The sequence below is a fragment of the Sphaerodactylus townsendi genome, linkage group LG05 (genome assembly GCF_021028975.2).
Source record: "Sphaerodactylus townsendi isolate TG3544 linkage group LG05, MPM_Stown_v2.3, whole genome shotgun sequence".
Lineage (NCBI taxonomy): Eukaryota > Metazoa > Chordata > Lepidosauria > Squamata > Sphaerodactylidae > Sphaerodactylus > Sphaerodactylus townsendi.
The window spans coordinates 3,153,468-3,224,513 of record NC_059429.1 but is presented as its reverse complement, the minus strand read 5'-3'; the positions used below and the strand labels follow the sequence as shown (position 1 = coordinate 3,224,513).

At 50.8% G+C, this 71,046-nt stretch overlaps 1 protein-coding gene across 5 annotated transcripts; it reads right to left on the bottom strand.

Annotated features, from left to right (window-relative positions):
* Window positions 1-19,909: 19,909 nt before the first annotated feature.
* LOC125433846 (retinal homeobox protein Rx1) lies at window positions 19,910-52,817 on the bottom strand. Of its 5 annotated transcripts, XM_048498752.1 has the most exons (4): window positions 52,488-52,817; window positions 34,949-34,992; window positions 27,475-27,725; window positions 19,910-21,244 (listed from the first exon to the last, which is right to left on the bottom strand). In XM_048498752.1, the coding sequence occupies exons 3-4, from the start codon at window positions 27,715-27,717 to the stop codon at window positions 20,801-20,803; spliced, it is 687 nt and encodes a 228-aa protein (XP_048354709.1). In that variant the 5' UTR covers window positions 27,718-27,725; window positions 34,949-34,992; window positions 52,488-52,817; the 3' UTR covers window positions 19,910-20,800. The 5 variants fall into 5 exon arrangements, with proteins under 5 accessions (XP_048354709.1, XP_048354707.1, XP_048354708.1 ...); XM_048498750.1 differs by lacking the exon at window positions 34,949-34,992; XM_048498751.1 differs by lacking the exon at window positions 34,949-34,992 and having other exon boundaries at window positions 52,600-52,817.
* Window positions 52,818-71,046: the final 18,229 nt, after the last annotated feature.

Genomic DNA, 71,046 nt, shown 5'->3' with positions numbered 1-71,046 from the left:
GTCCCAGGGTGCACGAGTGCCCCGGGCACGGTTCCCCCTCACTCCACCCCTGTTGCAGAGTTAAACCCAGACGCTGGCAAAGTAGATTGCAGCAGGGGGAAATTTTGCAGCCCCAGAGGTAGAAAACTTTTCACCCTGAGATCTGAGAATGTTCTAGGCACTGAACTTTTGTTTTCAAGATTCCTTAATGGGGATGTCTTCGTTTTTTTGCCGTCCAGTCACAGATGACTGATAGTTGATAGTTCCATGGGAATGTCAACTCAATGCATGGCAGCTGTGAAAAAGGCAAACTCTATGCTGGGGATAATTAGGAAAGGAATCGAGAATAAAACTGCAAAGATTGTCATAAAGCAGTGGTGCTACCGCACTTGGAGTACTGTGTTCAGTTCTGGTCGCCCCATCTCAAAAAGGATATTGAAAGAGATAGAAAAAGGTGCAAGAGAAGGCTGCACACATAGGATGATTTGAGGAGGACCTTGAGCACCTTCCTTATGCGAGGAGAGGCTGCAGCCGCTAGGGAATCCTTTTTTTAGTTTGGAGAGGAGAGTACATCTGAGGGGGGATATGATTGAAGTCTATAAAATTATGCATGGGGAAGAAAATGTTGACAGAGAGAAATTTTCTCTCTTTCTCACAAATACTCAGGAAGACCAGGGGGCATTCCACATTATATAGAAAATGCTGCGGGGAAGCAATTTAGAACTAATAAAAGGGAAACACTTCTCTCACGAACGCGTGTGATTGGTATTTAAATATGTTGCCACAGGAGGTGGTGATGGCTTCACTCACCTGGATAGCTTTAAAAGCTAGGCTTGGACAGATTGATGGAGGAGAAGTCGATTTATGGCTACCAATCTTGATCCTCCTTGATCTGAGATTGCAAATGCCTGTAACAGTCCAGGTGCTCGAGCAACAGCCTAGAAGGGGCCCATTGCTTTTCACCTCTCCTGCACTGTGAGTCTCCCAAAAGGCACCTGGTGGGCCACTGGGCGCAGTAGCAGAGTGCAAGGACTAGATGGACTCCGGTCTGATCCAGCTGGCTTGTTCTTATGTTCCTTATGACCTCGCGGATAATCCCAGCGGGTTTTTGTGGCAGGAGATGTTCAGAGGTTGGAGTGGCCATTGCCTGCCTCTGTTCTCATATAATTCTGATGTTTCTTGGAGCCACCCATCCAAGTGCTGGAGAGCATGCAGGATCAGGGCTGAAAGTGTGCAGCCGGGCCCAATGCCTTAATCCTCAGGGTTTCACCACGGCTGTGACTCTCTTGATTGTTCCTGGACTACAATTCCCATCAGCCCCTGCCACCATGGCCATGCTGGCAGGGGCTGATGGGAATTGTAGTCCAGGAACATCTGGAGAGCCGCAGGTTGCAGACCCCTGCCTGAACTGCTACTACACCAGGGTGGCACTTTAATGTGGACTAGAAGCATTTTTTTTAAAAAAAGCAACGTCATCAGCCTACCATATTCTGCATCTTTCCTTGGTTTGTGACATAATGTTCGTTCGGTGTCTTTCTCTTTTCCTCCTTCTGCTCAGTTTTCCAGGCTCTGGCCAACAGTCTCACCCCTGGAGTTGAAGGTAGCAACCACCTCCCTCAAACACCCGAGGAACAATAATCCCTCCTTCTGGTCCCAGTTTATATCCTAAGTTTATCGCTATTGCTTTGCAGGTGCTCACCGCTGTTTTCCAGCCTGTCTTCTTCAAAGGCTGATACATAAGAGTTCATGAGAAACTCCTTAAAATGGCATTATGTTTTGTGTCGTTACCATGTGCATGCCCTACAGGGTTGTTGTGTGGCCTCCTGTGATTGTGTGTGAGTTGCTGCCTTTCCAAGTGTGTGTAGTTTTCTTCACTCCCCACCTTTCTTCCTCCAAGTGGCTGTAATAGATGGAATCAGGAATCAGGAATACACAGACATGGGTGAAAGCTCAGATCTCGTTTCTCCGTTTGTGTCCTAACTCCCCACGAGCTTCAGCTCAGCTCTGGCTTAACCTACGTGCACAAAGTAGATTAGGGAGGCGTTGTGCTTTCCTGCCAATGAAACGCACAGGCTGGGATATCCGGGGGGAGGGAGAAGGTACAGAGTCTATTCTTAGTCTCCATGTGGCTTCAGAAGGTCACGTCTACGAAGTTGTCTTCTGCAGAGCTGGACCTTTGGCCTGTCTATCTCAGCTCAGTTGCCAATCAGGTTGAGGCGGCTCTTCTGGAGTTTCTTAGCCGCTACTTCCCAGGAGATCCTTTAGCCGGACATCCCGAGATGCAAAGTGTGTGCTGCTTCTGAGACTTTGGCCTATTAACTCATCAGCCAGGGTGTACAATCGCAACCTGCCATATGAGATGTAGTTCTTACTCCAAGACAAACCACTGGTCCAATTCTGCTCCTTTTCCAGTCAGTCTATCCACACAGAAGCTCCTGTTCCAACAAAAGTACCGCGATATACTGCGTGTATAGAGTGCGACCACTTATAAGTCGAGGGCACCTAATTTTACCACAAAACACTGGGAGAAAACCACCGTATTTGACTCACAGTATAAGTCATTGAAGGGTGGAAGGAAATGCAGCATCAATTGAGGCATCAGTAGGTTAAATGTTTTGAATATTTATTTCAAAGAAAAAACAGTAAACTGGCTCCTCTGTAAGGGGAAAAGAGGTCAGCAAGAAACAATATGGTATCACACGGCCAACTTTAAAAGTACAAAACGCTTAGCTCAAATCCGTAGCAACCAAGCTAAAACACCAATAAGAGCTAAAAAAAATCCTTCAAAACTGGACTCCTCATCATCATCTGTACATGTCCAAATGTAACCCAACTTAGATATTTCCAAGAGGGATATTATCTTCTAGAAAATGAGAAAAAATCTAATATTAATTTCCGTATATGTAGAAACAATGGGGGGATGGGGCATCCCCTTTGGGGTCAATAACTTGGATCCCCTGACCCCAAACTTCTTCACCAAACCTGGTTGGTAAATATAGCAGACTCTTCCTGATGAGATTGTGCCAGCAGGTTGGTGAAGTTTAAGTCTAGAGGCCCAAAGTTATGGACCCCTCAAAAGGAAGTTTTCCCATCTACTAATAGCATTCCCATTGAAATGAACAATGGGGAATGGGGGTACCTCCTTTGGGGGGTCCATAACTTTGGACCCCCCCTGAACCCAAAACTTTACCAAACTTGGCTGGTATCATCAGGAGAGTCTTCTGAGGGAATTACCCTGGAAATTCTGGTGCCTCTAGCATAATAACTGCGCCCTATGCTGGCCGTCGGCAAGGAAGTAAAACACACAATTTTTTTTTAATGACCTGCATATAAGTTGGGAGACTTTTTCCAGCATTAAAAAGCTAATGCTGAAAAGTTTCGACTTATATACATGAGTATATATACCGGTAGTTGGCTATTTATTTAAGGCTAATGTTTATACTCCACCTTTCTTACCGACGTTTGGGAGGCAGATTAATGCAACAATGTAAGTCCGGGGTCCCCAAGAAGGGACCTTGTGGCTCCACGGTAGCTGCCAACCCCTTTCTTGGCCCCTGTCAAGTCTTTTTTTTAGAAAGTGCTGGTGGGACCAGGTGTGGGGCTGTTGGCCAGAGTGGAAGGGGGATGTTTTTGAAACGCTGCTTTTAGGCAGCAGCTGCACATGCCACAAATCCAACCATCTTCATGCCATATAGTGAAGACCGGCTGTGCTGTGGCAGCCATTTTTGTGGTCGGCTCCGCCCTAAGTGCCACCTATTTTAAAGTCTCCACCCACCCCGTTGTGTAGAGAATTCCAAAAGAGGGTGGGGCCTCCAATTCTAAATAAACACCATCAGCCCAAAAGGATGGGACATCCATGCAAATAATGCAACAGGGACCTGGATTGCAGTAATCCTGGCAGAAAAAATGGAGCTGTTAACAACATTGCTGGAGGATGTAGAAATTACACGGAAGGAGAACATCCTGCAGCTATAGACAGCATGTTGCTCCTGCACAGTAGCATAGTTCCCAGTCCCCTTTAGCAAAGTGTTGTACCATCTGAACCGGTCTGGCTATCATGGAAATGCCACTTTGAATAACTCACAGTGCAGTCCCTAAAGAGGCTGCGATGTCGTCGAAGCTTCCATGGCGGCTGATTCCTATATCTCTCAGATAGGTATGGACTACAATTCCCTCACCAGCCCCTGCCAGCATGGCCAATTGGAATTGTAGTCCATAGGCATATCTGGAGTGCCAAAGGTTCACTGACCACCTGGTATAAGCCCATTCATTTCAATGCCCTCAGGACTGGAGTGACTCCATTTAGGATTTCTCTAATTGGCAGTTTGGCGGCATAGTTTAGGAAAATGCTGGGAGAATAGGAGTCTTCCTGACTTCATCTTCCTAGAAGAAGGGGGGGTGGGTGCACAATCTGTTGGCCTTGCCTGCTCTCACCGGTGGGAGAGGGGGCCACCTCAGCCTGGAATAAGAGTCAGGTTCCCAAATCCTATCTTCTTGTTTGGAGATGTCCCTTATTTTTTCTTTTCTTTCCCCGGCATCCAAGTGAAAGAAGCCATGAAATGGTTTAAAGCAGCCATCGAATATGAAGACTCCTACTGGATGAATTTTGTGTTTTAAAAAAACAAACAAGTACTGAATTTCTAGATTTTTTCCCGCCACCTAAATCCAGAGAGGGTTTGTTTGCACATCGGCAGAGGAATGCTTTTCTATCTCTCTCAGATCTCCCACCCCCACCTCGCCCCGCAAGGGCCTGTAGCCTAATGTGCTAACAATGGAACTTCCAACCGACTCCTTTGGGGAAGTGTCTTTTGCTTTTAAAACTGGTTGTATTGTTTCTGCCCCTCTCCCCACAAAACCAAAGAGCTCAGTTGCTTTCACTGCCTCCCCAAAGGGCTTCCTGTATTTTCCAAACTCCAGCAGGGCGTCTCTGCTTGTGAGGTCTCTGGGGAATTTGCAGCCCACTGGGGAGGTGGCAGGAGCAAAATGTTGAACCTTTCAATTGTCTAAAACTTCTTTCCCTGTCTTAAAAGGGGGAGGAGTGGTGGGAGACACCTGAATGGTCACATTCCCCACCACTATTTCCATTCGAGATTTGCAGCTGAGACCTTTTTCTGTTGTGACCTTTTAAATATCCCTGCTTAGAGGAGTCAAAACGAGGAGAGCTAATCTTTCGAGTCCGGGCTAAGCAATTACTTTGTATTGAAATGAGGATTTCTGAACCTCACCGCTGCCCCCCTTGATCTGGATTACATTCCTCTGAAGGCCTTTAAAAGCCTTGGGGTGGGGGCGGGAGGAGAGACAGCATCGATCAGACAATCACAGGACAAATGGTTGCCCCATTTCTGAAAGGAAGGTATGCAAAATACATTTAGGTCTTCCCAAAAAACACAGATCATAACACTGGAACCAGTTTTGAGGTGGGAATGTCGGCACTGTTGTGAGAGGCGCATCAATCTCTGTCTGGGATTGTAGTTTGTGCTGCACAGAGTATTCGAGGTTTGGCAGGATTTGTGAGTTCTCATGATCCCTGACCAGTTATGGCGATCCAACCAAGTTGTTGTTTGCCCAGCAGGGTCCTGCAAATGCTGTTCCCTGCATCGTGCCCGGGTGCAGTTTGCAAACCACTGTCTGGTGCCTTTAAAAGAGGCAGTGGGAAAAAGTAACCCTGGCTGGCTCCTGGACTGTTCAATTTTGGGGAACGCAGAGGCTTCAGCAGGGTTTTTCACTGTTACTCTGACTACTTTAATGGGTTTCTTGTCATCCATGCCTTCTCCTGCAGCTTCCTCTGCGCGGAGGGCGGAGAGGAGAGGGGTGGGAATCTACACATCCTGAAAGGATTTAAATTGCAATTTTGTTTCCGCTCTGAAGTTTTCTTGGGCAGAAGAAGGACGAGAGGAGGACCCAGTGGAGGGGAGGCATCAAATGTATCTCTTGCAAAATAAATGTGACTGGGGAAGGTGCCAGGTGTCCCTTTGGCTTTCTGTCTTTGTATATTTTTTTTTTCTGAATGCTAATGGCATACCTTTCCGTTTTCCCCGTTTTGCAGTGGGCTGCCACGGAGTGTGTTTGGGGCTCGGAGGAAACAAGTCATGGAGTTACAGCTCTTTGTTTTGTTATTAAATCTGATTCATGAATAAACTGAAAAGATACAGGTTTCATTGGGCGCAGTTGTATGAAGAGGCCCATCAGTCGCAAGGCCTCAACGGAATGGTGCCTATGAACGGGCTTGGCTGGCTGCCTGCTAAAGCCAGCCAGTAAGAAGGGGGTCCTGAGTGCGGGCGCTTTGGAGCATCTGAGGCTCTCTGTACGGAATCACTTTCTCCAGAGAAGGCTGGATAGGAAATATGTGACCCAGCAGTGAACTGGGAAGAGGCTGAAACAGTCTCCTTAGTCATGGGAGGTACCCAAGATGTGTGGTATCTTTCTCCCCTTGCATGCCACCCCTCCTCCACCAGGTGGGTGGGCCATGTCCAGATGCCAGGCCCCTCCTCGCCAGCCTGCCACCCCTCACCCCCCCTCAGCTGTGGGTGGGCGGGCCAGGTCCTGTGACTATTGCTTGAAACTGATGATGGCTTTGAATCCAAGGTTCTTGCTGATTCTGGATTGACAGTCTGTCTAGGTTTCCTTTCCAGGTGCTAATCCAGGTGCTCCATCTCCTCGTCCCACCTGTGTGATGTGAGGTGTCAAGTCATAGATGACGATGGGCTTAATGACTTCCAGAGGTTATGGACTGTTGGCGACAGCCCTGCCAGCATGGCCAATTGGCCATGCTGGCAGGGGCTGATGGGAATTGTAGTCCATAACATCTGAGTGCAAGTGCTGCCCGCCACCACGCCATAGGCTTTTCAGTGCAAGAGAGTCCAGAGATAGTTTGCCATTGCCTGACTCTGTGTGGGCTGGAGAGTTCAGAGAGAACCGTGACTAGCCCGAGGTCACCCAGCAGACTCTTCATATAGAGGAGCCGAAACAAATCCAGTTTGCTTTCAGATAAAAGTCCGCTGCTCTAAACCACTACACCACTTTGCTCTCTTTCCCTGCCCGAAAGCAGGAATTATATACCACCTTCTGAATGTATGCAGCTACCTTTTATCAGATGAGACCTCTCTGATCCCTCCATTTCCACTTGGGTTGGCAGCATCTATTCAGGATTGTGAGCCTATTTATTTAGTGATGAAATTGGATATAGCACGCTTCTCATGGGCTCAGAGTGTCCTCAACATTTAAAAAAACGACGGGGCTAGCTAAAATCGCTAAATAACATTTAAAAATGTATTGTCGGCTAGTCAGATTCAACTGGTTGTGGTGTGGTTTCCAGGCTGTGTGGTCAGTGGTCTGGTGGATCTTGTTCAGAGGGGTATCACAGAGGGAAGTCTGTTACACAGACTCTGGGATACACCTCTGAAGATCCAACCACAGATGGCATGTAAAATGTTAGGAACAAGATTCACTCAGACCATGACCACACAGCCCAGAAAACCCACTTTCACAACCATTATAAAAAATTAAAAACCATAATAAAGCCAGTTTTATTAAAATAACCCATCCGAGTAGCTTAACAACAGAGGGGAGGCTAAGAGGGAGGCCATTTGATGATATAACCATAGCTTCCTCTGTCATAATCCTGGTGGAACAGCCCCGGGCCTTTATGATCCCTTGGGAATTTTATCAGGGCCTGCAGGGCCTGGGTCTTGTTAGACAAGTAGGTTGAGGGTTAAGAATGCCCTGACCCTGGTGGAGCCAGATGGACATCTTTCAGGCCAGGGACCTGTCACCATCCAGTCAGAGAGATTAGACTAGAGATCCTCTCTCCACTTTGTATCCAGAATGGAGCCTCACCACAAAGACTCCTCTTATTAGTTAGAAATTATGAATTGGCTCTGTCAGGAGGTGTAGCTCCAAGGGGACCGGGGTGCACGATGCACCAGGCAGCGCCCTGCAAGAGTGTGGCGCAGGGCATCTCGGGCCGCAGGGGCATAGCAGGACGGAGGGTGCACGGGCTTCCCCTCGCCCGCCCCTGTCTGCGAGATTTGTTGCCTACACGAAAAGTGCTTTGCTGTGTTTTCACCAGTGCCCTCTGCTTGTAATGCAAAGTTATCTCTTACCACAGAGAATTACCAACAATACACACACAGGCTAGGGCGGGTGTCAAAAAACAGCCGGGGCTGGATGCAGCCGCTTGAGAGGGCTTATCACTCCAATGAACCAACTAAGGCAACACCCTCCCGATCCTGCCTGGATGGGCTCCACAGTGGGCTCACCAGTCCAGGCTACCGCCAGCCCAACCAAGTCACTTTTATGTCATATCCAGCCTCCCAATAGGAGATCCTATCTTTGGTCAAATCTTTGTGAGATGGGTCTACAGCTCAGTGGCAAAGCATCCGCTTGGCTTGTAGAAGGTCTTTGAGTTCAATCCCAGGCATGACCAGTTAAACAGATCAGGTAGTGGGAAGGTGTAGTCTGTACTGAAAACCCAAGAGTTTTAAGGCTAGGGTTTGATTAGTAGATCACAGATTTTTTTGATAGACCTTTGGGCCAGAACAGACTAGCAGATAGATAGGCTTGTGGTAATTTGCATATTTAGCAAAGGCCCATGGGTATGCTGCTGAAATGATCACCATAACAGGAGAGAAGATGGTCCAAAACAGGACTGGCCCAAACAGGACCTGCAAAACAGGACCTGCTAAAGAACAAGAGGGGATTGGGCAGCACTAGAGACCGCCTTCTGAGCAAAGCCCATTTTACTTCAGCTTTGGAGCTGAAAACGGACAGAACAGAAGGGAACCTAATTTTTTAGCTGGAAGGACTGAATTTTTTTAGCTGGAACCCGAATTTTTTTAGTTGAACCCTCAATTTTTTAGCTGGAAGCCCTTTTTTCAGAGCAGAGAACTGCACCCGGAAAGAGCCGGAGCAACCCTTCTTCAGAGCCCTACACTGGAGAACTGCACTAAAGTCTCCCCAACTGCCCTACCTTGTCTTGCCAGAGAAAGGGAACTGCTCCTGGGCAGCTACCAAGCTGGAAGACTCCACCTGGTGCCTTTTCCAAGAAGACTTCCTGCTGTGGCAAGAAGGACTTTTTGGGATCCTGCTTCAGATTTGTTCTCAGGAAGAAGAACGCCCAGTGCTGTCTGAAGAGGCTGTGAAGAGGACTCCGGTGTCCAATAGTGGCTCGTGAACCAGTGGTGATATCTTTGGGAATGTTTTCACAAATGCTTTCTGTTGTAGTTTAATAAACTGGATTTATATTTTGAGTTTATTAGAATTACTTCAGACGTTGAACTCAACCTTGGGGACTCAAGGGGATACAACAGGACTTTTACCTGAGAATCTAGACAGCCGCTAGTGGTTAGTGTAGACCAGCGATTCCCAAAGTATTTCACCGCCCCTGGTGGGTGCTGCAGTGATCCAGGGGCGGTGTGATGGCCAGTTGCAGAAACATTAATACATATATCTTTCTGTTTAATTGCTATTAAAATTTAAAAAAAAATTAATTTCCAGGGCACTGGCAATATTTTTTCTGGAAAGGGCGTAGGCCAAATAAGTTTGGGAACCACTGGTAGACAGTGGCTTTGTTTGACCAATAGTTTGCTCCCGTATAAAGCTGTTTCCTTTGTTCACATGGGGAAGCTGGCTGCATGTTGTGGCGGACATCTTTCTGGCTGCCGAAGGCTTGGTCGCTGACTCCGATTAGTACCCCACAAAGGGGACAACCAGCTGTGGAAATGGGTATTCCTCCCACCAGCCGCCATGCTTCCAACTTTGAAGCCAGCTGCACCCAGTCCTTCAGCCAAACGCCCAAGAAAGCAATCACCTGCCTGACCCCGGCTATTGACGGCCATCAAACCTACCAGCCGCAAGTGGGTCCCTTTCCTGAAGCTCTAATTCAAGAGGGAGTGATAATTTGAGACTGTTCCTTGAACGGCATGGGGCTACGGGGAGAAGTGATCGTGCACTTAACGTTCGTGACTTGTCGGGTGGTGAATGGGCCAGCTTCTGGAGCCACCAGTGGGGAGACATGTTGATTGACAGGGGAAACGGGCTTTACAAATTAAGGGAGATCAGGAGCATCAGGTCTCTGCACACCACTGATCGGGATTTAAACATTATTGGCTTGGGCGCTGGAAGGAACCTCCTCAGGAGGAGTTTTATTTTGATTTTTGTGCTTTGTTAGCAGCCCAAAATGCCCCCCCCCCCATTCAGTTAGGATAGCTGCTTTGTTTGTTTACATACATTCTTCTGCATGCTCCTGAGCATGACTGCATTCTTTCCTTTGACCCCTTTCCCATTTGAAAAGAAAGAAAAAAAGAACAAGGTGCTATATTTTCACATTCGCTCAAGAGTGCATTTGTGTCCTGCATTTCCCTCAACCGTAAAATGACAACCTACAGTGTAATTCCCAGAGGCCTGGATTCAGAACCCCATTCACCCAACAAAGTCACTCAGATAATCCCCCCCCCCCAGCTCCCATCTCACTCTCTCGCCCAGCCTATCACTCTGGGCTGTTGAGAGAATAAAATGAACGAGAGAAGCAGCTTTGTGCCCTGCTTTGGACCAACACACTGGCTGTATAGCTGTCTGGACTGGGATTTGATCATTTCTGGCATCTGCACAAAATCAGACCATTTGGGCAAAGATCCCACACTCTCTCAACGTTTCTCAGGGAAATGAGCGACTCTCTTGGTTGTGGGTGTTGCCTCACCCCAAAAGTCCTTGCTCCCAAACAGTGGTGGGATCCAAAAATTTTAGTAACAGGTTCCCCATGGTGGTGGGATTCAAACAGTGGTGTAGCACCACTGGGGCTGGGCGGGCACGCACGGCAGTGACCCGGGCATTCTTGGGGTGGGCATTGCTGGGCAGGGCTGTGGTAAGAGATGGAGCCGCTGGGTACGGGTCCTAGGGTGGGAAACGAATGCACACAGGCTACAGGTTGCCACGGGTGCACCTCCTGCTAGACTGCTTCAAGTTCTGCTAGCTACTGCTGAGAGGAGTGGGAGGAGGGGCGGTCACTAAGGCAAAATCACGGGCAAAATCACCAATCAGTAACCCTCTTGCACACACAAATAATTAGTAACCTACTCTCGGGAACCTGTGAGAACCTGCTGGATCCCACCTCTGGCTCCAAAATCTAAAATTCTGAAGTTGATACTTACACTGTCTTGTGTTAAAACAAGCTCCTTTTAAGATTCACACAATGTTCTATCAATTCCCCAGTTAGGTGCAGAACTTTGTGCTGAGTTTAGTGACTCTCCCCATGCTATCACATTACTAGGATCATGTGCAGAACAATAAAACCCTACAAAGCAACAATCTTCTGAGTGTGTATGTTCTTTTTTGGTGTGCATGCTTGGTTTAGTGTTCAAAAGCACCCTGTGCATCAGTAAATAATATTTTGATGTGGCCTCACATTACATCTTCGCTTTGTTATAGGGAGGGCAGATGTCATCTAGCTAATGGCCTGTGTAGCTTTGGTTTTGAGCTGATTTCTGAAATTCTCAGAGTTAAATTCAATTCTGGGAAGGGATGAATGCCCTGAGACACTCCAGGAAAGAAAAGTTTGAGTTTGAGACTCGAGGCAGTTTGCAAGCTCCTTTTCCCTTCCTCTCCCAGAACAGTACACACCTGTAGTAGGTGGGGGCTGAGAGAGTCTCACAGGAACTGTGATTGGCCCAAGATCACCCAGCAGGCTACATGAGGAGGAGCAGGGAATCAACCGGCTCTTCTGATAAGAGTCTGTTGCTCTGGAGGGATCAAGCCCAGTTCCGCCTCCTACCCACTACACCACACTGGCTCTTGCCAGGGAGGAAGATATGCTGTGGGTACACTTGTGAGTGGCTGTGCAGCAGCCAGGAGACTTTGGGCTTGGGTTCAAATCCTTCCTCTGCCCCAGACACAAAAAAAATACTCAGCGTCCTAATTGTATCTGTCTCAGTTTGCAATCATGAACATCAACCTGACCTTCCTTGCTGCACTTTGAACATTTGAATGTTTTCTTGAATGGGAAGGCGAATGTCCACATGACTATTTTTCAGGTGGGTTTCTGACACTGGTCTCTTCACGATTTATTTCGATATTTATGTCTCTTTTCTTTCAACATGTACCCCAGTTGACGGACAGCGGCCTCCAATTTTCTGCCCGTTCTGCCTGCCTCCAAATTTATCCCCCTCAACAACACCCCTGTGAGATGGGTTAGGCTGAGGGGGTATTGCCTGACCCAAGACCACCAAGTGAGCTTCTATGGCAGAGTGGGGTTTCGAACCTGGGACATCCTAGGACAGGGGTCTGCAACCTGCGGCTCTCCAGATGTTCATGAACTACAATTCCCATCAGCCCCTGCCAGCATGGCCAATTGGGGTTGATGTAGTTCATGAACATCTGGAGCTGCAGGTTGTGGCACTCTGCCTGGTAGTCCAATACTCTAACCACAAAACATGAGTCTACCCCATTCTACAGAGACAAGGCTACCTGAATTTGGCCTGACCTGGATTGTCTAGGCCAGGGGTAGGGAACCTGCGGCTCCAGATGTTCATGAACTACAATTCCCATCAGCCCCTGCCAGCATGGCCAATTGGGGTTGATGTAGTTCATGAACATCTGGAGAGCCGCAGGTTGCAGACCCCTGTCGGTAGTCCAATACTCTAACCATTGTACCATGAGTCTACCCCCATTCTACAGATTAAGGCTATTCTATTTGGCCTGACCTGGATTGTCTAGGCCAGGGGTAGGGAACCTGCGGCTCCAGATGTTCATGAACTACAATTCCCATCAGCCCCTGCCAGCATGGCCAATTGGGGTTGATGTAGTTCATGAACATCTGGAGAGCCGCAGGTTGCAGACCCCTGTCGGTAGTCCAATACTCTAACCATTGTACCATGAGTCTACCCCCATTCTACAGATTAAGGCTATTCTATTTGGCCTGACCTGGATTGTCTAGGCCAGGGGTAGGGAACCTACGGCTCCAGATGTTCAGGAACTACAATTCCCATCAGCCCCTACCAGCATGGCCAATTGGCCATGCTGACAGAGGCTGATGGGAATTGTAGTTCCTGAACATCTGGAGAGCCGCAGGTTCCCTACCCCTGGTCTAGGCTAGCGCAGTCTCATCAGATCTTGCAACTTAAGCAGGGTTGAACTTGGTCAGTTTTTGGATGGGAGACCGCCCAGGAGGTCCAAAGACAGGCAGTGGCAAACCACCTCTGAAGTCTGTTGCTGTGGAAACCCTCCAAAGCCACCACAACTTGACCCCCACCACAACCACCATTCATGCAGCTGTGGGCACCTACTGAGTTCTTAAAGAAACCGCTGGTTCCTAATGTTTGCAGTATTTTTAGTAGGGGAACACAAACATTTGGTCTCCATTTTTGGCTCGTATTTTTTGGTCGGTTGCATTTTGTCACTTTTTCGCTCTCGGCTTCGGGTCGTCATTTGACATGCAGCCCCTGTTGATCTTTCTTCACGCAGGGGTTGAGTCACCTTCATGTAACATTCAGTGCATATAGAGGTGGACATGTGACTGAAGCCAGGTTGGCAGCTCTGGGTTGGGAAATACCTGGGGATTGGGGGGGGGGGGAGTGGAACCGGGAAGGAGGAGCTTGGGAGGCGGGATCTCAGTGGGTTACAACAATGCCATCAAGCCCGCCTGCCAAAGCAGTTGTTTTTCTGTAGGGAAACCGGTCTATGTCACCTGGAGATCAGTTCTTATACCAGGAAATCTCCAGGCCCCACTTGGTAGCTGACGACCCCCGACTAAAGCTACGCGTGGTCCCTGATTCCATTTGTCATGAGAAAGAGTGTTTTCTGTTTCTTACCAACAGATTCACACATGTACACACAGGTTATACCTGCATTCGCGTGAGCAGGCCTTGTGTGTGTATTTTATAGGGCAGTGGTGGCGAACCTTTGGCACTCCAGATGTTATGGACTACAATTCCCATCAGCCCCTGCCAGCACGGCCAATTGGCCATGCTGGAAGGGGCTGATGGGAATTGTAGCCCATAACATCTGGAGTGCCAAAGATTCGCCACCACGGTTTTAGGGGAAAGCGCCGGTTGGTATGTTACAAATCTCCCGTATCCCCCACAAGTCACATTGGTGGGAGTTCTAAGTTCAGAACGTAATTCCCAGGTGCGTGGGAGCAATTTGCTGGCAGGGGCTGATGGGAATTATAGTCCATGAACATTTGGAGGGCCAGAGGTGGACACCCCTGCTGTAGGATTTCCAAGGCAAGAGACTTTCAAGGGTAGTTTGCCATTGCCTGCCTGTGCTTCGTGACCCTGGTATTCCTTGGAGGTCTTCCATCCAAATACTAGCCAGGGTCAAGGCACAGATCATATGACAAGGCCAAACATCACACAGCAAACTTCTGAGGCACTAGATCCATGGTGGCGAACCTTTGGCACTCCAGAAGTTATGGACTACAACTCCCATTAGCCCCTGCCAGCATGGCCAATTGGCTGATGGGAATTGTAATCCATAACATCTGGAGTGCCAAAGGTTCGCCACCACTGCACTAGATAGAAGGTCCAAACCTCCATTTCCAAGGTTGTGGTCGGACACCTTAACCACTATGCCACACTGGCTCTCATTTACACATGTCCATTCGGTATACATTTCTCTACCAGGGCAAATAGCAGCTTCCAGAGTCAGTTTCCAGTTGTAAAACTTGGGTGGGATGAGGGAATGAGGCTTAGGACTCCCTCTCCCTGCGGGCCAGGCTCTCAATTGAATTGGGGCTCATGTGTTCCTGCTAGTTTCGTTCTGAGCACAGAAGTCCTGGTGACCAGGGGGCCATCTAGGCTTACAGCTCCTCTCCAGACGACAGAGCCCCCTGGAGGAGGAGGAGTTTGGATTTATATCCCCCCTTTCTCTCCTGCAGGAGACTCAAAGGGGCTGACAATCTCCTTGCCCTTCCCCCCCTCACAACAAACACCCTGTGAGGTGGGCGGGGCTGAGAGAGCTCCGAGAAGCTGTGACTAGCCCAAGGTCACCCAGCTGGTGTGTGTGGGAGTGCCCAGGCTCATCTGAATTCCCCAGAGAAGCCTCCACAGCTCAGGCAGCAGAGCTGGGAATCAAACCTGGTTCCTCCGGATTAGATACATGAGCTCTTAACCTCCTACGCCACTGCTGCTCCTAATGAATGCTTTGGAAGGTGGACTCTATGACCTGCTTGTGCCCCACTGTGGGTTCCATCTGCAAATCTCCAGGAGTTTTGCAACCTAGATCTGGCAATCTGACACCCCCCCCCCCATCCCCATCCCTCACCAGTAGCTGGGAGGGCCTCGCAAACCTATCTTGGGCATGCCTGGTGTCTAGGATTCAAGGTAGTTAGTTCGTGGACACACACACACACACACACACACGAGGATTTTGTGATCTGTGAATTGGCCCATGGGAGAAATCGACGCAACTTCAATGGATCACAGTTCTGATCCGAACCAGTGATGTCCAAAGGGGGCTCTTTTAGTCAAAAGCAGCCAGGCTGAGACACTGAAAACAGTGGCTAATTTTAAACTTGTTGGGTTTTTTTTTTTTAAAAAAAAAACCTTTGGTAAATTCTACTTACATGGAAAGTGGGAAGGACATTATTATACGTGGCAGAACCCGTGAGACAAACAGGATAACCCAGTGATGGCGAACCTATGGCACGGGTGCCAGAGGTGGCACTCAGAGCCCTCTCTGTGGGCACGCACAAACAGAGTTCATCATGTGGGGGGGAAATCGCACCCCCACATCTAGGCTGGCCTGGGCCGCTGGGCTCGATTATTAGCATTAAACCTAAGACCTAGTTTTGGGGAAGCAGTGTAGGTAACCCTGTTAAGCGCTGCTAAACCCCACTGATTTTCATACAAAGAACTTAAACACGATCCTTTACCTGGGAGTAAGCTCAGTTGCTGGAAGTGGGGCTTGCTTCTGAGCAAACCCTCCTAGGGTTGTGATTCACCCGTTGGAAGAGTTGCACGGTTGCTTCAAAGCAAAGCCACCGACTACCACCAAGCTTACTCCTGAGTAACGCACGCCTCGGAGCCAACCGTTTTTCCAAAACTAAAACCTCAGTATTCAGGTTAAATGGCCGTGTTGGCACTTTGCGATAAATAAGTGGATTTTGGGTTGCAGTTTGGGCACTCGGTCTCGAAAAGGTTTGCCACCACTGGGATAACCAAACCTGGGTCAATTACGCCTGTTGGATGCCCTGTGGATGTCCTCCGGTTCTACCAGAGCTGTCCTATCAAGAGGGGTGTGTGCGTATGCGCACCCATGTGTGGCTGCTCTGGCAAATTGAGGCAAAGGAAGAAAGTCACTTGTAAAACTCTGCCTTGGAAACAGCCCCACTTCCAGGAGTATCGTTGCCAAAATGAAGTTGTCTGTGGTCTGACTTGAAAATGGTGATGGGGAGGGGGTGAGTCCACACCCTCCTCAAAACTCCCCCCAGAGTGATGGGAGAGCCAATTTCCGATAACAAGCCCAAACGGGCAGGCAGCCCCCCGCCCCGTCTTTTCCGAGGATGTGACGCTGGCTCCCAGGGCAAGCTGGAGCCTGGGAGAAAGGGGTTTTAGCGGGGGCCTTTTGTTCAAGGGGGAATCCATGCGTGCAATACGGAATCAGGTCTGACACGCACCCGGAGAGGCAGGAGATGAAGTGCGGGGGCACCGGCTGTGCTGGAGAGGCAAGGGCAGGGGTCTTCCACCCGCGGCTCTCCAGATGTTCATGGACTACAAATCCCATCAGCCCCTGCCAGCATGGCCAATTGGCTAGGGGGAAAGAAGAAGAAGAAGAAGAAGAAGAAGAGTTTGGATTTATACCCCCCGCTCTCTCCTGCAGGAGACTCAAAGGGGCTGGCAATCTCCTTGCCCTTCCCCCCTCACAACAAACCCCCTGTGAGGTGGGTGGGGCTGAGAGAGCTCCGAGAAGCTGTGACTAGCCCAAGGTCACCCAGCTGGCATGTGTGGGAGCGCCCAGGCTAATCTGAATTCCCCAGATCAGCCTCCACAGCTCAGGCGGCAGAGCTGGGAATCAAACCCGGTTCCTCCAGATTAGATACACGAGCTCTTAACCTCTTACGGAGGCCGAGGGCAACTGGGCTTAAGCTGGAGGCTGGATATCCCCCCAGAGCCAGGGAGCAGTTGTTGACGTGCCCTCAAGGGGAGCTCTGCCGCTTGGGATTCTTGCGAGGGCTGTCGGCGGTCAGTTCTGCAAGCAGCTCCATGCAGGCTTGAGCAAAGAACAAAGAATCAGGATCACCGAGTCTGGATCAATTATGGTTCTTGGCTGTCCTGAGGATGTGCTCCGGTTCGACCAGAGCTGTCCTGCCAAGAATTGGTTACCCAGGGTCCTTTAATGTGTCCTGAGGGCATTCAGCATACAAAACCAACAGCCTACCCCTAAAGCTTTGCCACAGGTGAAACGGTAATAAACTACCTTAAGCACGTGCCAAGTAGGAGGCGGTAGAAACTAGGCAAATTGCCCGTTTTCCTCCTTTTTGGAGCCGATGTCGCTAACCTCACCCTGACTTGGTCCATTTCTGTATGGGTGGTCTGCCCGCAGTGAGCAAACATTCTCCTCGGGTCAGATGCTCGGCCGTGCACACGTGCCCCACCCCCCCTCTTGAACTCACCGCACCACAGATCTGGTTATCCCCATGGTTTTTGAAAGCAGGTAAAGCATGACTTTTCCTCTGCTTGGGCAGGGAAAGCACAGTAGACCAGTGTCCATTTTCCTTGCTTTGGGTTTTCCGCACCTCTCCGCCTTCCCCTTCCTGTACAGGAGCAGTTTTGACGCTCTGCAGATGCCAGCAACAGATGCAGGCGAAACGTCAGAGATGGAAGAGATAGAAAAAGTGCAGAGAAGGGCAACGAGGATGATTGAGGGACTGGAGCACCTTCCTTATGAGAAGAGGCTGCAGTGTTTGGGACTCTTTAGTTTGGAGAGGAGACGTCTGAGGGGGGATAGGATTGAAGTCTATAAAATTATGCATGGGGTAGAAAATGTTGACAGAGAGAAATTTCTCTCTCTTTCTCACAATACTAGAACCAGGGGGCATCCATTGAAAATGCTGGGGGGAAGAATTAGGACTAATCAAAGGAAACACTTCTTCACGCAACGAGTGGTTGGTGTTTGGAATATGCTGCCACAGGAGGTGGTGATGGCCACTCACCTGGTTAGCTTTAAAAGGGGCTTGGACAGATTGATGGAGGAGAAGTCGATTTATGGCTACCAATCTTGATCCTCTTTGATCTGAGATTGCAAATGTCTTAGCAGTCCAGGTGCTCGGGAGCAACAGCCGCAGAAGGCCATTGCTTTCACATCCTGCAGGTGAGCTCCCAAAGGCACCTGGTGGGCCACTGCGAGTAGCAGAGTGCTGGACTAGATGGACTCTGGTCTGATCCAGCTGGCTTGTTCTTATGTTCTTATGTCAGGAGAAAATGCTAATGGAACACGGCCATATAGCCTGGAAACTCCACAACATCCCAGTTTTGTCCACTCTTTCGCTGACATTTCCAAGGAATTAATGGGACTTTTTTTAAAAAAAAATGAAACACTTTAGGTATATTGCAGGAGCAACTCCCCAAAGGCGTCCTGCATCCTCCTGAAATAAGGTTGCAGAGATGACCTGGAAGCAGGGGACAGACAAAATGGTGGCTAGGCTTGGAGGCATCAGCAGGGCACTTTCTCACGTGTAAATTAAGATACATGGAAACACCCCGCTGGAGACCAAACAGCCGTGGGGTAAGAACTGCATGCATACAGAGCTGATGTGTTCAGTGACGTAGGTATAAATTTAGTATGGAGTGGCTTGGGGGGGTAGGGCTCAGGGGGTGGGGCCACACCCCACCCACCCCTAGGGGCGTGGCCATACCACCCCAAGGTCAACCCACCCTCAGCTCCGCCCCCACCATATCCAGCCTGGTGACAGGGCTCTGCCAGCCCCCATCTGGAAATGAAGGCTCTGGCTCCACCCCCGCCTGGCTCTGCCCCCCGCCCCCCACCCACCCCCGCCGCCAGCTGAGCCGGCAGCCGGCAGTCCCTTCTGCCCTCCCCTCTGGGGAGGCCACAAGAGACTGCCGTCCCAGCCTCAGAGAGCTGCTTTTATAAGCACTGAGGGCAGGGGGTGGGGCTTGGGGAGACGTGGCCACACCCCCATGGGTGGGTGGTGGCATAGCCCCACCTCCTGAGCCCCACTTCCCGGTCTCAGTGCTTATAAAAGCAGCTCTCCGAAGCCGGGGACTGCAGTCTCTTCTTCCTGGAGGGGAGGGCAGAAGGGACTGCCGGCTGGAAGTCCAGCCGGCGAGGAGGGGGGCAAAGGGAGGGGGCGAGAGGGGACGGAGCTTTGGACATGTAATGGAGGGGTTTGAAGCCAGGAAACACCCCCCCTTACCTATGTCCTTAGATGTGTTAGAGAAGACTTTCAATTTAGACGGTCAGTCAGGGACCACTACTCAGTCCTCTCAGTTGGCGTTGTCCACCATAATATTTTAATTTTCTTGCTGACACCTGACAATCCACCACCCCTGCCCTCAATCCCCATCTTAAATAATTTGAGGAGTGGTAATAAATATGAAAGAGAAGAAAGAGGTGGATGGTGACACTCTAGGAATTTCCTCAGTCTCTTTGGTCTTTACCCCATAGAGATTAGGGGGAAATCCCAGCACATCACCCAGAAATGATGTCACATCCTTCTGAAACTCCATCCTCCCCAGGGTGGAGCTCCCAAAATCTTCTAGCATTTGCAAGCTCAAGGCTGGCAGCCCTAGACCCCCATGGGTGTCAAGACTGGGCCACAAATTCTCCCAGTAAGTTAACGGGCCAGTCCACTTTTGCTGGATTATGTTTTAGGTTTTGACTCTAAATATTTTGAGTATATGGGGGAAAGATCAAAATAGCTGTTCCATAGTGCTGCCGGAGGAAAGAGAAATTGAGACATCATCCAAAAAACTAAATCTCTCTTTTTTCTTTCTTTTTTTTTCTTCACCAATTCTGTTTGGTAAACTCTGCAGTATAAAAATCACACTGGGGAACGATCAGGGAAGAGAAAACTCTGAAAGGAACGTCAGCCCAAGGGAAGGGGAAACAAGCGAAGCGCAAAACAGGTTCAAAGGGGTGTGGCAATATACACGGGAGTTCAGGATGAGGTCTGTTTGGTACAACCTTTGGCCAGTGAAAACGTTCAACCCTGTAGGTTGTCCTTTTGGTTTGGAAGGATTTCTCAGGGCTGGTGCCAGTTTGTAGAAGCGGCAGCTGGACGGTCCCCTTTCTGGTGACACCGGATGTCCTTCTACAGCATGGGCAACCCACCTGCCCTCCACAAGGACTAGCCACTTAAACACTGCGGCCGAGGGTGACTGTGGTGGCCCTATTTTGCCTCAGGCCTTTGCCTTTTCATCACAGCCATGATGAATGTCTCTACTTTTCTTCAGTCTGAGGCAGAAGATGACTCTGCAGCAGGGATGAAGTTGCTCTCCTGGAGGACACAACCAACACCCACTAGGAAGAGACATTCCCAGAGCAAAAGTTCTCCTCCGCTACTTCCTCATTGCCCCTTGTGGGATAGTTGCTTAGTTTGTTTTCCAGTCACACTGAGGAAGGCAGGTCCCCAGCCAAGATGGCGTCCGACCACAGAAGACCGAAAGCCACACGTTGACTGATGTAAACCCGCCTAGTGGGGCCTTCAAGTAAATTTAAAGATGAGTTTCTAGCCTGTGATACCTCACGCAGTAGTCATTTGCACAGGCCGTGAAGAGAAGAGGCAAAGAGGTATATTCTCGGTGTTCCGAAGATACCTTCTGTGGAAAGCCACCATTTCGCTGTTTGGCATGGACATCTCAACCCCCCGTCAGATGGGCTGCCATGTTTTGTCAATGGTCTGAATGTGTTCCTTGGCTTTCATGCGCAAGGAAGCGATGCTGGAACTTCTCTGGTCAACATCCTCCAAGGAGTACTTGTCTACGAAAGGTGCAGTGCACTGGTATGGTGCGGGCGCCATCGGTTGCATGCTCTGGGACATGGCGGGCGGGCTGTTGAGGAAAGTGTGCCCAGCATAAGTGGGCTGCAGGCCTTGGGTGGGGCCCATAAATCCCGGGATGCTGTGCACTGTGGTGGTGCTGGAGATGGGTGATGTCAGCCACGGGTCTAGTGGCAGTGAGTTGCCAATGGGTCCAACATTAGCAGCCATGGGAGGCCTGTTGAAGGACAGCATGGGGGTGTCATGGAGCTTCATTGAGTTGGCCTCCATTTTCTCCTGCCGCCGCCACTTGGCCCTCCGGTTTTGGAACCAGACCTGTAACGAGAGAGGCAGAAGCTGAACACGTCCACACCAGCTGCCCCATCTAAGCCTCGTGTCATTATCAGTCCATTTCTGGTTTGATCCTGCCATGTCTCCTGGACTGAATGTGGGATACTCTTTCTCTCTTCTCCACCCCCCCCTTTCATTCCCCCCCATTCACTCTCTGTATTTTCACTTTCCAGGCAATGCCTGATCAGCTCATTAGACACCTGCTGTTCTAGTTCTTGCAGTAGAGTAGAATGTAGGTCAGTGGTGGTGAACCTTTGGCGCTCCAGATGTTATGGACTACAATTCCCATCAGCCCCTGCCAGCATGGCCAATTGACCATGCTGGCAGGGGCTGGTGGGAATTGTAGTCCATAACATCTGGAGCGCCAAAGGTTTGCTACCACGGATGTAGGTTGTTTTGGCCCAAGGGGTGGGGAGGCTGCATTGTCTCTAGACTGTGGAACTGGTTGGGGGTTTTCCCCTCTTTGGAACTGCTATTCTGGGATGGCATTGAGTGACACGGGGTATAATGGAGGAAGCTTGTCTGCAACTTTAGTTCTGCCAACTTTAGTTCTGGCAATTGAAGTCTAAATGCTTATTCCTGATGCTGTTTCATAAAAAAAGAAATCATCTGAAAACAGAGTCTTGTTATTGAACCGTCCAAGGGGACAACATATCATCCCCCTAACCATAAGACATTGGGGGTGGGGTTGTCATTCTTCACAGATTGGAAATTAGGCATCGAATGACCCCCAATGGGAAACAGTTTGGAAACAGTTTTCCAAACCATTCGTGTAGTTTGCACCAGATCATTCAAACTTTCATGCTCTGGATTTAATTGATCTGGAAAACATGTTAATGGCTCGGATCCAATCTAGATGTTTGTTGATGAAGAACTATTTCCCTGCTTTCTCCTGTGGCATTCTAAAATACCCCACAGTTCTGTTCTTGGGGGTCCACTCTCGAAGGCACGAGGTTTTTTGGGTGTTGGGGCCAGGATGCTGCGGGAGGGAGGAAGTGGAGAAATTGCACACTGTGGGTCAAAGGTTCCGCACTGGAGGAAACATCTAGCCTAGATGCCCCCCTGTGCTTAGTTCTGCATCAAAGACCCTATTTGACAGTAATGAAAACAGAAAAGAATAATTTAACCCACATCATTCAACCGACATTGAATGATTGAATTGGAGTATGCAATTGCGAGCCCATCAGCAACAGGAGTGCTTCCAATATTCCCTGGATTGTGGACTTCTGGGTTGCTGTCATGGCCCTGTGATATGTTAGCCAGGGCCCTGCCATATTTCATTTGGGGTCACACTTAGAGGGCGGCCTTGGCAATTGTTTGTGTTGATTCCAGCTGGTACCAGTCTGTCTTTTACCTCACTCATAAAGACTACTGCAGCTGGGAGCAGGGTGTAGGTTTGGGATGTCTGTTTCTCCCTGCCCAAGAAATGTGTGTGAGTGTGCCTTCCTGCCCAAAGGTGGAGAATGGCGGGGTGTGGGAATGACAGTTTTACTGTGGGGGATATAATGCTTTGCCTGCTCTATTGTATTCAGTGCTGACAATAAAAGGTTTCCACTTGCTTCGAAAGTGAAGTGGTGCACGGGCGGATCTCTCTCCATTTTTTGTTTAAATTACACCAGTTACTGTGTGCATCCCCAAACTGCCTTGGCTCCTTTCTTCGCTCCCGTCTTCTTCCCCCAATTCACAGTACTAGACTAGTAAAACACTGCCAAAAAAGAAAATATGTGAATACTAGCGGGGCCCGGCCACACGTTGCTGTGGCTTATTGTGGTGAAATGGGAAAGGAACCGTGGCAGCAAATCAATTGCAGAGGCCAGCAGTACGTGCTCATGCAAACACAGCCTGATACTGTGCGATGTCAGTGATGTGTGTGCCCGCATTCCTTGGGGTGGGGGGGGGAAATGGAAAGGTACCCCTCACACACATGTAGGCTGGCTGGTCATGATCCTTTACCTGGGAGTAAGTTTGGTTGGTGGCAATGGGTGTCGCTTCTGAGGAAACCCTCTGAGGGGCGCGACGCAGCCATTCAAAGTATGTCACGGTTGCTGTACCGAGCTTACTCCTAAGTAATGCGTGCCTGGTTTTCTTAACTGTAACCGCAGTATTTAGGGAATCTAGGGTGCCTGGCCCCTCCCTCCCATCCCTTGCATGTCGCCCCTCACTCTCTTCCCTCCCTCCCTCTCTTCTCTTCCCTTGCATGCCACCCCTCCCCCTCCTTCCCTTCTCTTTTCCTCCGCTAGGGTAGGTGGGTCATATCCAGATGCTGGGCCCCCTGCCTCCCCTCCCTTGCATGCCACCCCTCACTGTCTCCCCTCTCTCACTTCTCTTCCCTTGCATGCCACCTTTCCCTCCCTCCCTCCCTCCCTCTCCCTCCCTTCCCTCTCCCTCGTGTGTATGTGTGTGTATGTGTTTTGCTTCCACTCGAGTTACTGCCTATGTACTGTTTTCACTGCTCATATCATTCTAAGCTGCACGAACATTCTAAGGGTGACAGTTATACACAGGCAGCTGCATGTCCTTCACCAGGGAGCGCCAGGAAAAGGTGTTTTACCTGGTCCAGGTGTGAAATTTCTGTGAACATCTAAAAACACTCTCGCCTGGCTGACTATAGTGGCTGGGAATTTTCAGAGGAATTGGCCCAGCAGTTACTGAGGTATACTATCATCAACAAAAACACTGTTAGCTTTTTATATATATAGATGATGATACATGTAGCAATACACACAAAAATGTTGCACTAAATATAAGCTCGCCTGTAATATATCAATCACAACAGCCAGGAAAAATGGGTTATGATTGTATATTCATAAATATATTCCAGGTCGGATTTTATCTGGAGGAGTGACAAGCTTTGTGGGTTTTTTTGTTCTTATAACTCCACTGTACGTTGTGGGATAACACTCAGGCGAATTCCACATGGGCCAAAAACAGTGGTGTGAAAACGGTGTAAACCCTTTTACACTGTTTTAAACCATTTTCACACCGCCTGAGTGTGCATTTGAAGTTGCAAATTCCACACTTTAATTAATTTTGCCACTGAATATTGCTTGCATATTGCTTGAGTTTCATATTTATGACTAAATAATCATAGCCCACTTTTCCTGCCTGTTGGGACTGATGTATTACAGGTGAACCTATATTTAGTGCAATTTTTGTGTGTGTGTGTTACTACTAGTGCAAACTCCCAGATTCTTTTACCAGGGTAAGATTATACCCGTGACAGAATCTTGTTTCTTTTTGAGCAACGAGTGAATGAATATTTTGTTATGGTCAAGGACCAAAATTTGCTACTAAAATACAATATACAACTTAATATATATAAATCAGAAATAGGTATACTTTTTGTGCAGTGTTTTACTAATGAGCATTCTGGGAAATGTAGTCTCAATATGAGAGAGACAACGCAAAACAATGCCAGAATGGAATACAGGATATCTTCTCCTCCTTAGCATGTGGGTGCAAACTGTGTCAGGGTTGACTGGGGAAATTACTCTTCACATGCTCAGAGAAACATGGTCCTTATCGCCATCTCACTTGCTGAAGGATGCAAGAGGCCCAGTCTGAGGCTGAATCTTGGCCCTTGAGAAACGGAGAAATATTGAACTCCACCAGTTTAGGCCTGGCAGGTAAACAACTGCCTGGCAGATGGTGCTAATGATAGGTCTCAAATTAGCTCGGTTTAACAATCAATCAGCCCTGACCCAGATAGCCCCAGGCTAGCCTGATCTTGCCAGATCTCAGAAGCTAAGCAGGGTGCACCCTGGTAAGTATTTGGAAGGGAGACCTCCAAGGAATACCAGGGGCATGACACGAAGCCAAGCGATGGCAAACCACCTCTGAACGTCTCTTGCCTTGAAAACTCTCCGGGGAGGGGGGGGGGGTTGCTGTAAGTCAGCAAAACAAAATAAAAAGCAGAGAAAGAGATGGATTCAAATTAGATTGATTCTGGTTTAGCTAAAAACCTCATCCCAGTCAATGTAAACCCTGTGCCCAGCAGAGCGTATCTGTTTTAGCTTGCGGGTAGGGAGATCCTTCTGCAACAGTGATCAGTTCTGCTTTGAAGAGGGGGGGCTCTACGGCATTATACTTTGCTGAAGTCCCTCCCCTCCCCTCCCTGAGCCCCACCCTCCCCAAGCTCCGCCCCCAGAGCGCCAGGGATTTCTCAACCAGCAGTTGGCTGCCCTACCATTGTTTCAGAATGCAGAAACAACATGACGGCCCATTTCGCCCCAAAACTGAGCGTCCTTCACTAGCTATCAATGCATTTTTGGGCACAATCCAATGTGCTGATTTTTTAAAAAACCTGCAGTGTGCTGGATGGTTGAAGACCAGATTCCATAGATGGATATATCCCCCAAACTTTAGACCTTCTGTTCGGGCTCAGCCCTGCCTCTGAATATTGTAAGAAGGGCAAACAGTGCAGGGATTTCACTCCAACTATGCAACCATCTTCCTCAAGATGTTTCTTGACTTCCCTTCCTTTCCTTTTGACTCCTATGACATTTTTTCTTTTGGAGAATGATTGCTAGACTTTTTATTATTATTATTATTATTATTATTATTATTATTATTATTATTATTATTATTATTTGGGTGCTGTGTTATTTCTGGGCTGTATGGCCGTGTTCTAGCAGCATTCTCTCCTGACGTTTCGCCTGCATCTGTGGCTGGCATCTTCAGAGAGATCCTCTGAAGATGCCAGCCACAGATGCAGGCGAAACGTCAGGAGAGAATGCTGCTAGAACACGGCCATACAGCCCGGAAACCACACAGCACCCAAGTGATTCCGGCCGTGAAAGCCTTCGACAATACATTATCATCATCATCATCATCATCATCATCATCATCATCATCATCATCATCATCATCATCATCATCATTATTATTATTATTGGTTCTGTCTGTGCAGCATGTCTTTATCCCGTCTTTCATCCAAGATTTCGGGGTGGTTTTCTGCCCCTACCCAGTCTTCATAACAATTCTTTGAGGTAGGTTAAACAAAGGAGACACAGTGTCTAGACACAGTAACACAGTGTGCAGCACACTTCTCTCTGTGATGCACCTCTGAAGATGCCAGCCACAGTTGCAGGCAAAATGTTAGGAACAAGATCTACCAGACTACGGCCACCCAGCCTGGAAAACCCACAACAACCAGTTGAGTCCCAACGTGAAAGCTTTCGACAGTACAAAGGAGATTGTTTCAAAATCAAGTCAATATTCTTCATGACAAAATAGGTGTCTGAAGCTAGGGATGCCCAGTCCTCGGCTGATACTCTAGCTTCTACAGCACACTGTGCTGTCCTATTAATATATGAGCTCTTGTGCTTTGCTCATTTGTTATGGGTGGGACTTCATCTTCTCTTTTTTAAAAAATTAAATCTATCCACACATAAAACCTTGCAATTGCAAGATCCAGTATTCATATACAGCATTGACAATAACGTCTTTTATTTCAAAACAGAAAAAGAATAAATGTGCTTGCGCCCCAGAAGGCAGTGTGGCAGCCTTCCAAAACCCGGGACTTTTGAAAAAACCCGCGGGACTAGGGACAAGTTGTTTCAAGGCGGGACTGTCCCGCCAAAAGCGGGATGTCTGGTCAGCCTATCCATTGGCCTATTGTGAGTGGAGCACTTTCTGCCACGCTTCTAGTCCCATAGTGCCTTCGCATTGGGGTCTCCTCGTGTTTCCTTATTTGAGCATGAGGAAATCCACTGCCTGCTGCGTGGTTTGCCTGCTTGCCTGCCCCCACCTCCAGGTCAGTCCCCATCCAAAGCTAAGATTGAAGGTTGCCTTTTTTGTTTTGTTTTTTAAAGCCCTTTAAAGGTGATTTCAATGTTTCTTATATCGATATTGTGCAAGCTTCTTTCATTGCTTTGGTATTTTTAGGAAAATACCAGACATTGATCCCCACGAGGACTGGGGGGGGGGGGGCAACCTTTGATCTTGGCCTTTGACGAGGAGTGACCCAGAAGGAATGGAACCCCGAACCAAGAGGAAAACATCGGGGGTTCCCCGCTCTTGCTAACTGCAGACCTTTGGAGATCTTCGGAGAACAATTTGGATGGTATCAGCACAAAAATATCCGCCCCTCAGAAACCATACCCTCACTGCGGGGCAGAGTACCTGTATAATAGGCCACTATTTCAGCACTTGATTACATAAGGGTTGCAATTGAATTGGTCAAGGACTTGATCAGTTGCATATATTGTTCTCACCTGAACTCTGACCTCTGGCAAGTTGACTTTCATGGCCAGCTCTTCCCGACTGTAGACGTCTGGGTAGTGTGATTTCTCAAAGGCCCTCTCCAGTTCATGCAGCTGGTAGGTGGTGAACGTGGTCCGATTTCGGCGATGCTTCTTCTTGGGTTGCTCCTCATCCTGTGTCTCTGGGGTGGTGCCTTCACTGTCCACGCTCTTCCGCAACTCGCTCAGTTCCCCCTCACACTTACTGAGGAACATCTTGGCCTCTGTAGGTCAGAGAAGGCAACAGTTAGGGACTTCTGGCGTTCCCTCTCTTCCTGGCTGTCATCGTCAGAGGCACGTCGCAGCATGACGTGTTTCGCTCTGTGCCGCAGAGTGGAGTTAATGTGTGGCAGGATATGTGTTTTGTCACCTCACAGGCAGACGAAACATACACCCCTCCCACCTGTGAGGTGGACAAAGCACATACCCCACCACACAATCACGTCACATCATGTCACAGGAAGAAACACATCTGGCCGTGACTTGCCTCTGAAGATGTCAGCCATGGATGCAAGCATTAGGAGCAAAAACTACCAGATTATGGAAAATCCACTACATCCAGCACTTTTCAAGGAATCCCTACCTCCACTCCATTTTTTTATTTTCAAATATTATACATGCCATTGTATGAAATAAGTCTGTGAGCTGACACTGGAGGGAGGGGAGAGGGAGGGGAGGGGTGGCATGCAAGGGAGGGGAGGGGCTGGCATCTGGACCTGCCCCACCCACCCTAGTGGAGTGGGGAGGGGAGACATGCAAGGGAGGGGAGGTAAGGGGAGGGACCCTGGCATCTGGACCTGCCCAACCCACCCTAGTGGAGTGGGGAGGGAGGGAGGGGTGGCATGCAAGGGAATGGGAGGTGATATGGCCCACCCACTCTGGACACCCCTACCTTGCATGCCACCCCTCCCTCACTCCCTTCTCTCACTCCCCTCTCTCACTCCCCTTCCGCTAAGTTGGGTGGACCAGATCCAGATGCCAGGCCTCCTCCCCTTCCCTCCCTTGGATGCCACCCCTCCCTCCCTCCCTCCCTCCCTCCCTCCCCTTCCCTTGCATGTCACCTTCCCCTCCCCCTGCTAGGGTGAGTGGGCCATGTCCAGATGCTGGGGCTCCCTCCCTCCCCTCCCTTGCATGCCACCCCTCCCCCTCCCTCCACTAGGATGGGTGGGCCATCTCCAAATTCCGGGCCCCCTCCCTTGCATGCCACCCCTCCCTCCGCTCCCCCTCTGCTAGGGTGGATGGGTGGGCCAGGTCCAGATGCTGGGGTCCCTCCCCTTACCTCCCCTCCCTTGCATGTCACCCCTCCCCCTCCCTCCACTAGGGTGGGTGGGTCATGTCCAGATGCCGGGGCCCCACCCTCCCACCCTCCGTTGCATGCCACCCCTCACTCCCTCCCCTCCCTCCCTCCGCTTCCATTGCATGCCACCCCTCCCCCTCCCTCCGCTAGGATGGGTGGGCCATGTCCAAATGCCTCCCCCCTCCCCTCCCTTGCATGCCACCCCTCACTCCCTCCCCTCCCTCTCCTAGGGTGGGCCATGTCCAGAGGATGGTCCTTGTGGTCTCTTCCAACTCTACGATTTTCTTACTCTATGAGAACAGCAGTGCCGCAGTGGTTAAGAGCAGGTGCATTCTAATCTGGAGGAACCGGGTTTGATTCCCTGCTCTGCTGCTTGAGCTGTGGAGGCTTCTCTGGAGAACACTGCTTAGTTCCTTCCATTTTTCTTCCTGTGAATTAGTGATGCTTCTGTCCGTATCCCAAAAGCAACCATGGTCTACTTACATGGAAGATTATATCCTGGGGTGCCGTGTGGTTTCCGGGCTGTTCTAGCAGCATTCTCTACAACACGGCCATACAGAGAATACTGCTAGAACACGGCCAGACAGCCCGGAAACCACACAGCACCCCAGTGATTCCGGCCGTGAAAGCCTCTGACAATAGATTATATCCTGATTCTTTTTGTGTCATGTTTTACCTGTGAATATTAGCACAGTGTCGTGGTTAGAGTGTCTGACTAGAATATGGGAGACTCTGCCAGGGGGGGTTTGCTGGGGGGACCTTGGGCCAATCCAAGTCTAACCTACCTCTCAGGGCTTTAGTGGTGAGGATAAAATAAAGGAAAAAGCAACGCTGCTGCCATGATCAGCCCATCTCTGGTTTGGTCCTCCCATACCTCCCACCCGGGACGTGGGACCCCCTTTCTCTCCTCATTCCCCCCTCCCTTTTGATGACTGTGGTTGGGTGTATTTTATCACTCTTTGCATTTTTGCTCTTTGAGCGATGCCTGATCAGCTCATTAGAAACCTGTTGTTGTAATTCTGTCAGTAGTGTGGAATGTTGGTTGTTTTGATCCCGAGGGAGGCTGCATCCTCTTCAGACCATGGGACGAGTGGGGTGCCATCCCCCCTTGGGGTGGTGTTGTGTGATGTGGGGCATGACGTGCGGCATAATGGAGGGCGCTTTGCTCATTATAGAATCACAGAGTTGGAAGAGACCCCAAGTCTCTTCTTGAACCCCAAGTCCAACCCCCTGCAATGCAGGAACACAGGAACACACAACCAAAGCACTCCCCACATATGCTTTAGTTCTGGCCATAGAAGTCTAAATGCTCATTCCTGAATTCTGTTTTATAACAAAGAAGAAGAAGAAGAAGAAGAAGAAGAAGAAGAAGAAGAAGAAGAAGAAGAAGAAGAAGAAGAAGAAGAAGAAGAAGAAGAAGAAGAAGAAGAAGAAGAAGAAGAAGAAGAGGAGGAGGAGGAGGAGGAGGAGGAGGAGGAGGAGGAGGAGTTTGGATTTAGATCCCCCCTTTCTCTCCTGCAGGAGACTCAAAGGGGCTGACAATCTCCTTGCCCTTCCCCCCTCACAACAAACACCCTGTGAGGTGGGTGGGGCTGAGAGAGCTCCGAGAAGCTGTGACTAGCCCAAGGTCACCCAGCTGGCGTGTGTGGGAGTGCACAGGCTAATCTGAATTCCCCAGATAAGCCTCCACAGCTCAGGCGGCAGAGCGGGGAATCAAACCCGGTTCCTCCAGATTAGATACACGAGCTCTTAACCTCCTACGCCACTGCTGCTCATGGAAACACAGAGTCTCATTATTGGACAATCCAAAGGCAGGCCAGTCGCAAGCTGCTTTGGGTCCCCAATGGAGAGAGAAGCGAGTTATACATATCTAAATAAACAAAAATCAATATGGGCATCCAGAGAGAAACACCGATACGCAAGCCTATTGGAGCTGCTACCTTTGCAGCATTTTATTGACACACGGCGCCACATCTTTAGCAGAGAGGGAGAAATAATGCCAATTAAATTCTGTTGGTGAAAGGCTTCTGCCTGATACCTTCGTCACTGCAGGACCAAGATGCTGGAAGACGGTTCTTTATCTAGGCACGCATGTACGTTTAACATGCTTTTCTCCCCAAAACGGTACCCAAGATTGTGTTCCGCAAACAAGCCCCTTATCTCACAGATGTCAAACTCGCGGCCCTTCAGATGTTATGGACATCATGTGTCAGGCTCTCGAACGTGGAAATAACAGAGACCGTAGGAAAGTCCTAAAGCAGTTTATTTCTACAATGCGTAGAGTAACAGAGAAAGCTGAATCTAAGCTCTCCCGCTTAGATCCAGTGATTATATCCTTCAATTCCCCCCCCCCCATTTGATTCCCACCAAATGTGTTTCACAGAGAGTATAACATTTGCACTACAGAGCACCAGGGAATTGCCAGGGAGGGGAGAGGGAAACAGGAAAGCATCTACAGGAAACATTTGCAATTCCCACACAGCAAGACATCTAAGCACTGACAGGCATGGGCCTGACATCATGCTGGCAGGGGATGATGGGAACTGTAGTCCACAACATCTGGAGGGGCGCGAGTTTGATACCTGTGCTTTATCTGTTTTCTTCTCACAAGATTAGGCTGAGAGAGAAGACCAGCCCAACAGCCGGCCACCCCAGTCAGCTAACCCTCAGGGTGTTACCCGCAATAAAAGAAAAGAAGCACACATTTTATTTTATTTCTGTTCTTCTGTTTGTTTAGCCATATTTGCTAAGGTAGTTTGTCTAGTTAGGTTTTTATTTCCCAAGGTCTCCATCATGTACGTGACTGTTGGAAGCATCCAGACTTGATTCACGAAGCGACACCCTCCGTTTTAATGTTCCTGCAATTGAAACATAGGCCCCTTCTGCACACGCAGAATAATGCACTTTCAATCCACTTTCAATGCCCTTTGAAGCTGGATTTTACTGTGCGGAAGAGCAAAATCCACTTGTAAACAATTCTGAAAGTGGATTGAAAGTGCATTAGTCTGCATGTGCGGAAGGGGCCATAAAGGGTGCAGACCTTGTGACGGTCTTTACCAGCCACACCCAGGAAGAGCACCTTTAGCCGTGGCTACCACCTTTTGTCTCCTGAAGGGATTAACTCGATAAGGTCAACGGCAGGAGCCTTGGGCCACTGATGAGATCACCCACAGTAGGGAAGACTCCTGCTCCACCTCTGGATTTGGCTTCAACCAATAAGAAAATAAGACCTTTTGTCATTTGCCCTCCTCCTATGTGTTTGAATTTTCCCCCTATAAATTGTGTTGCATGTACCCTGTTGGGGGGGGGGGGGCGGGGGGCTTTTCCCAGGTTTGGCATTGCGCCCTGCCTGGTGCTGCTGCTGAATTCACTCTCTACCAAATGAAACTCTGTTTACTATAGAAAGAATCTCGCCTCCATGTCTGTTCCTTTGCTACCAATGCTGAAATCACTAAAATCACAATAAAAACAAAACAAGGTTAAGAAATACAGTTAAAATTACTAATTTCCAGTATAAATTTTTTTTGAGCGGTCCCCAGTGATGCGGGCAGCTCAGGATGAGGTCAAAAGCGATGTGGAAAATAGGAGGGATGGGATGAACCCTCCCACTCTGGCTCAGATATTCCCCAAAGAGGACCCGGGCTGGGATATTAACAGGAGTGCCAATTGTGACCGTCTGGTGGCCCATTGGAAGTTAATTCTGGCTGGTGTTCAGAAAGGTGCCCCACGCCACCATGATCTGTCCAAATTGTACATTATGGACGAACCACCCTCAGCATTCATGGAACGCATCCATCCTGAGTGCTGAAAGTGGACCATGCTGGATCCCATTATTTATTGAATAGCATTTTTATTGGGAGTAGTGCCCCTGACATTAGAAAAAAGCTTAATAGGATCAAAAATAATATAGTTAAGGATCCAGGTGAGCTCCTCCAAGCCGCAACTGTTGTTTTCTGCGAGCGGCCAGAGGCAGCCCAAGATTTGGCTGATCGTCGGGAGGCAGCTGGAGAAAACATTGCTGAGAATCGCCACCATCAGCTGGTAGGGGCTGTGCAGGGGACTCTACAGGTGGCAGTGGGTGGAGGACGGGGCTCCTGGGAAGAGCTTGGAAACAGGGGATTCTCCCACAGTCCCCCACCGGCCCCTTGCAACGCTGTTTTGGCCCAGGATCAGTGTGCTTTCTGTAGAGAAACTGGGCACTGGAAACGAGACTGTGCAGAGCCGCACTTGTCTCCACATCTGAGGAATAGTTTTGGACGGGAGCCAGCCTCATACGCCCAGGCCAGACCCACCTTTTCCCATTCTTACCCCTCGGGTTTTGGGAGCTCACGCTGGGGGTGCCCAAGTCCCACCAGGCTCCAGCTGAGGGCTACCCGCAAAACAGTGTCTGAGCAATGGCAGAGTCCTGACATGCGGGCAGGAATTGGAACACATGGGTTAGAGAAGCCTGCCACCCTGAATTCAGACCTTCCTTCTCTGGGACACCTCTCTGAAACTCAGACCCAAAGACCAACACAAGTTCCCCTAAGAGAGAATAGAAAAGTTGGCAAAACAAGATTGAGAAATTGGAGAGTCTCACTAGGAGGCAAAATAAGATTAAAGATTTGAAACACTGCATTAGGAAACAAGATTTAAAAATTAAACAGCTCAACAAGAGCAATCAGGAGCTTGGAGAAAAATCAGAAACTTGTCTTAAAGATTGAACCCAAATCCAGAGTGAACTTGGTAGAATTAAGTCAGAGCTAAAAACCTACAAGGCGGAAACTGCTCAAATGAAAGCTGATTTGCAAAGTGCAGAAATTAAAATAAAATTTCTAGAAGAAAGCAACAGGAAAAACAATGAAGCCAGTAAAGCTGAGCCACTCCCAGGTCCCCCTCCTTCTCAAGGAAATAAGAATATACTTGGTGCCTCAGTTTTCCCAAAGCAAAGACCAAAAGAAGTCATAGCCTCTGAGAGTGTGCAAAGTTCTGAATTCAGGACTCCAGATAGAGAACAATTGACAAATGCCCCTGCAAAGGCAAGTCTCAGTGACTGAACAAAACTGGATAGCTGTTCCAAGAAACCTAAAAGGAACTTAAAAGGCACCGTTTACAAGAGCGCCAGGGATGCCGCGCACTGAGGGGGCGCGACAGCGTCAGCGTCGGGGCGGCTGCGCTGTCACTGCCCCTGTCGTGGGGAGTGCCGGGAGACCCCGTGCTACTTGAGGAGAGTAGTGCGGGGCTTAAGGTGAGTGGGGAAAGGCCCATTTTCTTTAAAATATTTCCTGCACCTCTCTGCAGTCCCTGGACTTCCTGCTTGGTGTCATTTTCTGAGCTCATCAAAATATTTTGGGAGGTCAACTCTTTGAAGCCTCATGTACGCACCCTAGGAGAATTGCAGCATGAGCCTTTAAAAAGGGAACAACCACAAAATGATGCCCAGGACGGGGGGTGCTATGGTGCCCATCTGAGCCACCCCTGAGCCCCACCCCTGAGCACGGGCGTGTGGGGCGTGGGGGTGCCTGGAGCAGGTGTTTTCCCCAGGCGCCATTTCCCCCTGATGCACGTCAAGTATAGGATGCAGCGTGAGACTGTGAAGCATCGAAGCATCAATTTAGAACAAAGCTAAAAGAAAAAAACGGGGAAATCACAAACTGGAGACCAGAAATCATTTCCAGGGGGCAACTGCAAAGAAAGGGGGGTGGGGCTGAAAACATTTTACAAACTGGTTGTTGTGGGTTTTCCAGGCTGTGTGGCCGTGGTCTGGTGGATCTTGTTCCTAGCGTTTCGCCTGCATCTGTGGCTGGCATCTTCAGAGGTGTATCACAGAGAAAAGTCTGTGTAAAGCCTTTGACAATACATTTTACAAACTTTTTAGGAGATTTGTGCGGAAAGGGCCCTTAATCTGCAACAGGCCTGGAATTTCAAAGGAGAGGATCAGCCGTGTTTTCTCCCTGGATTATGACTCTTGCCTTGAAATGCTGCGATCGCGGGGGCAGTGCATGTGTGTACGTGTGCATGCGTGTGTCTCTGCTCATCCCGATGCCAAGAAGACTGGCCCTGATAAGCGTTTTCAGACCTCGGAACATTCTCCCGCTAAGCCTTTTATCCTTGGACTCTGAAATCTTTCTGCAATGCTTGATCGGGATTAGCAAAAAACACACAACTCACAATTGTTTTTGTTTCATCCGCGGGGATCTAGTCGAAACCTTTAACTACAAAAAAAAAGAGATACGAGAGAGCAAGAGAGAGAATTAAAACATAATCCCCTGGGTATTTCTGCTAAAAGAAATGTGACCAACTCTCTTGCTGGCAGAGTGATTTTCTCAGCAAGGGACTCAGTAGGTTGGAAAATACCCGGAGAGATAGGAGGTGGAGCCCAGGGAGGGCAGAGTTTAGAGAAGGGAAGGAGCTGATCATAGGGTTGTCAATCTCCAGGTCATGCCTGGAGATCTCCTGACATTGCAGTTGTTCTCCAGACTACAAAGATCTTTGAAGACTGCTTTGAAGGGTAAACTTTATGGCATTATGCAGAGGCGGGGCTACCAGAGGGCAGGGGGTGCGCCACGCACCGGGCGCATGGCTTTGGGTCATGTGGGGGGTGAAAAATCCCCCTGACCCCTCCCCCTTTCCCAGGCCCCTCCCCCTTCCTTCCCCCTGTGGCGCCCCCCACCCCCCTTCCCACACTTTCCTTCGTTCCTTTCCTTTTCCTAGAACTTTTTCAGGCTGAAAAAAGGCCTGTTCACAGTACAGGCTAAAAACGGCCTGAGGAACTACAGTTCCCAGGAGGCCTTGGGACTAACCCTCCCCCCTCTAAGCCACACACACCCTTCCCAGGAAAACTTGACTCTAATTTCTCAGCCAGAAAGGGATGCAGCTGGGCTTCCTTATCTCCACCCCAGGTGTATAACAGTAACATCAGGATGTAGATTCCCAGGACACTTTTGGAAGGGAGCAGGGGGGTGGGGAGACAGACCACCATAGCCACCTCCCGTCAGGAGGAGAATTGTGGTAAGTCTGGGCACAACAGTTATATAGGGAAGTGTCTGCCTTTGTCTGTCTGTCAACTCTCTGTCTGCCTGACTGACTGTCTGTCTGTCTGCCAACTCATTGGCTGTCTGTCTGTCTGCCAACTCATTGGCCGATTACCCTCTGGCATGCACGGGACTGGAAGCGTGTTGGGGCAAGAAGTCTTGTCCCGGCACGCTTCCAGTTTGCAGCACACCAGGAAAGGAGGCGCATTGGGCAAGATTTCTTGTCCTGCAGCACTTTCTCTTGCCCTGCATGTGCTTCTCGCTTTTCATGGGGAAAGCAAGAGCACTTCTGGCGCGAACTTTTTGGGCCAACGCGGGGCGAGGGTGGGGAACAGCCTGCAGTGGGTCATTCTTTTGTGGTTGTGGTGGTTGTCTTTTTGCAATAGCCAGTGGATTCTAAATAAATTTTGACCGGAGGGAGGAGCAGCAGGCTTAGGAGGTGGCGTAGGAGGTTAAGAGCTCATGTATCTAATCTGGAGGAACCGGGTTTGATTCCCAGCTCTGCCACTGGGTGACCTTGGGCTAGTCACAGCTCTTCTGAGCTCTCTTAGCCCCACCCACCTCACAGGGTGTTTGTTGTGAGGGGGGAAGGGCAAGGAGATTGTAAGCCCCTTTGAGTCTCCTGCAGGAGAGAAAGGGGGGATATAAATCCAAACTCCTCTTCTTCTTCTTCTAAAAGGCTGGGGTATACTTTTCCTCATAGAAGTTAATAGCAAGCCTTTGTTATGTGGGATGAGTAATAGCAGTATATGAAGAGATAATGTGGATAATCCTTGTTTATCGCATTGTTGAATGTGTTGACCCACGTGTGCTATATTGTACTTAAATTGAAAAGGGGGTTTGCTGCCGCCGAAAAAAACAAGAGTCTTGTGGTGCCAAAAACGGACCAATGTATGGTATTTTCTTCATTTGTTGCTCTCCTTTCTGACCGAGTCTTGAGGCGCATTACAAAATATTGAAAACCATTCAGTCGCCAGACAGCATAACACATCCATCAGCTTTCACGAACCAGCGTCCACAGGCACACTTAGGAACATCTGTTTGTCTGCCTGTCTCTCTAATTTGTATCCTCCTCCACCAAGCAAAACACAATTCCCTGCACTGCAAAAACCTATGGGAAGGGTTCACATATCCCTCCCTCCCCTGTGACTTTTCTATCCTCGGGCATTTATTTTTGGCTTGAGGCTTGTTGCAATAATATTCCAAAAACAAAAGGTAAAATTGGAGAGAAATCTGGAGAAGTGTCTGAAATCTCTTTCTACTGTTCTGTGTCAGACCCCAAAGGGGTAGCCAGAATACCCAACTGATAGCGGATCATTGACAGTCCTGAGCTAAAGTAGTCGGAGTTGCCGCAAGAGGCCACAGTAAGGATTTTTTCCACAAGTCTGCACTGTTATACTTATTGCCGCCGTCAGCCAACCACTGCAGGGCCCTAGAATTGCCAGTCTCCAGGTGTGGCTGGAGATCCTTGCATTACAGCAGGTTTCCAGGTGACAGGGATCAGGTCACCTGGAGAAAATGACTGCTTTGGAAGGTGGACTTTATGACATTATAGCCCACTGAAGCTCCTCCCCTCCCTAAGCCCACCCTCCTCAAGCTCCACCCCAAATTTTCCAGGTATTTCCTAATTTGGAGACGGCAGCTGCAGTCCTGATTCAAATCAGGGCCATGGCATGGACAGGGGGAGAAGAGGCTTCATCTCCATCCTCTGGGCTGTTTTCCCAAACCTTTAACAGTCCTGGTGGCTAATTTGCCCCATTAAGGGCCGCCCATGCTCTGGATACTGCTCTTGCAACCCTCCAGTGGGGCAGATAACACCCCCAGGAACTATTTCACGTTGGGAAAAACGGTGTGGGAAGAAAGGCTGAAGTCTTGGCGCCAATGGCGTGCGCCAACGGGGCTAGAGGGCACAACACCCCAGGTGGAGCAGCGGCGGGAGTGCGGCGGGGCCGTGGAGGGGGCATTCCAGGGTGGTGTGGGGGCGGGCGGCACTGCGGCAGGGGTGCAGGGTGCAGCCTCCCAAAAATCGGGACAATTTGAAGAACCCGCGGGACGCGGGACAAATCGTTTAAAGGCGGGACTGCCCCGCCAAAAGCGGGATGTCTGGTCAGCCTAATTTTGTAACATTTTCTTAATAATTCACTTCTGAGCCCAGTTCAAGATGTTGGAGTTAACCTACAAAGCCTACCTAAAGGAACACCTGCCCCTGTATGTACCTGCCTGGGCACTGAGGTCACAGCAGGAGGCTTTCCTTGTGGTACCCCCCTGCCAAGGTAGCAGGGCAGGAACATATGGGAGATCTTTCTCTGTGATCTTCCCCCCCCGCCCCCGGCTTTAGACTCCCCTTTATGGGTGTAGGCATCTGGAAAAGCCTTTCATCTTCACCCAGTCATTTGATTAGTTTCCCTGAATGGCCCCTCTATGATTCTGCTGGGTAGGGTGGGCAGTGAGGATTAGGGTTGGGATTTTAACTTTTGTACGTGTCAGTGTTTTTACGAGATAATGTTATGTATGGGGATGTTTCAATGGGGAATCAGCCTAGAGTTCTTGGGTAGAAGCAGGGGTGTGTGCGTGTGTGCTTTGTCCTTAAATAAATAGCAAATAAATTGCTGGAGCCTTCCAAACTGACATTTGTTCTACCTGGAGATTTTGGGGGTGGGGCCACGGGAGGAAGTTGTTTGAGGAGGTTATATACAGCCCACTCTCCAAAACTGCCATGTACTCCAGGGGAGCCGACCTTGGAGATCCGTTGCAATAGCTGGGGGGCTCCAGGTGTTTGAGAGTTTAATAGTTTTCTGGGGGCCTTTCCCCACTCTCCCCTATCCCCCCTATGCCGCGCGCTGCTCTTAGCGCACGGCATCCCTGGCGCGCGCCCTGGTGTCCCCATGACCCCGTTTTCTGCGCGGGGTCATCAAAAGGCGCCTTTTGCAAGAGCGCCAGGGATGCCGCGCGCTGAGGGGGCGCGACAGCGGCAGCGTCGGGGCTGCTGCGCTGTTGCCGCCCCTCTTGTGGGGAGTGCCGGGGAACCCCGCGCTACTCTCCTCAAGTAGCGCGGGGCTTAAGGTAAGTGGGGAAAGGCCCAAGGAAAACTTTTTTAAAGTTTGGTGCTTTGATTTGGTGAAATTGTCGGAGTTTTTGAGTACATGCATTTGATAGACTCTGCTCAATGACCACAATTGATTGATTGATTGATTGATTGATTGATTGATTGATTGATTGATTGAGTGATTGATTGATTGAGTGATTGAGTGATTGAGTGATTGATTGATTGGTCTCCGAGTGGCACCTGGAGCTTGGCAAACCCATCAGAAGGCACAGGAGTGGGTGAGGGTCCACGTTCTCCCACAGGAGCTGTGGCTCCGTTCACTCTCACATGCTGCCAGGACTCTCCTCCAGAGGGCCCCACGGCTCCACATCCGCAGCCGCTCCCCAGGTTGGCTGGGCTGCCCGTGCTAGATGTTGGCGACTGGCCAACTCAGGGCTGTGATCCTGTTTCAATCCTGGATCATCTTAGTGTCGGACATCTGCTTTAACGCGACTCTCCGCGTCCGCTCTTTCCCTCACATGGCTGTTCCTGGGAGGGGACCAGGAAACAGCCTGGATCAGCTCTAGCTTAGGGAGTCCCCGGCCAGATGATTAGCGCCTGATCGCATGTGATCGCACTAAGGTTGCCAACCCCCAGGCGAGCCCAGGAGGTCTTCTGAAATTGCAATATCTGGACTGCAGAGATCAGGAAACAGCTGGTTTGGAGGGTGGGCTCGACAGCGCTGTATCCCCTGGAGCCCCTCTCCCAATCCCCCCTCTCACCAAGCTCCACCCCTCAAATCTCCATCTCAGCGTTGTCAACCCCCTCACACAGAGGTGTCAGCACAGCATGGAACACATCCACAAAATGCCCCCCCCACACACACACACCAAAGCCGCAGGTCGCAGCAAGCTGTGGGCCAGCTTGCCATGACCCGCTAGCTGCTGCCCCCTTCTCACACAACCTGCATCAGCAGCCGGCCACCTTCCTCTGGTGGAGCCAGGCGGGCCAAGGGGGACCTGGTAGGCCAGCAGAAGGCTCCTGGCCACCGATGCAGGTTGAGCTGGGGGGCGGCAGCAGCCAATAAACTGCTTCTAAGAGGCGGTAAGTGGGACCCCTCTGCAATAATAATAATAATAATAATAATAATAATAATAATAATAATAATAATAATAATAATAATAATAAACAAGAACAAGAACAAGAAGAAGAAGAAGAAGAAGAAGAAGAAGAAGAAGAAGAGTTTGGATTTATACCTCCCCCTTTCTCTCCTGCAGGAGACTCAAAGGGGCTGACAATCTCCTTGCCCTTCCTCCCTCACAACAAACACCCTGTGAGGTGGGTGGGGCTGAGAGAGCTCCGAGAAGCTGTGACTAGCCCAAGGTCACCCAGCTGGCGTGTGTGGGAGCGCCCAGGCTAATCTGAATCCCCCAGAGAAGCCTCCACAGCTCAGGCGGCAGAGCTGGGAATCAAACCCGGTTCCTCCAGATTATATACACGAGCTCTTAACCTCCTATGCCTTGGGCACCATTTTCTGCCAGTACGCCTCTGTCTTGGGGTCATCACTGAAAAAGCCCCATCTTGGGTCTTTTTTTACCACTGGTGGTACCACGAGAAAGGTTTCACCTGCTGATCTTTGGGCGTGGGCAGGTCGATATGGGAAAAGGCGTTCCTTCAGACACCTGGCAGAACCACTGGCTTCTAGAAATGCTGCATGATAATATAGGAAGAGAATTAGGACAATATCTATGTGGTGCCTGGAGATTTGAGAATTTGCGAAGGAAGGGACTTCAGCATGGCATGATGGCATGCAGTCCACCCTCCAAAGTGGCTGTTTGCTCCAAGGGGAACTGATCTGGGTCGTGTGGAGATCACCTGTAATAGTGCGAGGTCTACAAGTATGACCTGGGCCCTTTCCCCACTTACCCTTGTCGGAGGGTTGCTGCGGGCAATTCACAATTCCTGGCGCACACCCCGGCTTCCCCACGACCCCGCGCTCTGTGCGGGGTCATCAAAAGGCACCATATGAAAAGGCGCCAGGAATTGCATGCGCTGAGAGGGCGCGAGAGAGGCAGCGTCAGGGCGGCTGCATTCTCGCCGCCCCTGAAGTGGGGAGTGCAGCTGGACCCTGCGCTACTTTAGGAGAGCAGCGCGGGGCTTAAGGTAAGTGGGGAAAGGGCCCTGGAGGCCAACAGTTCTAAAAATAAACTTTTTGCCAAGGATTCCAACTGTGTTACGGTTTGCTGTTACCAAACCACACTAAAGAGAATGGGTTTCTGCAAGCATTGAATTGGTCTTGATGTGATAATCTTCACAAGCACTGGGGGGTTTTTTGGAGGGGGTTAGTTGTATAAAAATGGTGTCAAAATTGCACACAAATTTCTATCGGCTGCTGCAGTTTACAATCACCTATTGTGGCGCGTTGGTTGTATTGCAATTCCCTCCTGACACATATTTTATTGAGGTTTTAAAACACTGCTTGTTCGTCCTCTCCTTTTTCTTGGTATTTTTTTTTTGTTTCAATTAATCTGATTTTATTGAATAAGACTGTTGTCTTCTGGGGTTATTTTCATGGCTTTTATCTTTTCTTTGGTTTTTTTTTTTGCACTACTTGTGGGATGTTTCATCATTTATAGCCAAACCAGCTTTATTGTAAAATTAGTTTTATCCAGTTCTTTCCCTTTTTTCAGACAATTTTGGCGCTTGATTTGGTAACCATTTTCATAATCTAGTGTTGTGTGGCTCGCTGCTTTGAGTTGTTTTGATGCGGTCTGCTATACGGATGTGTGATTTCAAAGCTGCCGCAAGAGTCCGTTTAGATGTCGCCTATGATATCTTTTGATAAACAGATTAATTGGTCTAACCAGTTGTCATTTTCAATATGGATAATCATCTTATTTAATCTAGTTGGCAGATGCTTCCAAATAATTCTGCCAAGTTGTTTGCTTTTTTAAAAAAATTATCCCAGTTTAAATCACAAATTCCTTCTTCATGCATACTGACTGAGGTAAAGATAATTTGGGGGAAGGACATCCCAAACGCAACATATGTGAATGACGAAGGAATACTTTGAGCATTATTAACCGTGATTAAATTAGTGGCTTACTAAAAGTCCACAGTTAAGTATCAGTTAGTTTCTGAAGCTCGGAGATCAGCCGTTAACAATATATTAATTGGACTTAAGAGATTCAAGGAGGATTCTCGTGAAATTCTTCAATCCAATTTTGCCCCAGATTGTCTGTCATTGGTTTTCTAGCCTGTTTGGCCGTGGTCTAGTGGTTTTAGCTCCTAATGCTTCACTTGTATCTGTGAGCGAAATGTAGGAGCTAAAATGCCCCAACCACTCCAAACAGCCCAGAAAACCCACAACAACCAGTTTATTCCAGCCGTAAAGACTTTGACAATACATTTGCCTCCCAAACCTCTGGAGCACCAAGTGGCCCTTTCTTATTCCCAAAGTAGAATTGAAGCATGAGGAATTTTCCATCGTTCATGTTTTACTTCTGAATTGTGTACAGTGCTACGCAGGAGCAATGAGCAAGATGCCTACGTGCATGTAGAGACAGCATAGCAAAAGAGCTACGTATAAGGATTCCTTTTGTGTTGTTTTTGCCTGTGCGAGGAACACATGCACACAGAATCCCTTTGAAAAGTGTGTTCTCTCCCCCCCCCCCATCATAGCAGGGGATGCCTTCTGAAATTCTCCTTGTCTGAATTTCACCTTAGATTTTGCCCAGAAACGGACCTTATGCATTAGGAACACTCTATTGTTTTGTCCATGTTTTGGACAGAGGACTGCGCGTGATGAAACACTGCACCAAAATGAGTGTGATTATAGATATAGTTGCATCAACATACATTTTGTACAGTGTTTTACTGATGTGCCTATATGCTCTTACACATGGGTGAACGTCATAGAATCACAGAGTTGGAAGAGACCACAAGGGCCATCAAAGGTCCCTGCCATGCAGAAACACACCATCAAAGAACCCTTGCGTAGAACACACACACACACAAATCTCCTTGGTACAATTGCTCCTATAACCACAACAGGATTGTTCTTTGCCTCTGCGTTTTGCCAATGGGCTAATGCACACCAGTGATAAGGGGCAGAAAAGTGATGTACTCGTGGAGTGGAGCATTTTTGCAAACTGCACATGCTCAGGTCTCTGAATGCAATTCAGAAATTTTCAAGCAAAGCAAAAGTGGTTTTCTAATGCATCATTTCCATTTCAAAAAAGCAACACTCCATCTTTGGAAGGGAAAGGGCAAGATATAAATCCAATAAAATAAAAATAAAACAAATAACTAAATTCCTACTCACAACATCCAGGGAAAGATTCAGATGGGAAGAATGGCTGTTTTCCAGCTTTTGAGAGTTTCAAAACTGGAATCTTGTGTACTGGAAACACGGGAGGAAACAGACTCTAGTCCACAAAAACATGATATTTTGGGATCTAATTAGAGATAAGTTAAAGGGATAGCATTTGGAACAGGCCAGAGAAATGGAATAGCCTTGGATAGCTCATCATAGACCTTTCGAATCCTGAGTTACAAATAAATTATGTAGAACCTTCAGATGGAACCATTCTTTGGGTTACTCAAATGGGTTAGTTCTTAGGTCATGTGTTCTGTAGTTATGCTACAGATAAAGAAAGTCGCCATCTCGGTTTACTATTGTCTTTATATAGGTTGCCCCCCTATATGAATATGGTCTATAGTTTAATGTTGTGTTTATAATGCTATGTTTTATTGCTACTATGATGTTACATTATGATGTTATATTTATGAAGTTATGGACCCTCAAAGGGGCAGCCTCTATCTTCTATTGGCTCCCATTGGAAACAATGAGGATGGGGCACCCCTTTTGGGAGTCCATTAACTTTGGCCCCCTGAACCAAATTTCACCCAACTTGGGGGGTGTCATTGGGACTATCTCCTGAAGATACCCTGAAATTTTGGTGCCAATATCTCTACAAATACGCCCCCTGCAGGCCAAAATGTGAAAAAAGACCAAAAAATAAAAACACATTCGAGAATCTCGGATGTTACTGCAAGTTCGGATCGCGCAGAGTTTGGAGGGGGCGGGCTCGGGTCCTTGGCCCTCTAAGCACCTCCGAACCAGCTCAACTCGGCCTGATCCACAGATCGGGCCGAGCCAAGCCGAACTGCCAAGCCTTGCTGCCTGTACTCCACCTCTTGTCAGTCCTGCTGCGTCCTCAGATGGATCTTTGTGGGGTGGCAGGACTAGCAGTCAGGGGTGCACACGCACCTGGCCAACCCATTGACCGCGTCACTCTCCCTTAGATGCTGCCACTGCCCGCCACTGCATTCAATAATTCAAAGCAGCCATTTAAGAAGAGCAGAAGAAGAGTTTGGATTTATATCCCCCCTTTCTCTCCTATAGAAGACTCAAAGGGGCTGACAATCTCCTTGCCCTCCCCCCCTCACAACAAACACCCTGTGAGGTAGGTGGGGCTGAGAGAGCTCAGAAGAACTGTGACTAGCCCAAGGTCACCCAGCTGGCATATGTGGGAGTGCACAGGCTAATCTGAATTCCCCAGATAAGCCTCCACAGCTCAGGCGGCAGAGCTGGGAATCAAACCCGGTTCCTCCAGATTAGATACATGAGCTCTTAACCTCCTACGCCACTGCTGCTCCCATCAGTGGGGCCAAACCCAGCATGGTGTAGTGGTGAAAGCGTTGGTCAAGGACCCGGGACACCCAGGTTCAAATTTTCACACTGCCGTGGAAACTTGCTGAGTGACTTTGGGCTGGTCGCACTCAGCCTCCACCCCAGCAAGTGTTTGGATGGGGGACTTGCAAGGAATACCAGGGGCCTGATGCAGAGGCAGGCAATGGTGAAGTACCTCTGAACATCTCTTGCCATGAAAACCCCACCAGGGGTCCCCATAAGTCAGAAGTGACTTGAAAGCAAAAGGAAAAAAAACTTAGAAGATATGTCCATCTTCACCTGAGATGTGGGGATCCTCTGGAATTACAGCTCATCCCTATAGACTACAGTGACCTATAGACTATAGACTGGAGCATAGGTGTCCAACTCGCGGCCCTCCAGATGTTATGGACTACAGTTCCCATCATCCCCGGCCAGCATCATGCTGGCAGGGGATGATGGGAAGATTTATATCCCCCCAAGGTTAGGCAGCAGAGCGGGGAATCAAACCCGGTTCCTCCAGATTAGATACATGAGCTCTTAACCTCCTATGCCATTGCTGCTCCTGAAAGATGAACTTTCAAAACATAATTGTCTGATGATGATGATGATGATGAGTTGGATTTATAACCCCCCTTTCTCTCCTAAAGGAGACTCAAAGGGGCTGACAATCTTCTTTCCCTTCCCCCCTCACAACAAACCCCCTGTGAGGGGGGGGGGAGGTAGGGAGGTAGGGCTGATAGAGCTCAGAAGAACTGTGACTAGCCCAAGGTCACCCAGCTGGCATGTGTAGGAGTGCACAGGCTAATCTAGTTCCCCAGATAAGCCTCCACAGCTCAAGCGGCAGAGCGGGAAATCAAACCTGGTTCCGCCAGATTAGAGTACACCTGCTCTTAGCCACTGCGCCACTGCGTATCATGCTTTTCTCTGTCACAAGGAGTCAGTCTCAAAGTGGCTTACAAGCTCCTTCTCCTCCAGTCCCCAAGACAGACACCTTGTAAGGTGGGTGGGGGCTGAAAGAGTTCAGAGAGAACTGTGACTGGCCCTGCCCAAGCAGGTTTAATGTGCAGGTGTGGGGAATCAAACCTGGTTCTCTAGAGTCTGCCACTCTTAACCGCTACACCATGCTGGCTTTCAGTGCTCCTCCCTATGAAGCCTAATCGGTGATTTTGGGCTTGTCACAATTCTTCAGGACTCTCTCAGGAGCAGCAGTGGCGTAGGAGGTTAAGAGCTCGTGTATCTAATCTGGAGGAACCGGGTTTGATTCCCCGCTCTGCTGCCTAAGCTGTGGAGGTTTATCTGGGGAATTCGGAGTAGCCTGTGCACTCCCACACACGCCAGCTGGGTGACCTTGGGCTAGTCACAGCTTCTCGGAGCTCTCTCAGCCCCACCTACCTCACAGGGTGTTTGTTGTGAGGGGGGAAGGGCAAGGAGATTGTCAGCCCCTTTGAGTCTCCTGCAGGAGAGAAAGGGCGGATATAAATCCAAACTATTCTTCTTCTTCTCAGCCCCACCTGCCTCACCAGGTGTCTGTTGTGGGGAAAGGAAGGAAAAGGAGTTTGCCACCCAACTGGAGTCTCCTTACAGTTGAGAAAAGCAGTATATAAATCCAAACAATTCTTATTCTCTTCTTGCTCCCTTCCCCCCACGCCCAACAGAGATGGACGGGGGCTCAGAGAGCTCAGAGAGAGCAGTGACCGGCCCGAGGTCCCCCATGCAGGCTTCATGTGTACCAGGGCGAAATTAAAACCCAACTCTCCATCGCTCATGTGGAGGAGTGGGGAATCGAACCCAGTTCTCCAGATTAGAGTCTTCCACTCTTAAGCGCCACACCACACTGGCTGTCTGAGATGTTAGCACTTCAAAATCTGCTTCATAGCTGCAGGTGTATGAAATGCTAGCCCAGTGATGGCGAACCTTTTCGAGACCGAGTGCCCAACTTGCAACCCAAAACACACTTATTTATCGCAAAGGGCCAACACGACAATTTAACCTGAATACTGAGGTTTTAGTTTAGAAAAAACGGTTGGCTCCGAGGCGTGCGTTACTCAGGAGTAAGCTTGGTGGTAGTCGGTGGCTTTGCTTTGAAGCAACCGTGCAACTCTTCCAATGGGTGAATCACAACCCTAGGAGGGTTTACTCAGAAGCAAGCCCCATTGCCAGAAACAGAGCTTACTCCCAGGTAAAGGATCACGCTTTTGTTTTTCGCATGAAAATCAGTGGGGTTTACCAGCGCTTAACAGGGTTACCTACACTGCTTCCCCAAAACTAGGTCTTAGGTTTAATGCTAATAATCGAGCCCAGCGGCCCAGGCCAGCCTAGATGTGTGTGTGGGGAGGGTGACTCTATTTGTGCGTGCCCACAGAGAGGGCTCTGCGTGCCACCTCTGGCACCCGTACCATAGGTTCGCCATCACTGTGCTAGGCCGCACGTGACACAGCACTTTAGGGTATAAGGATGCACATTGTTATGGATGCTCACTATAGACAAGGGGCATATTTCCGACATCGACATTGTCAGAACCATTCTGAGCAGGGCTACTTAGAACCCTACAGAGATCTATTCAGTGGGGCTTAATCCCACGAATGTGTTCCTAAGACTGCACAGTCCAGAAACCTGATCAAGGGAACCAGATTTCAGAGAATAACCGGTCCAGCAATACGTACTCATACATTTTTGACAAGGCAAAAATAAAGACAGGGGGAATTGAAGAAATTCAAAATGCATTTCTGTTCTGTTGAAGGCATCTGTTTGGGGCTTTTGTGGACCCTTTCCACACAAACCTTTTAAAACATTTTGAGGCAGGAAATAAAATGTTTCCTCCACAGAGTCCCACGTTGGTTTTTACCCCAAAACGTTTTATTTCCAGCCTCAAAATGTTTTAAATGAATCGCCTTTTAAAACGGTTCTCTGGCTGAAACGTTTTGAAAACACCTTCGGTTGCTGTGCGATCTATTTGCTATGTTTCCCACACTACTCTGCTTTCCTGAACATCCTCCGCGGTGCCATTTTCAGAGCACACCCAGTCCCGCCTCGCCTGTTCATTTGCAGTATTTCTCTGTTTGTTCTTTTATTTTTTGCAGGGGGGGAGGGGATCTCCAAAACATTGAGGAGACAAGGAGTAGGGAATGCTGCACGAGGCTGTGAAGCACGGAAGCATCGATTCAACGCAGATCCTTTTAAAAAGGGGGAAATCACGTCATGGTGACCAGGAATTGCTTTGAAGGTGTGAGTGCAGACACACATCATTGTAAAGGAGGGAATCGAAAACGTTTTGAAAAGTTTTGGGGGATTCGTGCAGAAAGAGCCATTGTCTTGCTTGGTCTTGGCTGCATCTCAGAAGAACATATCCATAACTTCGCTGAATCAGACTTAAAGTCCAGCATATTGATTTCCACCATAGCCAGCCAGATGTTCCAAGAAGGCCTACAAGCAGGATATTGGCCAACAACTTTCTCGGTTATTGCTCAACACCCAGCTGCTGGTAATCTAAGATAGTATGGAAGTTCCATTCAGCCATTATAGTTGATAGCAACTGACAGATCACATCTCCATGAACTGCCGAATCCATTTTTAAAGTCATTCAAACTATACTCTGGCCGTTTCCGCACGGCCACGATGGGGGTTGGGTCGGCGTACATTACGCTGATCCAAACCCTCCGGGACCGTTCGCACAGGCTGCACCGTCCCCCAAACGCCTCACCGTGTCCTCCGGCCTCCGGCACGTCACACAGGCCAGGGGACACGTCCCCCCTGCCCTGCGTAACAGCTCGGAAGTCGCAGGGCGGGGGGCGTGTCCCCTGGCCTGTGCGACGCGCCGGAGGCCGGAGGACACAGTGAGGCGTTTGGGAAAGGGGAGGGGGAATGGTGCCTTCCAGCCGCTGCCGTTTGCACGGCGAGTGGCGAAGCGGCTATTTGCAAAACTACCTGCGGCTGGGGAAGGCGAGGAATTAGGAGAGGAAACAGGGGCTTGCAGCTGCGCCCCCCATGCGAACAGCTCCCTGGGGACGTTTTTTTGCCGTCCCTAGGGCGCTGTTTATGGCCCGTGTGGAAAGAACCTCTGTTTCACATAAAGATGTTAGTAGATCGTATATTCCTCCACTTCCACCAAAGAACAAAGCATGCCAGACCTTCTTTGTTGTAGGATGCTCTGCCTGGCCTAGCCCTGTTTCCCCAATCTGTTTGAAAGTTTGAAAGTAAAATATATTTTGGCATAAATGCTTTTGTATCAAAGGGTCATGATCAATAATGAGCGAAATAATGGTTTTGACAAAGGCAGTGTGTAAAAATGAAGGATAATTCTCATATTTGCTCGGGACTATATTCCAGTGTGGAAACATACAATTTTCTCAACTGCTGCACCTCAACTGCCCTAACGGACATCTTTATGTGAAACAAAGTATAGCAACCATGACTACATCCTGTGGCTGTCAGCTCCACCAATTAATGATTCATTCTACGACGGAAGATTTTTTTTGGCCCGCCCTTAATACTCTAGCAACTTCTTTGAACCTCAGTGACCATTTATGTCCTCCTGGTTCTTGATCCCACATTCTGCAGCATATGTTGTGTGTGTGTGTGTGTTTCATACTTACAAATTCCAGACAAGCAACCACAACATTGAGCCTTCAAGATTCCAGGTTCCAGAGAATGACACAAATGGAATCAGAGTTCCCACATATTAACGTCTCTACCGGACTCTCCACTATATTTCACACTATGGTTTTTTCCAAACACATTCTGCGAAGCAAGCCAGGAGAGATGGAATCTGTCATTCCGAGGAAAAGGCAAACACTGATTGGGCCAGTGTGGAAACTTGACACTCATCAACTAACTCTTTAGATCTTGGCCTGACATTGATTGCAATACCTCTTTCTTTATAAAAGAGATCTTCTCTTCTCTCAGATTCCATCTGCTGATCAATCACTTTTGAGCCCACCCCCCTTTTGTTTTGGTGGATACCTTTTTTAAAAAAAAAATCAGGGGGTACCGGAATGCCTTCTTTCATGACCATCCAATGAAAAGCCGTGATCAGTTTACAAGCTCCCTTTTGTCTGCATTAGGCGCTTGTGCCAGCCAAGAAGACAAAATAAGAACCCAACCAGCTAAGCTTGACGAATTTTCGACCAGCCTGCTGAATTTTCAACTTGCAACAACCAGCATTTTTCTCCATGTTGGGATCACATCCTAGTTAAAAACACAGTAGACGGTTGGCCGGCAGAAATGAGCTTCATACAGTGTATTGTCGAAGGCTTTCACAACCGGAATCACTGGGGTGTTGTGTCGTTTCCGGACTGTATGGCTGTGTTCTAGCATGGTAGCATTTTCTCCTGATGTTTCGCCTGCATCTTCTGAAGGATCCTCTGAAGATGCCAGCCACAGATGCAGGCGACACGTCAGGAGAAAATGCTACTAGAGCATGGCCATACAGCCCGGAAACCACACAACACCCCAGAGCTTTACACAGTTAGTAATTATTGGTGGGGTTGAGGAAGGTGTGGGGTGAGTGTGTGTTTCAAGTATACAAGAACACCTGTTTTTTAAAATTAATTAACAAATCAACTGCATTTTGCCCTGCCTTTCTCCTAATGAATCAACTTACATAATTCTCTCCTCCATCTTATCCTCACAACAACCCTGTAAGGTAGGGAAGCCTGCAGGGGTGTGACATACTGGAGGGTTTGCATAACCTTTTGCAATCTTTAGCCAAGATTTGTCAAGGTATTTTCATTTGTGATATGGGCTGCCAGGATGGTGTAGTTATCAGACTATGACCCAAAAGACCTGTGTTCAAATCCACGCTCTGCCATAAAGCTTACTGGGGGACCTTGGGCCATCTGTCTTTCTCTCTCTCAGCACAGAGGTATCCTGAGGATAAAACACTCATGTACACCACTCTGAACCCTAGACCAGGGGTGTCCAACTCTGGCACTTCAGATGTCCATGGACTACAATTCCATCAGCCCCTGCTGGCATGGGCAATTGGCTGATGGGAGTTGTAGTCCATGGACATCTGAAGTGCCAGAGTTGGACACCCCGCGTCTAGGGTTCATAAACCCCACTTTAGTCCTTCTCTAAAGTCTGAGGCTAAGAGGCAGGGCAATTTATCTGGCCACAGTCCAACAACAAACCCTAGTTAAAATGGACAAAATCCAACAGTATCGTGGCAGCCATGTACGGTTTTCAAGGCAAGAGGCATTGAGAGGTGGTTTGTCATTGCCTGCCTCTGTATAGAGGCCCTGCAGTGTCTTGGTGGTTTCCCATCCAAATACTGACCAGGGCCAACCCGGCTTATCTTCTGAGATATGACAAGATCAGGTTAGTCTGGGCTATCCAGGTCAGAACTCTTACATAGTTCTAATTCATGTCCACGGAGTTTTCATACGAGAATTTCTCTCTGTTTTACATCTCTACCCATACATTTCTTTCTTGCAATACTAGTTTTAACGATGCCCGCCGGTAACCTCGCGTCATGACTGGGCTACCTCTGACCGTGGATTGCGGGAACCCGCAGGGCAATAATTTTGTTGTTTTGAAGGTGCTCCAGGGGTCATGGTTTCATGGCCTGTCTCCCATTTCTGTCAAAGTGTGGGTTGCATTCTTTTGCGTTTCCCCTCTGTCGGCGAGCAGGATTCTGAATCCACATCCCACCTTTCTGAAATCATTCCCTAATTAGAAAGCGAAAGCCCCATTAAAAAAAAAATCTGAACCATTGCTGGGCCTTTGTGGCCGACCCGTTTCCGCAGATACGCCTCCCATCCTAACCCCGTAATTCAGATCAAAGTCGTCCTGCTTCAGAAGGGAGAGACCGATTCCAAAATTCATGCTCCATCTTTTGAGAGCACGAAGGGGTTCACTGAATTCATTCCACACAAACAGCTGGTTTATCGAGCCTTCCAGATTCCCTCCTCCAGTTACTTTCCTATTCAGGATGCTCAACTTCACAACTGCCCTGGAATTTTTATTTATTTCTCTTCTGGTTTTAAGTGCTTAAGCTCAGAGATTGAAAGGGAAGATGTCGCAAAGGCAAGCAATCTCTAGGGGGGATTTGTTTTCTTTTTTAATTTATTTCTTAAATACACTTTTGGTCCTTCAGTTTGTTAAGCGGCAAGGGAAGGCCTTAGCGTGTCGGAATCAACTGATCAAGCAGATAGTAGATCCACAAGATCTTCACTCTCTGGTGGAAGACACAAGAAAGTACCTGGAAGAGGTACAGAGTTGATGATTGTACTATTGAAGAAAAGTACCTTATTGGATAAATATCAGGATGAATATGGGCTGATTTTCTGACTTCAGCCAGTCAAAATCAGTCAGCTATCAGTTTGCCATGGGTTTCCACCTATACACTGCATCTTTTTGGTGGCAAATTTGGAAATTATTTAGAAAGCGTCCAAGCCAGACCTACCCACAATCCTACTCAACTCTATTCAGTGGGGCTTACTCCAGAAAAAAAAATGTTTTTTGGGTTCCACCATTAAATGGTAGGAGGCCAAAGCGCAACTTCTGGCCTTTCAGAATAACATCTTCTCTTTCCAGATGCATTTCCAGCTTTGAAAAAAGGCAATATCCACTTAGAAAAAACCCACATCCCTCACCGGGAATTTGAGGGGAATTCATTTGGTATACAGCTGTACATAACTCATTGTTGCAACAAATAAATAAATTACCTGTGGGATGATATATGCATCTAAGTCACTTTGGCGCATGGTGGGGAAATGGGTCACCACGGCAACAAGTACACAACTTATCACTGTACGTGTTTAAAGAACATTATCTGCTCAGTAAGTTGCTTCAGGGGTTAGTGGAGAAGCAAATCACTGGTGCAACAAGCCAATTATCACGTAAACTACAAAACATTTGATTCCCCACTCAGCAATAAAGCCCAGTCATTACAATTAGTGGAAGAGAAGCAATTCTACAACTAAGGAATTAATTGTCAATTTTTAAAACAACAACGACAACAACAACCTCTGTTACCTGCTTGGTAAAAAATGTCACTTGGATCGGTGATGGAGAAACAATTCATCAATGCAAGAAGTCAGTAGCTCTATCTGTCTGTCTGTCTGTCTGTCTAATCTGCTTCTGTTACCTGCACGGACCCAACTTGTCCCGGGCAGAAGGTTATTTAGCTCTGTGCAGGGGGGCCCCCCGGAAGGCCGACGGTCCTTTCCACGCTGCAATCTCGTGGCTCGGCCGCCAAACTTCTCAGCAGTTGCCTTTATTTCTCACGGACCCAACTTTGCTTAAAGCCCAAGAGATTCTTTATTTAGAATCAGATGCAGATGTCTACGGGCCCTGCAGATTGGAAATGAGTCCACGGGATTAAGACGAGGTTATTAATTGGTGGCCTCCCCCTTTAAGAATGATTGACAGTCACTCGCCGGAGAAGTAATTGCTCTAAGTGTCCACCCAGCAGAAGGACCAGAGTGGGGTGGGGTTGGGGATGGGGTGGTGGTGGAAAGGCTGTCTAATGATGGGCCAAGAAAGATCCCCCCCACTATGATTGTCTTCCACACAAAAGAATCGTGCTGTAGTTTTCCTTTGTAATCCCCTCATTACAGAAGAGGGAAAGAATTAGAGAGAGAGAGAGACAGAGAGAGACAGAGAGAGAGAGTAGGAAGGACGAGAAAGGACTGGCCAAGACAACTCTGGTAGGGGGTACAAAACAATACAATGGCTTTTGTGTTGTGCACAAGGTTGAAGGGACAGCAAGGAAACGTTGGTGGGACCCGGAGGCGGATGGGCTGCTAGCCTCTGCCCTGAGCTGAAAAATCTCACGAAAAGGGCACGTATTGTTGTAGTACAGGCCAGAAGACCCCGACTGCGTTGGGCTCCAGAAATGTTGGGTGTCTTGGGTAAGAATTTGAAGTGAACTGGGGAAAATGGGTATCCTGTTGCAGTGCTTCCTGACATAACAGGAACACAAGAAGCTGCCAGTTGAGTCACACCACTGATGATTCCCTACTCTGACTGGCAGCCAGGATCGAAAGGAGAGAGAGGCCTTTCCCAGTGTCTGCAGCCTGAGATTTGGGCAAAGATTGAATCCAGGACCTTTGTTAGATCTCGAACCTTGAGGCAATAAACAGACTGTGTATTGGTTGTGGTGGGTTTTCCGGGCTGCGTGGCTGTGGTCTGGTAGGTTTTGTTCCTCACGTTTCGCCTGCATCTGTGGCTGGCATTTTCCGAGGTGTGTCACAGAGAGAAGTCTGTTTTGGGCTGTGAAGCCTGGCTGTATTTTGTCTGTGGGATCTCTAAACAGAAAGTTCGACCCTATGGCTGTAGGACACTCAGGGACATTGTGAGAGTGGCCTTCCAAGGATTGATAGATTCTTAATGCATCTCATCTGGGTCTACTCTGGGTGGCTGAGACATTTTCTGATGGTGGTGGGTAGATGGGAGACTTAAAATGGCACCAGCCATATGCCTCTTTGGGCTTGTGGCATTTTGATGCAGGCAGGTGGCAGGTGGAGACCTACCTACATCAAAATGTATGGTTAAAAAGTCTAAAGAGGCAACCTCCCTTGAATTCACGTAGCTGCTGGGTAAGATGAACCTTGTAAAGTGGCTCAACAGCCTTGGACAGGTGACCAGGTGGGATGGACGCCCAGATGGGATAGGAGTATTCTAAAGCTCCATGGTTTCTAGTATCTCAACCATCTGTTTCTTTTGCCTGTGCTGTGGCTGAAACTGGGCAAATGTGGTTTTCGGATGAGAACTGGGTGACATCCAACTTTGGCGGGAACTGATGTGGTGCTCGTAATAAAGGCTGTTCGAACGTGGGAGGGTGGGTTCCCGCATTGGCATGTGAGTGGCCAGAATAAACTCAAGAGAGCAAAGAAAAATTCCTTTGATGGGGACTTTACTGGTTCCTTACAGTCAATCCTTGAGTTCACCCAGCTTAGCATAGTCTTCTTTGTCTGGCAACAGTTCTACAGGGAACTGAGTTCGAACTGGGTACTTTCTGCATGAACCGGTCGAAGTTCTGCAGCTCTAAGGCGTTCTCTTCTAAAAGCAACACCAGCCAGGTGGTGGCCTCCCCTTTGAGCAGTGTCCTGACCTCGTAGGCTCGCATGACATCAGTCTTGAACTCGCCCCCCATCATTTGCATGTAGAAATGCAGGAGTTTCTCAGGATCCCCATTGAAGGTGGCTTTCACCTCCTCCTTCTTCCTCTGACGCCCTGCCTGGCCAGCCGGCGCTTGGGGGATGAGGGGAGCCTGGGCCCCGGCTCCAGCTTCAGGCACCACGGATTGCTGGATGGCTGCTCCGGCACCCCTGGCCACCTGGGCTCCTACCTGCAAGCCCTCCAGTTGCTGCTGTATAGGACGGAGATCCTTCTGCATCTCCCCTTGGCTCCATCGGAGGCCCACCATCTCTCTCCCACGGCCTTTCTCGACATACCGTGGGTTCCACTGCTTGAACTCCAGCATCTCCCCACCCCCCACTTCGACCTCCTCCACTCCACTCTGGAATAGCCCCAAGCCATGAGGCCTGGTCGGAAGGGGTGGGGTCAATCCAGGGGCGTAACGAGGCAAACTGTAGCCCTGGGCAAAACCTGAGTTGGATGCCCCCCCCCCATGGTCGGCCACTTCACCACGGCCAATTTTTTTTTTTGCACCAGGACATTGGTGCGTGCATTGGTGGAGGGCATTGGTGCGTGCAGGGAGGGCATTTTTGGATGTATCAGCACCAAAATGTCAGGTATCATCTGGAAACTGTCCTAATGGGACCCCCCCCCCAAGTTTGGTGCAGTTTGGTTTAGGGGGTCCAAAGTTATGGACCCTCAAAGGGGGGACCCCATCCCACATTCTTTGCTAAGGAGATGGGGGCTACCCTTTTGAGGGTCCATAACTTTCAACCCCCTGAACCAAACTGCACCAAACCTGGGGGGTGCCATCATGACAGTCTCCAGATGATACCCTGAAAATTTGGTGCTGATACGTCCAGGAATGCCCTCCCTGCAAGAACATCCCGAAATTTGCCCAAGAATCTTTGTTCTGCATTGAGTTGTCTGCATTGCTGTCAATGGGGGTTGCAGGCTGGGGGGGGGGCACATTTCTCAAAACTTTCAGGGTCTCATCAGGAGACTGCCCTAGTGATACATCCACTCCCAGCGGAACTATCTTGATGGGGCCTCTTCCACGTGTGTGGCCCCGGTAGCTGCCTGGGGTACCATTGGGGGCCCCCACTCCAAAGCCCTTGTGGACATCCCTGGCAGGGTGCTCGCCTGCAGCTTGGGCTCCAGTGCTGCTGTCTGAACCACTGCCGGTAGCTTCTGCGCACACGTCCCCATCCACGGTAATAGGAATGGAAGTAGGTGCAGGAGTCCAGGGGAACGGCCTGAAAGTTGGATCTCGAACCTTAAGCCAATTAACGGACTCTGTGTGGCTGGTCAGAAGCATTTATTGAGACGCGTCAGAGCACCAAAGCTTGGCAAAGCCGGTTCTGCCGAATGGGGATTTTGCCACCCCCTTGATCCCTCTTGCAAATCCCCCCTCCCAAGAAATGGTGAGAAACAGTCCCCGGAGCTGAGGCATCCCAAGGTCGGCGGCAGATAGTCAGAGAAAACCACCTGGCTTCCTGCCCCCACGAGATAATGAATACAACTCCCTTTCTCATGGGACCAGGGTGTCAGGGGAAAGCCTAGTTACCTACAAAACATGTGAAGCCATAAAGTAAAGATCAAGGAAATAATGCCCCAGATGGCAGTGGTTACGTATAGCAGGCTGATTACATATATCTTTTAGCAGCATCTGGTTTGTAGCCAGTGGTGCCGCACCAAGGGAGCGGGGGATGCGTGATACACTTGGTGCGTGCCGTTACGGGGGTGTGGTAGGGGCATTCCAGGGCGGGCAGGGGCAGGGCAGGGTACACACAGTTCCCCTTCATTCCGGCCCTGTTTGTAGCGTCTAAGCCAGCCTTTCTCAACCAGAGTACCGTGGTACCCTGGGGTGCCGTGAGCATGTCCCAGGGGTACCGCGGCAACACTACCGCCCTTCCCCCCTCATTTTTGTGGTGTCTCCCACCGGCGCCAGCAAGGACATGGAGCTGGCCCATGGGGCAGGGCCTGCCACAAGGTCAGCAGCCACCCCCCCCCCACAGTGCCTCCCTTCACCCTGGGAGGGGAAGGTGGAGGGTGGCGGCAGGGGTACCGTGAGATATGAAGAGTGAGGTCAAGGGTACCCTGACCTCGAAAAGGTTGGGAAACACTGGTCTAAGCAGTTACAGTGAGGTAGGAATGCATCGCAATCACCTAGATACAATCCCCCTGACATACAGCCCTATTGATTCAATGCATCCAGCAAACTTCTTTCCGATAATGGCCAGCAAGATGCTGCACTCTCTGGTGTTCAAAGATAACCTCCCCCTGTATTAGGAGGGTTCACTTTCAGGTTTCCCTTTATGTCTGGCTAAAAGCTTTTGATTGGCTTCTCTGCAACATCCAAAGAGCCTTGCTAGATCAGACCCAATATCTAGTCCAATGTCTTGTTTCCCATTGTGGCCTGAAGGAGGCCCATAAGGAAAGCATGAAAGCTACCATTTCCTTCTGTTTTTGTTCCCCAGTACTCAGAGATAGACTGCCTCTGAACATGAAGGTTCCATGTTCACTATGGTCACTAATAAACTTGTTCTCCGTAAGAAGAACCCCGGGGTTGGATCAGGCTAAAGGTCCCTCTGATATGGAATTTTGTTTCCCACTGTGACCAGACTGCTACTCCTACAAAGACCACAAGCAGGGAATAAAAGCACCTTCCCCAATGCCCCCCAAATTTCAAATTCAGAGATAGACTTCCACTGAACCTGGAGGTTCTACCCTGTTTCCCCAAATATAAGACATCCCTGGAAAATAAGACGTAGTAGAGGTTTTGCTGAAGTGTGAAATATAAGGCATCCCCCAAAAGTAAGACGTAGCAAAGTTTTTGTTTGGAAGCATGCCCGACGGACAGAACACAGAAAAATAAGACATCCCCTGAAAATAAGACATAGCACATCTTTGGGAGCAAAAATTAATATAAGACACTGTCTTATTTTCGGGGAAACACGGTATTTAGCCTTTATGGGCAACCACCTCACCTCTACAAATTTATCTCATCCCTGGCCCTGGTGGATCAGACCAAAGATCCATTGGGTCCAAGCATCCTGTTTCCAACAGATGGTTCATGGACGATGAAGAAGAGGAGGAGGAGGAGTTTGTATTTATCCCTCACTTTTCTCTAGCTTTAAGGAACCTCAAAGTGGCTTACAAACTCTTTCCCTTCCTCTACCCACAATGGACACCTTGTGAGGTATCTGGGGCTGAGAGAGTTTGGAGAGAATTGTGGCGCCAAAGTCACCCAGCAGGCGTCATGAAGAGGAGTGGGGAAACTAATCCAGTTCACTGGATAAGAGTCTACTGCTCATGTGGAGGAGTGGGGAATCAAACCTGGTTCTCCAGATCAGAGTCCACCGCTCTTAACTGCTATACCACGCTGGCCTCACAGGAGGGCATGGAAGGCTCAGAAAATATCAGAAATGTACACCCCTGCTTTTTCCCCAAGATGCAAAAGGGTGGCAAACAGTGAATGGGAATACAGCATCCATCTGCATAAAATTTAAGTCAAGATTCAAATTGTATTTAAAAAAGAAAGTAATCCTTATGAAATCACAGGGCAGCATAATTCCGCAGCAGATTGTAACCCAAAAGGATAGGGTGCTTCAGTGCAATAAAAACAGGTATAGTGCTTGTGAACATGGAGGTACAGCGCTGAAATTGCCACGAATGGACCGAACTATCTATTTATTTAGATTTATTCCCTGCCCTTTACTACAAATCCTGATGCTGATGGCCCCAGTCTCTTGCTGTCCTAGAACCTGACCTTTCTTGGAGGCACTTAAAGGAGCAGCAGCGGCGTAGGAGGTTAAGAGCTCGTGTATCTAATCTGGAGGAACCGGGTTTGATCCCCAGCTCTGCCGCCTGAGCTGTGGAGGCTTCTCTGGGGAATTCAGATTAGCCTGTACACTCCCACACACGCCAGCTGGGTGACCTTGGGGCTAGTCACAGCTTCTCGGAGCTCTCTCAGCCCCACCTACCTCACAGGGTGTTTGTTGTGAGGGGGGAAGGGCAAGGAGGTTGTCAGCCCCTTTGAGTCTCCTGCAGGAGAGAAAGGGGGGGTATAAATCCAAACTCTTCTTCTTCTTCTTCTTCTTCTTCTTCTTCTTCTTCTTCTTCTTCTTCTTCTTCTTCTTCTTCTTCTTCTTCTTCTTCTTCTAAACTCTGTGCTTCAAGGTGGCTGAAAACGACTGTACTTCCGAGCATGTGCAGAGTATATATTTCCCAGCACGACGAACCTCCAGAATAAGCAGGCAACTTTCTCGCTGAGCCGGGCTGCAGGCATCCGTTCAAACAGGAGGCGGTTTGGCCTCCACGCAAGGCCTTCCCCCATCTGTCAGGAGCCACACCGAGGGGCAGGGTTCCATTTAAATACATTTAATTAATTCAATTACGTGCCCATTAAATTAACAATTTAGGAATAAGCCCTTTCTTGGGAAAGGGGGGGGTGAGGAAGAGGGATTGTTTCTCATGGGCAACACAGATGCCGACTGTGGGTGAAGGGCGGGTGCTTTGCTGTCGAATCAAACCTTAGGAGGGAAAAATCTGTTCGTCAAAGGGATACACTGAGCATCTTTCCACCCAGTGTTTTGACCCAGGCGCCCCAGTAGAACCCCCCCCCCCCACCCCCTTCCCCCCCCCCCCCCCCCCCCCCCACCCCTTCCCCCCCCCCCGCAACCCCCCCCCCCCCTCCCCCCCCCCCCCCCCCAACCCCCCCCCCCCCCCCCCCCCCCCCCCCCCACCCCCCCCCCCCCCCACCCCCCCCCCCCCCCACCCCCCCCCCCCCCCACCCCCCCCCCCCCCCACCCCCCCCCCCCCCCACCCCCCCCCCCCCCCACCCCCCCCCCCCCCCACCCCCCCCCCCCCCCACCCCCCCCCCCCCCCACCCCCCCCCCCCCCCACCCCCCCCCCCCCCCACCCCCCCCCCCCCCCACCCCCCCCCCCCCCCACCCCCCCCCCCCCCCACCCCCCCCCCCCCCCACCCCCCCCCCCCCCCACCCCCCCCCCCCCCCACCCCCCCCCCCCCCCACCCCCCCCCCCCCCCACCCCCCCCCCCCCCCACCCCCCCCCCCCCCCACCCCCCCCCCCCCCCACCCCCCCCCCCCCCCACCCCCCCCCCCCCCCACCCCCCCCCCCCCCCACCCCCCCCCCCCCCCACCCCCCCCCCCCCCCACCCCCCCCCCCCCCCACCCCCCCCCCCCCCCACCCCCCCCCCCCCCCACCCCCCCCCCCCCCCACCCCCCCCCCCCCCCACCCCCCCCCCCCCCCACCCCCCCCCCCCCCCACCCCCCCCCCCCCCCACCCCCCCCCCCCCCCACCCCCCCCCCCCCCCACCCCCCCCCCCCCCCACCCCCCCCCCCCCCCACCCCCCCCCCCCCCCACCCCCCCCCCCCCCCACCCCCCCCCCCCCCCACCCCCCCCCCCCCCCACCCCCCCCCCCCCCCACCCCCCCCCCCCCCCACCCCCCCCCCCCCCCACCCCCCCCCCCCCCCACCCCCCCCCCCCCCCACCCCCCCCCCCCCCCACCCCCCCCCCCCCCCACCCCCCCCCCCCCCCACCCCCCCCCCCCCCCACCCCCCCCCCCCCCCACCCCCCCCCCCCCCCACCCCCCCCCCCCCCCACCCCCCCCCCCCCCCACCCCCCCCCCCCCCCACCCCCCCCCCCCCCCACCCCCCCCCCCCCCCACCCCCCCCCCCCCCCACCCCCCCCCCCCCCCACCCCCCCCCCCCCCCACCCCCCCCCCCCCCCACCCCCCCCCCCCCCCACCCCCCCCCCCCCCCACCCCCCCCCCCCCCCACCCCCCCCCCCCCCCACCCCCCCCCCCCCCCACCCCCCCCCCCCCCCACCCCCCCCCCCCCCCACCCCCCCCCCCCCCCACCCCCCCCCCCCCCCACCCCCCCCCCCCCCCACCCCCCCCCCCCCCCACCCCCCCCCCCCCCCACCCCCCCCCCCCCCCACCCCCCCCCCCCCCCACCCCCCCCCCCCCCCACCCCCCCCCCCCCCCACCCCCCCCCCCCCCCACCCCCCCCCCCCCCCACCCCCCCCCCCCCCCACCCCCCCCCCCCCCCACCCCCCCCCCCCCCCACCCCCCCCCCCCCCCACCCCCCCCCCCCCCCACCCCCCCCCCCCCCCACCCCCCCCCCCCCCCACCCCCCCCCCCCCCCACCCCCCCCCCCCCCCACCCCCCCCCCCCCCCACCCCCCCCCCCCCCCACCCCCCCCCCCCCCCACCCCCCCCCCCCCCCACCCCCCCCCCCCCCCACCCCCCCCCCCCCCCACCCCCCCCCCCCCCCACCCCCCCCCCCCCCCACCCCCCCCCCCCCCCACCCCCCCCCCCCCCCACCCCCCCCCCCCCCCACCCCCCCCCCCCCCCACCCCCCCCCCCCCCCACCCCCCCCCCCCCCCACCCCCCCCCCCCCCCACCCCCCCCCCCCCCCACCCCCCCCCCCCCCCACCCCCCCCCCCCCCCACCCCCCCCCCCCCCCACCCCCCCCCCCCCCCACCCCCCCCCCCCCCCACCCCCCCCCCCCCCCACCCCCCCCCCCCCCCACCCCCCCCCCCCCCCACCCCCCCCCCCCCCCACCCCCCCCCCCCCCCACCCCCCCCCCCCCCCACCCCCCCCCCCCCCCACCCCCCCCCCCCCCCACCCCCCCCCCCCCCCACCCCCCCCCCCCCCCACCCCCCCCCCCCCCCACCCCCCCCCCCCCCCACCCCCCCCCCCCCCCACCCCCCCCCCCCCCCACCCCCCCCCCCCCCCACCCCCCCCCCCCCCCACCCCCCCCCCCCCCCACCCCCCCCCCCCCCCACCCCCCCCCCCCCCCACCCCCCCCCCCCCCCACCCCCCCCCCCCCCCACCCCCCCCCCCCCCCACCCCCCCCCCCCCCCACCCCCCCCCCCCCCCACCCCCCCCCCCCCCCACCCCCCCCCCCCCCCACCCCCCCCCCCCCCCACCCCCCCCCCCCCCCACCCCCCCCCCCCCCCACCCCCCCCCCCCCCCACCCCCCCCCCCCCCCACCCCCCCCCCCCCCCACCCCCCCCCCCCCCCACCCCCCCCCCCCCCCACCCCCCCCCCCCCCCACCCCCCCCCCCCCCCACCCCCCCCCCCCCCCACCCCCCCCCCCCCCCACCCCCCCCCCCCCCCACCCCCCCCCCCCCCCACCCCCCCCCCCCCCCACCCCCCCCCCCCCCCACCCCCCCCCCCCCCCACCCCCCCCCCCCCCCACCCCCCCCCCCCCCCACCCCCCCCCCCCCCCACCCCCCCCCCCCCCCACCCCCCCCCCCCCCCACCCCCCCCCCCCCCCACCCCCCCCCCCCCCCACCCCCCCCCCCCCCCACCCCCCCCCCCCCCCACCCCCCCCCCCCCCCACCCCCCCCCCCCCCCACCCCCCCCCCCCCCCACCCCCCCCCCCCCCCACCCCCCCCCCCCCCCACCCCCCCCCCCCCCCACCCCCCCCCCCCCCCACCCCCCCCCCCCCCCACCCCCCCCCCCCCCCACCCCCCCCCCCCCCCACCCCCCCCCCCCCCCACCCCCCCCCCCCCCCACCCCCCCCCCCCCCCACCCCCCCCCCCCCCCACCCCCCCCCCCCCCCACCCCCCCCCCCCCCCACCCCCCCCCCCCATAACGCACGCCTCGGAGCCAACCGTTTTTTCTAAACTAAAACTTCAGTATTCGGGTTAAATTGCCGTGTTGGCACTTTGCGATCAATAAGTGGGTTTTGGGTTGCAGTTTGGGCACTCAGTCTCGAAAAGGTTCGCCATCACTGAAGTAGGGGGTCATGGAGAGGAGGTGTGCATGGGAGCGTGGGGCAATGGGGGGGGGGAGTGAAGCTAGGCAGGGCGGCAGTGGACAGCGGGGAGATGTCCACGTTTGGCAAATCACATTCATAGCAAAGAAAACTCACACTTAAATCGTGTTGGGAGAACTAGAGAGTGAAAGCTGGGCTCATGGGAATACAACTGTTCAAGAAATCTTGCCCCGACGGAGATTCACCCTCGCCACGAGGCAAAGACTTTTTGCATAATGGGCCGAAGAGATGGTTTTTATACCCACTTTCCCCCATCCTTTTAAGGGGTGCACCATCAACTTCCGTTCCCCTCTCCACTTGGTGAGGCAGGTGGGGCTGAAAGAGTTCAGCGAGAACTGAGATTGGACTAAGGTCATCCAGCAGGCTTCATGTGGAGGAGCAGGGAAACAAACCTGGTTCTCCAGATTACCGTTATCTGCTCTTAACCACGACACCCTGCTGTCATGGGAGCAGGCAAGCAGCAAAAGTAATCACACTTGCGAGAAAACTCGTAGCATTCTGGCCTCTCCCTTCTTGGCTCCGTCCTCTGGAGCACCTCAGAAGGAGACTCAACATCTGAATTTCAGGTCAGATTGTGACAACTAGCAGCCCAGGTTTTTCTGTATCGTAAAACTTGCCAGTTTGTGGCAGTGAATGCTGTGGCTTGAGGGGGGGTGGGGAACAGTCCACGTTAAGGGGGTGAGAATTTATTGCCTCCGCTTCCGTGGATGCATCTGGGGTACTACAGAAGCCCCACAAACTAAAGGACAACTGTGTTCTGTGTGTTATTGAATAGGCTCAGAACTGGCCATTTCCACTTATGTGCCAAATCGAATAAATCTTTTATGGTAGTTAAACTGCCAGGAGTTTCATCAGGCCCACATGGTCCATTAATGCTTCAAAATGTTTGGGTTTTTTTAGGGGGGTGGGGTGGGGGGAATATGCGTCTCAATAGTTCTCAAGAGATACCCAGAACGACTGTTTGCCTCCTAAATAAAATGCTCTCTTCTGTCTGCTCTCATATTTGACTCTATATTTTTAAAATGTTCAGCTAGATTAGCCTGGTGGGGCCAGAAGATCTCGGCAGATTAGACCTTGCTAAAATAGGCAGGTATTAGGAATCTTAGCAGCCGTCAACCTCCTGTGGTTAACTCGTCCCTAAGCCGGGTAGTACCTGAGAAATAAGCACATCACGGAGGCGCAGTGGCCTCTGGTTTTGCGCTTCGGCCAAGACCTGCTAAGCTCTCCAGGTGCTCTGGAAACAACAGCAGATGCCAGATGGACCTCCCGTGACTCTGCCCGTTAGAGCTAAACGAGAGGTCTCAGTTATGCAGGGCTGGTCTGATTTCAAAGCAACGACCCATATTTCCTGGGACCGGCGCATCCTAAGTCTCTTGCCCGTTGCTGCTGTCTGAGAGAATCCTGCATGCAAGCTTCGTGGAATTCTCAAGTGGGGATAAATCGAGCAAGAGAATACCAAGGCTCGGATCCGGATTCTCTTTCAAACACCATTTTTTTGGGGTGGGGGGGTGGTCCAGATTTTTTAATGTTTTATTTTACGATCTGCTCCTAGCAAGCGGGTTATCCTTTGGACACCTTTTTAAGTTGCGATGCATCTTTTTTTTTTTTCTGCTCTTTCTACACACCCCTGGTCGATTCACAGCTTGTTTTTAATATGATATGGTTTGTTTTTCTTGTTTCACTGCTGCGCTTTCAATTCTGCGAGCCACCTCAAGCAGGTCTCTGGGGAGGCTGCAAAGTTTTGGGGATATAGAGAATTACTCCCTCTCTTGTAAAACTAGACATCACGAGCATCCAATGACGTTCGCAAGTAGTGAATGCAGTCAACGGTTTGGCATAGTAGGGGTGCCTCGGTACCTCAAGATGGCCACTGGTTTAAAAGGGAATGAGATACATTCTGGGAGGAAATATCCACTTCTATCTATTTGCTAGAGTGGTTAAACAGAACCTCAGTGCTCAGGGGCAGTAGGACCAGTGGTGGGATCCAAAAATGTTAGTAACAGGTTCCCATGGTGGTGGGATTCAAACTGTGGCGTAGTGTCAATGGGGCTGGGCGGGGCACAACAGGGGCATGGCCGGGCATTCCTGGGGCGGGGCATTCCTGGGCGGGGCTGTGGCAAGGACGAAAGTTGCTGGGCGCTCGTCCCTTAAGGGAAACGTAATGCATGCAGGCGTAGGCTGCCACGCACGCCGGTGCACCTCCTGCTAGACTGCTTCCAGTTCTGCGCGCTACTGCTGAGAGGAGGGGCGTAACTAAGGCAAAAATCACGTGGCAAAATCGCCATTTAGTAACCCCCTCTCGGCACACACAAATAATGAGTAACCTACTCTCAGGAACCTGTGAGAACCTGCTGGATCCCACCTCTGGGACTCCAAGTATCAGCAGCTCATGCAAACAACAGGGGAAATAATTTACCTTTGTGTTTTGCTTGTATTTCTTTGCAGAGGGAGGGGATGTTTGTGTAACCACTGAGGGAAACAGTTTGCTGGACCACTGGCCTGATCCCGCAGAGCTTTTCCTTCATCTCTCCCAACCACTCACTTCTAGATATGGTTGTGATTCAACTGCTCTAATACAACCAGATCTGCTGTAGGGTTAAATGTGACATTCCAAGATTTACTTATCGTTATGGACGGCCTATTTACTACACACACAAAGCCACGAATAAGCCAGGATGTAATTTGGGACCGGCTGTATTGAAAGGGAAACATAATAGTTTGGAGAGGAGACGTCTGAGGGGGATATGATTGAAGTCTATAAAATTATGAATGGGATAGAAAATGTTGAGAGAAATTTCTCTCTCTCACAATACTATGCTGGGGGGGGAGAATTAGGACTAATCAAAGGAAACACTTCTTCACGCAACGTGGGATTGGTGTTTGGAATATGCTGCCACAGGAGGTGGTGATGGCCACTCACCTGGATAGCTTTAAAAGGGGCTTGGACAGATTTGTGGAGGAGAAGTCGATCTATGGCTACCAATCTTGATCCTCCTTGATCTGAGATTGCAAATGCCTTAGCAGACCAGGTGCTCGGGAGCAACAGCCGCAGAAGGCCATTGCTTTCACATCCTGCCTGTGAGCTCCCAAAGGCACCTGGTGGGCCACTGCGAGTAGCAGAGAGCTGGACTAGATGGACTCTGGTCTGATCCAGCTGGCTTGTTCTTATGTTCTTAATACTGTGCAGCCAGCTCAGAGGAGAGGCTTCAGCAGTCTGGGCTTTGGGGAACAGGGATAGGACCGAAGGCCTTCATGGCCGGACTCAACTGGTTGTGGTGGGCTTTCCGGGCTGTGTGGCCGTGGTCTGGTGTGGCCGTCTGCCAGACCATGGCCACACAGCCCAGAAAACCTACCACAAGCAAGGATAGAACCGGCTATGAGCACTTCAGGCTCAGACTTTCCCAAGAGCTAAAAGCAGAACAGCAAAATAGCAAGGGAGAAAGGGACGGGGGGAAAGCTATATGATGTTATACCAGTTTGAGCCCTAATGCAGTCAGAGCAGGGAGAAGACAGAATCTCAGAGGCCTAGAAGGGTCAGGCAAGCCTGCAAGTTTGCAACAGGAAGGCAATTCTGCTCAGCTCTGTCAGGGTTTTTTCCCCCTCCCTCTGTACAGGGAAGCTCCGGCTTCCGGTTTGGCAAATGCGCCCTTCTGCTGCCCTCTGCCGGTTGGGATCAAAGCAGCACTTCCCAGATTTTGCATCCGGCTTTCTATACCCTGTTCAGCATAAAGATGTTAGCACAGTCGGTTGAGCTGCAGCACTAAAATCTATCCCAGGACATATATGAGAATTATCATTCATTTTTATGCGCTGCCTTGGCCAAAACCCTTATTTCGTGCATTACTGAACATGGAACTTTGATACAATATTTAAAAATGGTTATCATCAGATGACACAAAATCAGGCGGGGCAGCTAATACCCCAGAGGACGAGGTCAGAATTAAAAACGAGGGCTGGACCAAAACTAACAAAATGAATTTCAACAGAGATAAATGTAAGCTACTACACGTAGGCAGAAAAAAAATGAAATGACCACAAACTGTACATGAGTCAGCAGTGTGATGCAGCAGCCAAGAAAGCCAATGCAATTCTGGGCTGCATCAATAGGCGTATAGTGGCTGACTTGAGGGATGTAATAGTACCTCTCTATTCTGCATTGGTCAGACCTCACTTGGAATACTGTGTCCAATTCTGGACACCATAATTCAAGAAGGATGTTGACAAGTTGGAACAAATCCAGAGGAGGGTGACCAAAGTGGTAGAACATCTGGAATCCATGGCCCAGCTTAGGGAGCTGGATATGTTTATTGTGGAGAAGAGAAGGTTAGGGGGTAACACGGTAGCCATGTTCAAATATTTGAAGGGACACCATGTTGGTGAGGGAGCAAGCTTGTTTTCTGCAGCTCCAGAGACTAGGACCAGGAGTAATGGGTTCAAGGTACAAGAAAACAGATTCCACCTGAACATGAGGAAGAACTTCCTGATGACAAGGGCGGTTTGACAGCGGAACACGCTGCCTTGGAGGGTAGAGTCTCCTTCTTCGGAGGTTTTTAAACAGGCTGAGTGGCCGTCTGTCAGAAGTGGTTTGTTTGTGTATTCCTGCGTAGCAGGGGGTTGATGGCCCTTGTGGTCTCTTCCAACTCTAGGATTCTAAGAGCATTTATAGCTCATTACCTGACTGGATGTATATACTGTTTCAACCTGGGAGATAGTGGGGGTGGGGGGGCAGGGAGCAGACAGGCGTACTTCTGGGGAGAACTCTCCTCAGTTATTTTAAATCCAATCGCAAAGGGCAGACAATTCAAAGTCAGGCCCAGCAACTTGTCCTGAATGTGTACTCACCAATTCGAGAAGATCATCTGAGCCTAAGCGTAGATGAAGCTGTTGCAGGGGGGGTGGGGGCAAGGAGGCAGGCCTCCTCCTTTAGTGCTGCTGGGTCATGGGTCTGCCTGGCAGCTGCTCGCGGCAGGCCAAGCGGATCCAGGTAAGGGAGGCATGCAACTCTCTGCTCTTGACCAGCTGGCACCTGAAGGGAGGCAGGACTTGCTGTGGGCGGGCGGGCACCATCAGAGTGGCACACAGGGAAGGTCAGCCGGGAATAAAGGTACGTAACTGAGTTGAGTGCCCATGTTGCATAATTTTATATATTCAAACTGAATGCCAAAATGTATTTTTACTTTCGAAAGGGTGGTGAGGGGGAGAGCAGGGTTAGGTAGAAACTAGGATGTAGGTCAGTGGTGGCGAACCTATGGCACGGGTGCCAGAAGTGGCACTCAGAGCCCTCTCTGTGGGCACACACAGAGTCCCTCCCCCCACACATCTAGGTTGGCCTGGGTGGCTGGGCTCGATTATTAGCATTAAATTATTATTATTATTATTATTATTATTATTATTATTATTATTATTATTATTATTATTATTATTATTAGCATTAAACCTATTAGCATTAAACCTAAGACCTAGTGTTGGGGAAGCAGTGTAGGTAACCCTGTTAAGCACTGTTAAACCCCACTGATTTTCATGCGAAGAACTAAAGCGCGATCCTTTACCTGGGAGTAAGCTCGGCTGCTGGCAATGGGGTTTGCTTCTGAGTAAACCCTCCTAGGGTCATGATTCACCCATTGGAAGAGTTGCATGGTTGCTTCAAAGCAAAGCCACCAAATATGACTAAGCTTACTCCTGAGTAACGCACGCCTCGGAGCCAATCGTTTCCCCAAAACTAAAACTCAGTATTCGGGTTAAATTGCTGTGTCGGCCCTTTGCAATAAATAAGTGGGTTTTGGGTTGCAATTTGGGCACTCGGTCTCGAAAAGGTTCACCATTACTGATGTAGGTGGACCATTCTACAACAAAGGCCCAGCATGTGGCAGAGGAACATAAAACCCTACTACCATCTTTATGTGGAACAGAGTGCATAACAATTGCTCCACAAAATCAACTGGAGGGGCCTTAAAAAAACAAACAAAATAAAAACAAATGAATGAATGAACCCCAGAACGTAAGACTTCCAGTATGATTTTTTTTTTAAATTGCTAAATCGCAGCTATGGGCAAAAATAATTGAGAGTCAGTACACTGGTGTGGGAGGGATACTCCTCTCCCCACCACACCAGTTTCTTGATAGTGTGCCCCCCCCCCCGGGGAAAAATACAAATGGTGTGCCCAGGAGGCAAATTCAAGGTTGAGATAATTTCCCTCCCCCTTGAGCTGTACCAAGAGTTACTTGGTGCTAAACTCCTGGAGAGTTGGCAAGCCTGCCACTCCCAAATAAAGTAATCCAGTAAGAGGGTAAATTTGCACAGGGCCTCTGCGCATGGAGCTGAACTGAGAAGTGTGGACCCTGCGGTCTGAAACTAGGTTCTCACCATCTAAATGTCCAGCTGAATTGGGCATGGTCGACCAATGACGCAATTAGGTGCCAGGTTTTTCAGGCGGGGGCCAGTCATGTTCCAGGTTATAGCCTCAAGCCCCACTCTGTGGTGGAGAGGATCAACTGAATTGTCCCGAAAGGTGAGCATTATGGACTGGAAGACCGCCTGGGCAGTGATGATTGGCCTTTCTCGGTTGCTACAGCTTTTTAGTGAATTCCCTAGAAACCTGGATGCCTCCGTTTCTAAGCAAGTGTTTCTTTCATGCTTTGGAATCTGCCAGCAGCTGGCACCTTAGCAGTTCCGGGCTTAAGCAAGAGGGATTTTGAAAAAGCCCCCAATTGGCATCATTGCAAATGGAATATGGCTGTGATACACGTTCGTAAGCACTGGATATACTCCTACATTTGAACAAAATCATTTTCTACTGCCAACAAGCACTCTGGCACCTGCTTAGTTTTAACTTTCCAAGAAACAGACTTGGGGATGGGGGGGAGAAAGAAGGTACATCAAAGCAGGAGCACTGAGACATAGCAAGGCGGGGGTTGTGGGTTGCAGGGTGTTACCACCCCCTCCTTTGTTGTTTGGAAATGCAAACCCCCTTTGGCTTCTCACTTGAGACTCCAGAGAGTAAAACTTAACATACATGTCAACTCACACTTCCCAATTCAGGTTACGCCAGGAAAACTTCTGATCAATCATGGGGCAAGGATTACCCAAGGCCTTTAGAGAAGGGCAATGAGAATGATTGAAGGATTGGAGCACCTTCCTTATGAGGAGAGGCTGCAGCGTTTGGGACTCTTTAGTTTGGAGAGGAGACGTCCGAGGGGGGATATGATTGAAGTCTATAAAATTATGCATGGGGTAGAAAATGTTGACAGGGAGAAATTTTTCTCTCTTTCTCACAATACTAGAACCAGGGGGCATCCGTTGAAAATGCTGGGGGGAAGAATTAGGACTGATAAAAGGAAACACTTCTTCACGCAACGCGTGATTGGTGTTTGGAATATGCTGCCACAGCAGGTGGTGATGGCCACTCACCTGGATAGCTTTAAAAGGAGAAGTCGATCTCTGGTTACCAATCTTGATCCTCCTTGATCTGAGATTGCAAATGCCTTAGCAGACCAGGTGCTCGGGAGCGGCAGCAGCAGCAGAAGGCCCTTGCTTTCACCTCCTGCCTGTGAGCTCTCGAAGGCACCTGTGAGCTGGACTCGATGGACTCTGGTCTGATCCAGCAGGCTAGTTCTTATGTTCTTAGGTTTACAGCAGTGGACTCTAATCTGGAGAACCGGATTTGTTTCCCTACTCTTCCACAGGAAGCCTGCCGGGTGACCTTGGGCCGGCCACAGTTCTCTCCAAGCTCTCCCGGCCCCACCTGCCTCACCAGGTGTCTACTGTGGGGAGAGGAGGGGAAAGGGCTTTGAAAGCCTCTGTTGAGCACCATCAGCATGCTGGGGAGAAAAGCGGGACATAAATCCAGCATCCTTCTCTCCCTCTGGTCACAAGATGCTGGTTTCGCGCTGGCATCGTTTTATCACATTTGACCACGAGGGCTGCTTAATTGTATGTGTAAAATTGTTTCCAGCTTTGGATTTAGATATTAGAATTACTGATGTTATATGCTGTGCATTTATTGAACGCATCCCTTTCTAGCTATTAAATTATTGATGTTACATATTGTGTGTTTATTGAATGCATTCCTTCATACCGTGTTTCCCCGAATATAAGACAGTGTTTTATATTAATTTTTGCTCCCAAAGATGCGCTATGTCTTATTTTCAGGGGATGTCTTATTTTTCTGTGTTCTGTTCTGCCAAGTATGCTTCCAACCAGTAAACTTTTGGCTACATCCACTTTGAAGGCTGACGCCTTGAGATTTCCTCGTGACTTCAGCAAAGTTCCTCTACTACGCCTTTTATTTTCCTGGATGGTCTTTATATCTGGGGAGAAACAGGGTATAAGCTTTCGTACAGTGTCCCTTTTGTTTGTTTCCTTGTACCGCGTTGGGTTCCAGCTTCGTACCAATAGATACCCTGAGATGCCAAACAGCTCAGAAGGCGGCTTCCGTCGGCAAGCAGGAGTTCTGCTACCAAGCTGCACCCCTGTGGTCCTTCCTCCTCCACCCAGAAAAACCAAAACCAATTTTGCAGATTAAGAAAACTTACGCAGGTTGCACGACTGGGGTAGGCACAGGGCTGTAGCTCACCTTACAAACAGCGAAAGGGACCCTTTTCTTAAGCACAGCTCATAGTGCAAGGAAACATAGCTGCTGTCTA

What these genes read in the sequence shown, in the direction of transcription:
- LOC125433846 (XM_048498750.1), bottom strand. Translation starts at nt 52,536, where the DNA reads ATGAATTGTTTCTCCATCACCGATCCAAGTGACATTTTTTACCAAGCA. An exon ending in TGACATTTTTTACCAAGCAG is followed by an intron (nt 27,726 to 52,487) that starts GTAACAGAGGTT and finishes TCTGACCTACAG; the next exon opens with AGGCCAAGATGTTCCTCAGT. An exon ending in TGCCAGAGGTCAGAGTTCAG is followed by an intron (nt 21,245 to 27,474) that starts GTGAGAACAATA and finishes CTCTCGTTACAG; the next exon opens with GTCTGGTTCCAAAACCGGAG.